At 43.9% G+C, this 70,463-nt stretch overlaps 4 protein-coding genes and 3 non-coding genes across 11 annotated transcripts in view; 2 read left to right on the forward strand and 5 right to left on the reverse strand.

The window, feature by feature from the left end:
- Positions 1 to 4,222: 4,222 nt before the first annotated feature.
- LOC139062740 (piggyBac transposable element-derived protein 4-like) lies at positions 4,223 to 5,420 on the forward strand. Its single transcript, XM_070544404.1, has 3 exons — positions 4,223 to 4,583; positions 4,679 to 4,923; positions 5,010 to 5,420. Exons 1-3 carry the CDS (start codon positions 4,223 to 4,225, stop codon positions 5,418 to 5,420), a joined length of 1,017 nt encoding a protein of 338 aa, XP_070400505.1.
- Positions 5,421 to 7,934: 2,514 nt separating this feature from the next.
- On the reverse strand, positions 7,935 to 38,644 carry LOC139062675 (sperm-associated antigen 17-like). 3 transcript variants are annotated; one of them, XR_011516256.1, is made up of 8 exons: positions 33,512 to 35,662; positions 33,370 to 33,437; positions 32,032 to 32,128; positions 28,675 to 28,857; positions 19,166 to 19,262; positions 18,935 to 19,047; positions 8,281 to 14,524; positions 7,935 to 8,159 (listed from the first exon to the last, which is right to left on the reverse strand). XR_011516256.1 is itself a non-coding variant. In XM_070544256.1 (7 exons), the coding sequence occupies exons 4-7, from the start codon at positions 28,678 to 28,680 to the stop codon at positions 14,336 to 14,338; spliced, it is 405 nt and encodes a 134-aa protein (XP_070400357.1). In that variant the 5' UTR covers positions 28,681 to 28,857; positions 32,032 to 32,128; positions 33,370 to 33,437; positions 33,512 to 35,662; the 3' UTR covers positions 7,935 to 14,335. The 3 variants fall into 3 exon arrangements, 2 of the variants coding, with proteins under 2 accessions (XP_070400357.1, XP_070400356.1); XM_070544256.1 differs by having other exon boundaries at positions 7,935 to 14,524; XM_070544255.1 differs by lacking the exons at positions 7,935 to 8,159; positions 8,281 to 14,524; positions 18,935 to 19,047; ... (3 more) ...; positions 33,370 to 33,437; positions 33,512 to 35,662 and adding exons at positions 36,098 to 37,879; positions 38,621 to 38,644.
- trnag-gcc (transfer RNA glycine (anticodon GCC)) lies at positions 14,234 to 14,304 on the reverse strand. The gene has a single exon. It is a non-coding gene; the product is annotated as a tRNA-Gly (tRNA).
- Positions 28,567 to 28,637, reverse strand: trnag-gcc (transfer RNA glycine (anticodon GCC)). Its single transcript has one exon. It is a non-coding gene; the product is annotated as a tRNA-Gly (tRNA).
- Positions 38,513 to 38,583, reverse strand: trnag-gcc (transfer RNA glycine (anticodon GCC)). The gene has a single exon. It is a non-coding gene; the product is annotated as a tRNA-Gly (tRNA).
- Positions 38,645 to 40,160: 1,516 nt separating the features above from the next.
- LOC129163969 (E3 SUMO-protein ligase ZBED1-like) lies at positions 40,161 to 46,956 on the reverse strand. 3 transcript variants are annotated; one of them, XR_011516255.1, is made up of 5 exons: positions 46,747 to 46,956; positions 46,247 to 46,390; positions 45,926 to 45,985; positions 45,725 to 45,853; positions 40,161 to 40,266 (listed from the first exon to the last, which is right to left on the reverse strand). XR_011516255.1 is itself a non-coding variant. In XM_054743335.2 (4 exons), exons 1-4 carry the CDS (start codon positions 46,852 to 46,854, stop codon positions 45,788 to 45,790), a joined length of 378 nt encoding a protein of 125 aa, XP_054599310.2. In that variant the 5' UTR covers positions 46,855 to 46,956; the 3' UTR covers positions 40,455 to 45,787. The 3 variants fall into 3 exon arrangements, 2 of the variants coding, with proteins under 2 accessions (XP_054599310.2, XP_070400355.1); XM_054743335.2 differs by lacking the exon at positions 40,161 to 40,266 and having other exon boundaries at positions 40,455 to 45,853; XM_070544254.1 differs by lacking the exons at positions 40,161 to 40,266; positions 46,747 to 46,956 and having other exon boundaries at positions 40,455 to 45,985; positions 46,247 to 46,739.
- Positions 46,957 to 58,780: 11,824 nt separating this feature from the next.
- The window catches only part of LOC107380967 (solute carrier family 15 member 1), a 15,551-nt gene continuing 3,868 nt past the window's right edge, over positions 58,781 to 70,463 (forward strand). Inside the window, exons 1-14 of the mRNA XM_015952398.3 lie at positions 58,781 to 58,916; positions 59,071 to 59,096; positions 59,198 to 59,282; positions 59,862 to 60,003; positions 60,776 to 60,895; positions 60,974 to 61,073; positions 64,936 to 65,026; positions 65,115 to 65,198; positions 65,283 to 65,365; positions 65,446 to 65,532; positions 66,841 to 66,930; positions 67,099 to 67,143; positions 67,235 to 67,267; positions 67,347 to 67,435. Coding sequence (XP_015807884.1) covers positions 58,910 to 58,916; positions 59,071 to 59,096; positions 59,198 to 59,282; positions 59,862 to 60,003; positions 60,776 to 60,895; positions 60,974 to 61,073; positions 64,936 to 65,026; positions 65,115 to 65,198; positions 65,283 to 65,365; positions 65,446 to 65,532; positions 66,841 to 66,930; positions 67,099 to 67,143; positions 67,235 to 67,267; positions 67,347 to 67,435 — 1,082 coding nt within the window. The 5' untranslated portion in view covers positions 58,781 to 58,909. The remainder of the gene's footprint in view (positions 58,917 to 59,070; positions 59,097 to 59,197; positions 59,283 to 59,861; positions 60,004 to 60,775; positions 60,896 to 60,973; positions 61,074 to 64,935; positions 65,027 to 65,114; positions 65,199 to 65,282; positions 65,366 to 65,445; positions 65,533 to 66,840; positions 66,931 to 67,098; positions 67,144 to 67,234; positions 67,268 to 67,346; positions 67,436 to 70,463) is intronic.

Consider the following 70,463-nt stretch of genomic DNA (forward strand, 5'->3'; position numbering starts at 1 on the left):
CTCTCTCTCTCTCTCTCTTCTTGACTCTCTCTCTCTCTCTCTCTCTCTCTCTCTCTCTCTCTCTCTCTCTCTCTCTCTCTCTTCTTGTCTCTAATTCAATACAAGGTGTTTGAATAAAATTCCCTGTAGTAAAAACAACCTCTTTTGATTCTAAGGGCCCGGTCCAAAGATTAATGATCCAGCTCAGGTTTGGATCAGTGATATCTCAGGACCTTAATAAAAGTGTAAGAATATACCAATTATATTCCGCTACAGGGGTTACGCCCTTTGAGATGATTACCGGAAGACTGATGACCCTACCACTGCACCTCCTGTATCACCCAGAAGATGTCAGTGTTACCACAGCCTATACCGCTCATCAGTATGTGGCAGACTTGAAAACACACCTCAGAGCTCTGTTTGCGCACGCTCAGAAGTAACTGGAGTCCAACGTAGAAGGCGCTAAAGCCTACTACGACCAAAAGACAACCAGCCGCGAATATGAGGTGGGTGACAAGGCATTCTACTTCCGGTTCGCCCAACCGGCGGGCAGAGCTAAGAAGTTTCTGTCATGCTGGTCGGGACCATTTGAGATCGTGGCAAAACTCTCTCCAGTTGCATACAGGTTACGCATCACCAAAGCAAGACAGGAGCCTGTCTACAAATGGGTGCATGCGAACCAAATCAAACCCTATGTCAAACCATCCCCGCGGGTACAGAGACCAGACTCCCCACAGGAGGTAGACGTAGTCTCCACATAGTTCTATGCATGGAATTGGAAAGGGGGGGGAAGTGCACGTCTAACCCACTAACATGTACTAACCGACAAAGAACAAGCCCAGCCCCCCCCCCCCCCCCCCGGCCATTCTTTTAGCTAACCACGAGTCTCTCCATTACAGGATGGAGTTCCTCTGGATCTTCTGCATCCTCTATGGATCAACGGCAGCAACTCCATCAGCTATCATTCAACTGGGATGGTCCTCCAAGACAAACCCGGATTGTTGATCACACACTGCCGCATACATACACAACGTATCGTTGTCCGTTTGGACCCGTGGGACGTCTATCACAAGCATGTGATACCAGTCCCCCCTCCTCACAAATCCATTATTGGTACTGTTCAACATGCCAAGTGCACCACTACTTACATGTTGGCACAACTTCAAAAATTCATAGTCACCGAGGACGACCTCAGCGGAAATAACCGCCCAAAAAGGTTTCTAGGTGGACTCATCGCTGCAGTGTCCGCGGTGGGATCCCTCTTTTCAGTTGGACTTTTGGCGGCTAACACAATTAGTATTAAGACTGTCCAATGACACATTGCCGAACTCCAGGACGAGATGCCAGAGATCCAGGGGAAACTCCTCCTCCTAGACCGCAAACAGGATGTACTTACTAAAACCTTACAGGGTACGTTTGTAACTGTCAACCTACACTCTGCTCTGATTAATGAATCTCTACATGCAATCAAGACTTTGTCGGAAACCATACATCACAATATTGTGTACACACGAGTGGTGAGAGATTTGATGCAGGACCTGCTCAGGGAAATAAGTTCCACTCTGGACAGCCTGGTTGAAGGTCGCATTCCCACGTACTTGGTACCACTGGATCTGCTCAAAGATATTTTGACAGCTGCTACTCCCTCTACTGTACACACTTCACAAATCCACCCAGTGTACAGCCTAGACAGTGCAATTCCCATTCACGTTGATGCAGAAAATTAGAACTTGGTTTCCTGTTAAATGTTCCCATAGTTGAGACACCTCACATGTATAGGCTTAAGTCTATGCTAAACGTTGGTATTTGAAAGGACGGTAGGCATTTCCACCTTAGAACTAGATACCCAAAACGCTCTATAGACACAGATTATACCACCTTAATCTGCACATTGGTCGCCCTGGGGCTGGGATGGCTCCTCACGGCCGTGATAGCTTATTCCGCCTACAAGCGTGTTAATAAACTCCAGGATAAGATGCACCTGCTCACCTACGGTGTGCCTCGTGACTGCGTTCGAAGAGAGTCCAAGTGTGAGTGTACCACATCGGTCTAAAGGGGGTGAGCAACATTTTTTTGTTATTCTGTAACCCTATGAGTAGTTTCACTTAGTCTACCTCACGTTTTTATCTGACTGTTGCATTATGTCACATTCTTTATAAGCTACACACTGAATGTATTACCTAAGAATGTATTTTATGATACCTCAGGGTTGCTATGAGTTTTCTTGGATGTTATGATATGTTTTTTTTTTTTGGGTTTTCTATATTTTTGTTTCTTACTTGGTCACATTTTAGCTAGTGGTTATGTGAAGGCCCAGCTCAGTCTGTCAGTGAATCTGTCAGCCGCCCAGCACAATGTAGTACCTCTTAGTTTTATGGTCCTTGTTTTAGCCCAAAGACTGTCCTAATCCACCCTTTGGACCAAAGGGGGGGGGGGGGGGGGGGGGGGGGAATCTTGGGACCACATAGGCCAATGCGCGCTTGCGAACCATGGACTCTCGTACATGAACCGCGTGCCCATGAACTGAACTGTATGGCCGGCGGAGATATGCCCTTTTATCCCTCACGGATGCCCCTGTTAACCCTTACCTCACATTAGAGCATTTTTTTGTGCTGACACGTGTATTTTTGTGAATAACTTTGGCTATGTTAATGCAATTTATCTAATTTTTATGGAGGATGTGTATTTTGGAAGGAATTACAAAAAAAAGTTTGAAAAAATATTCAACCTACTTTATTAAAACGTGGAAATCATTTTGTACAGTTAAGCACATTGAAGCATTTTTTTGTGCCATTGACTTTCATGTAAATCATATATTTTTAATTAGCATAAATATTGGCATAATTTTAAAAAATTATGATTGTGCCCGTGTTTACAGTCTCATCACAAATGTAAGAAGCAGTTTTTACTGTTTTTCACTACATGGCATACTTTCTCCATATATAGCAGGGCAATGGCTGACCCAGCATTTCAACTGAATGATTTAGCTGTATTTCTTTACCTCTGACTGCCCATTATAATACATATTTTGCAAAAAAATGGTTTGTGTGTTATTTAGAGATGCCATACAATAGTTTGCATGTGTGTGTTCTGAATTTTTGGTAATTGTGCTTTTTCAGTGTTCTTTCAAAAAATAAGCCTGACTGAATGTACAAAATTAGCTTATTCTGCAAAATAGCATTTTGACATGTGTTCCTTTGTGTGTGATTGTTCAGGCATGCGTGTATGTAGGTATCAAAGCACTTTACAGATCTTCAAAGGACAGATCTGTGATCATTATCTGGAGTGGTTGAGCAGGTGTGGGCCATGGGAGTGTAGGGGGGGGGGGCACAGGTTCTCACACTCTGTTGACTTCATGAATATTCATCAAAGGCATGCTATATATCAAAAATCAAAGGATTTTCTGCTAAATTTCAGATACTCATTCACAATTTTACTTTTGCAAAATGTTATTTCAATAAGTACAAAGCATTTGCATGGATGAAAGCTAAGATGAAGGCTGAAAAACTTCAAAGGCATACATTTGTTTTTCAAAACAAATTCCTGCAGAATCGAATTTTGTTTACATTCAGTAGGGGCAGCTTACACAGGTGCACCAATTGACTAAAAGTACATATATGAGACTCAGATCAGGATTCATTTCTTTGAACCGCAACCATGAGAAGAAGATTCAATGTGAATGAAGCCCTGGAGGTGTTTCAGCAGCTTGAGGAAGAGGGAGAGTCAGCCTCATCCTCATCCACGGATGACAGCTCTTGTTCGGATGAAGAGGCTGAAGATCAGGCCTTTACCCCAGGGCCTGATTCAGGGGAAGAAATGGAAGAAGGTTCAGATGAGGAGGTGGTTGCTGCAGAGGAGAGATGGGACCATCCTTTGTGGCAATCAAAGAGCGGGATCGCCTGGTCCCCGACACCCGACACCAGGATCCCCTTTCGGGCTCCAGACGTCCGCCATTGTGGGATCACCCGCCTCGCTGTCAGCTACATCCAAACTATTGAGGACAGCTTCGATTTTTTTTTTAACTACAACAATCCTAGATGTAATAATAAAATACACCAATATAGAGGGAAGAAGAAAATATGACGATTGGACAGACGTTGACCGCGTGGAACTCCGGGCATTGTTTGGGTTGCTCATCCTCGCTGGTGTGCACCGTTCCCGTGGGGAATCATCTGCCAGCCTCTGGGGGGAGGAAACGGGGAGGCCGATATTCAGAGCCACGATGAGTTTGGGAAGGTTCCACATGCTGACTGCAACATTGCGCTTTGATGACCGCTTGACCAGGGCAGCCCGCCGGTTGGTGCAGCAGGACAAGCTCGCTCCCCTGCGGGAAGTGTGGGACCTCTGGGCGGCCCGGCTCCCTCTCGCCTACAACCCCGGTGAAGATGTTTGCGTTGATGAACAGCTCGTCGGATTCAGAGGTCGCTGCAACTTCAAGCAGTACATGCCCTCAAAACCGGCAAAATATGGCATCAAGCTGTGGGTGGTGTGCGATGTGGCCACTTCTTATGCCTGGGGGATTATTCCCTATCTGGGCAAGACGACTCGAGACGCCCCGGCAGAAAGGGGGCAAGGGAAGCGGGTGGTGCTGGAACTCACGGAGGGTCTGAGCGGCCGCACTGTCACCACGGACAATTTTTTCACCTCGCTGGTTCTTGGAGAGGAGCTGCTAAAAAAAAAATCTGTCTTGTGGGAACAGTTAGGCGCAACAAGCCAGAGTTGCCCCCACAGCTGCTCCAGATGAAAAGCAGAGCGGTTCTGTCCTCCCTGTTCGGCTTCACCTCCACCGCCACCGCGGTGAGCTACATTCCAAAGCGCAGGCGGAACGTTCTGCTCCTCAGCACCAAACACCATCAGGTTCAGATCCAGGAGGGACCGCAGCAGAAGCCGACCGTAATCATCGATTACAACCGCTGCAAAGGGGCAGTTGACAACTTGGACAAGGTAATTTATTTATTTTATTTTGTTTTATTATAATTCACCAACCTAATTGCATATGTAATTTATTTATTCATTTATTTTTATTCCAGCTCGTTGCAACATACAGCTGCCGCCGCAAGACCAGACGTTGGCCCATGTCGCTCTTCTGCAACATGTTAGATGTGAGCGCCTACAATGCCCTGGTCCTGTGGCTGTCTGTGGAACCGGCCTGGAACCAACAGAAGAGGAGCATCCGTCGAAGGCTGTTCTTGCAGGAGCTTGGGACCTCCATGGTGAGACCAGCCCAGGCGAGGCGCACTCGCTTGCCGCGGTCCAGCAGCGCTGCAGCTCTGTTGGAGGTGCAGCAGCAAGTGGAGCCAGGTCCAGCCCAGGAGCAGACAAAGAAAAGATGCCACCTTTGCAGAGGGAAGAGGAGCGTGCATGCACGCTTTTGCCATGCATGTGGACAGGCTGTGTGCAAGGAGCACTCAACAGTTGTGTGCTCAGCCTGCAGCTGTTAGCTCACTCCCCTCTGTGTTTCTCTCACTCTCTCTCTCACACACACACACACACACACACACACACACACACACACACACACACACACACACACACACACACACACACACACTTTTTCTTTGTTCGTGTGCTTTAATAAAGTGTTCAACTGGTCATCTTTGTAAGTGCATTTTTTTGTGCTCTAATGACTTTAACGTGAGTATTTTAGAAAATATGACATTACACAAAAACTACAAAGTGAGCAAAAAATATTTTTATGCCTATTTGTGACACTCCAAGGCTGTGACAACTTACCCACAAAAAAGTTAATCTGGACATAACACACAAAAAATGATTTGATTTTTTCATTTTTTGTACAGTTTTCAAACTTCGGGTTTTGCTAATAAACCTGGCAATGAAGGGGTTAAATCTGAGAAACACACACATATTTTATTATATTTTGTTAGGGCTGAAGCCAAGGATGAAATTCATGTAAAAAAATTGGGACTTATGAAATATTATATAATATTTCTAAAGGAAGCTTTCTAAGTGCATTTTTTTGTGCTCTAATGACTTTAACGTTAGAAAATTTAAACGTTGGGTAAGGGTTAAGCCCATGGACTGTGGACTGCCTGATCCCTGTCCCCTTGTCCCCATGGACTGTGGACTGTCTGATCCCTGCCCCCTTGTCCCCATGGACAGTGGACTGCCTGATCCTTGTCCCTTTTGGTCCCCATGGACTGTGGACTGCCTGACCCTTGCCCCGTTTGTCCCCTCATGGAATCAACCGCCCGCCGGCCTCCCTCCTTCCACACTACTACCTCTCGCATGGACGACAACATCATTGCGTACCACCTGCGTGGGTGGCTCCTCCTCGTTATGCGTGTGGGGACTATCCCATTTCCTATCCTCTTTTGTTTTGTACCTGACCAGGATCCAAGACAAAGACCAAAGACAAAGACCAAAGGCGTCCAAGTCGACCAACGTTCCTGAGGGACGAACCCATCTGTGCTTCCAACGATCAAGTCGACCAACGTTCCGGAGGGAAGAACCCATCTGTGCTTCCGACGATCGAGCTTTGGCGCGATCCCCGAAACCAAAAGGGGGAGAGTTGAGGTTCAACCCTCAGGAGAAAATTGCTACGCAGTAATTTCTCCAAAAACTGTCATCTGCACTCATTGAAAAGCAGATAAAAAGAGAAAAAAAGAAAGCGCCAAAAGAGACTTCAGGTCCCATGATTCTTTGCACCCGGAAGCAGCGTGATGACATCACCAAAGCGAAACTGGACCCTCTGAACTCCCAGGGTCCCGCCCGCATGAGTGTGCTTAAGGGCTGAAGCGCAGAGAGAAACTTTGTCTTTTGTCCAGAGTTCAACTGGCGTGAAGACGCACTCGGTTGCTATCGCTCCGGACAGCATGTGCACGAGGCCTAGCTGCTGAAGTGGACGGAACACCGGACAGCGTGTGGAGGAGAGCCGCTGAAAAGCAACGGACGAACGCCGATTGAACACTGAGGGACGCCTCGCTGTTCGCTCGTTCAAAGTTTTTCTCTCTCTCTTTCTCTTCCCGTTCTCTTATAGTTTAGAATAAGCGTTCAACCGTGTGATCTGCTTCAAAATAGAAAAACGGTCTTTCTATCTTCCGTACCAAATACGTCATCGGAATCATCTCAAAGTAAGATCCTTCCTTTTATTGTAATATCTAAGTTGTTAAGCTGTGGTCACAGCATTAACAAATATTTAGATATTTAATTTGCCTTTGAGTGATCTTTTGCTTGTTTATTGATCTTTGTGAAGTGGTTTTAAGTTTGGTTTAAGTTTTACTGTGATTGAGTTAAGGTGAAAGCTAAGCCCACTGTGTGTCTGTATTTGAGAAGAAAAGTCACACACACACGCATCCCACCCCTCCCACATCGGTTCTCAGTGTGGGAGTGTGTCTGTACTTGAGAGGACAGGCTGAAGCACACACACACACACACACACAAACACACACGCACGCACCCACACACACACACACACACGCACGCATTCCACAAGTGCTTGGATCCCAGGAGTCAGCCATTTTGTTTCAACTACCTCCATTTTGTTACCCCACCTATCAGATTAGTGGCTGTGTCTCAATTCAGGGTCTGCATCCTTCGAAGGACCCAGCCCACCCGGGCTGCGTCCTCCGTCGGCCGGGTAGACCGGATGTTAACGGCTGTGAATTTGGACAGGCCTAGCCTTCATGAACTCCCTCGGCGAACGTTCCGTCGCCTAGCAACCGTGGAACCGCTGAGCAGGGAGAAGGAACTTTAAACGATGGAGCTCGACATTTTATTTAGCTTTTTAATCATTTCCTTGACTGTTGGAGAGCTCATTCAGAGAAAATACTTTCGACAAGCTGAGCCTGAGCAAAGATGTGATAATAGTTTTTAATACTTTCTAAGGGTCTTAACTTGACCAAAACCGATTTATCACCTTTTAAGACTTTTCAAGACCCAGCGGGATACCCTCTAGTAAACAATTCTCATTTGTAAACAAAAATAAAATTCAAGAGTTTAATGCAGAACTGATTTTATTTAGATATTTCTTTTATATGTACATGTTTAATCTTTATTAACCATTTTTTTCTAGCAAAGTAAAAAGCTGTCAAAATTCTCCCTTCTCTCCTGGGCCCTCTGCTGCTCTGCCTCCCTCTGCAGCCTCATGTCCTCCCTGATCAGCTCCAGAAGCTGGTCATCGCTGTCACCTTCTCCTGGATGCCCATTTTCTCCAGAATAGTCTTAACAAACATGTAAGAAAAGAAACAGGAAGAGAAAAGAGGACAACGGGTTATTCCTTTCATGTTTTCGCAGAAAAAAATAAACTCAAACGAGTTTTTAAAATATGAGATGTTATTGTACCTCCATGCCACAGCCGCCGAATACTTTGCTCCGGTGATCATGTGGTCCATCTTCGCCCTAAGCTTAATAAAGTCCCTGGTTTTCTCTTTTGTTCCTAAAATACAAACTTCTATTAAAATCAGGGGGGAAAACGCAGCGGGAGAAGTACGACACCGAGCGCGGCCGAACATACGAGCCGAGACCGCAATATAAGCACTTTTACTGTTACATTTCTAACTAAAATAACGTTCATGTATCACCAAAAGCCCTTAACCTAACAGTTTTCAAGTTTATACTTACATTTATATGCACAATCCTCTCCAACAGCTCCCGCTTCACTGTCCGCCATTGTTTTTAAGTTTTTCTGCTGGCCGGCCCGCAAGGCATCTTGGGAAATGCTACCTATTGAAGGATACACCGGACCCATCCTTCATTCAGGCGAAAAGAAGGCCACATTCGTCGACCGCATTTGAAGGAGTCTTCGAATTGGGACAGGCCTAGTCACGGCGCTGTGACGTAACCGGCCGACGAATCCGGCCGACGTAGGATGCAGACCCTGAATTGAGACACAGCCAGTATTTCACATTATCGTTCCATTGTTTAATTACTTGTTATTCATTTGATAAAATAAGTTGGTTGATGTTGATTGGCTACTTTAGAAGGAGCTTAAGTGAATATATTAGTTAATAAAGGCCATTGCCAATTAAGATTTTGTCTCAGGTGATTTGTTTGTGTTGATATAAATTAACTGCAGCTCATTACGATTTCACAGAAAGTTTAGACAAGATTGATAAGAGGTGTGGATTCATTGTTCCCGTTAAAGGGGTGGTGCCCCGAGGATATCTCCGGATATCCTAATTACGTAATAAAATCGGTAAATATTTCCATATTTACGAATTTTACTGAAGAATCCAAAAAGTAAGTAAAAGCTTACAAATTTTTCGTTGCCCAATATTCACAACACACTATTTGATCAAGCGATCAAATAGTGGGGGGAATGGCCTTACCCAATTTCCAGAACTACTACTGGGCTGCAAACATTAGGAGTATGCTGTACTGCAGGCACTTTCATCTTGAATCTTCATCTCCAATCTGGGTCACCATGGAGACCCAAGCGGTTGGTGCAACAGTATCTTTCTGCACTCCTAGGTGCGCCACTTCCACTTTCCTGCTCTATCGCTTCCGGGAGCCTGGTGGTTCAGCAGTCCCTGAAAATCTGGTCTCAATTCAGAAAAACTCTGGATCTACAGGCTTTTTCACTTTTAAGTCCAATTGCAGCTAACCACTTATTCTCTCCATCAACGGCTGACGTTGCCTTTCTTTTTTGGCATAAAAAAGGTCTAAAACTCTTCACAGACTTATATTCTGATAATCTCTTTTCTAGTTCCGCCCAGCTGACAACAAAATTTGGGATTGCGTCCACTCAATTCTTCAGGTTCTTGCAGGTAAGGCATTACGTGCAGAGTATGACGCCCCAATTTCCAAATAAACCCCTAGAGAACCCATTGGATGAGTTTTTATTGGTAAACCCCACAGTGGGAGGAGTAATGTTTAAGCTTTATAACTATCACTAAACCATGTTGTCCTTCATTAGTGGCTATTAAAACTGCCTAGGAGCAGGACCTCAATTTTACAATCTCGGATGAGGTGTGGGCATCTATGCTGGACCAGGTGCACTCCTCATCTATATGTGCTCGGCATGCACTAGTGCAATTGAAGGTGGTCCACCGTGTGCACCTGTCTAAGGCAAAATTGGCACGTATATACCCAATCATAGACCCAACTTGCGAAAAATGTAGGGGTGCTCCTGGCTCTTTATTACATATGTATTGGTTGTGCCCCTCCCTGGCTAACTTTTGGAGATCAGTTTTCGGTACAATATCTGAAGTTCTGCAGTGTCAGGTGGAGCCAAACCCTGTCTCTGCTATATTTGGTGTAGCCCCAGATCTGACCTTACCACATTCCAAACTAAGAATCCTATCCTTTTTGACTTTACTGGCTAGAACTGTTTTGCTGAAGTGGAGGGACTCATTTCCTCCCTCTCATGCCCACTGGATAAGAGATACTACGTTATGCATGGATCTAGAAAAATCAGATACACCGTCCGTGGTTCTGTAAACAAATTCTATAAAGCTTGGCAACCTTTTTTGACATTTTTCGAGAAATCCACTATTGTTTCTGAGTAGCCCCCCAATCCTTTTTTAATTCTTACTTTTATTGTTTTTTGTTTATTTGTTTTTCGTTTTGTCTTCTTGTCCTTTTCAGGGTTGGCAGTCTGGGGTTTGTTCTTGGGGTAAAACTTGAGAAAATTCACATTGTTTTGAAATGTACTTGTCAGGCCTATTTTTCTAAAATAAAAAAAGACATGAATAAATGTTAAAATGACCTGAAATGAGAACAATAAAACCTTTCTACTGCAAAAAAATAAATAAAAAATAGAACAGCCAGAGAGCCTAGCTGTTAATAACACCGACTAGCCAGTTAACTCCACTAAACCTGTCCGGTGAGATTTTTTTTAACTTACTTTATGATTCTTTTGTGAAAAATCTCCTGTTGTCCATGTCTGTGGAGGGATCAGACATGGAAACAACTAATTGTTGGAGTGACTTCTCCAGCTTCACAAGCCTGCACTGAAGTTTCAGTTTGTTTGTTCTTAAATTGACAACCCAGTCCATGTGCAACAGAGTATGGGCCTTTCTGGATCTAACGGAGGCTTTCCCTGGGAACGTAGACCGACAGATGGTGTCTCATGTGTAATATAAATCTCCTACTAAAGTTTAGAGCGAAACACTCACTCCCACTCAGAACTAAATGCTTCTCCGGATCCGCTGGTTCTGAATAACACACACACCATCATCATCATTCATCATGTCTCACTCCACCATAGTCCATCAGTACACAGTGTTTAAGTTAGTCTTGTTTAAATTGTGTAGAAATAAATTTCTTAACTATTTTAAACCTGACTCTCTTTCCTTGGAGTTAGTACGAAGTGTCGCTTAATCCCTGCAATAAAAAGTTCTGATCTTCTGGTTAAAATATTCAAAGATCCATCAGATTTATATTTCATATTTCTATGGAATCTCACATTTTATGGTTCTTAAGGTGTAAACGACCCATTCTTTACAATGAGTAGTTATAATGCTGTAATAAAAGTGTGACAGCTGTTACTACACCATCATGAGTAATTATATTGTTGTAATAAAGTGTGACAGCTGTTACTACACCATCATGAGTAGTTATACTACTGTAATAAATGTGTGACAGCTGTTATGACACCATCATGAGTAGTTATGTGATAAAAGTGTGACAGCTGTTATGACACCATCATGAGTAGTTATACCATTGTAATAAAAGTGTGACAGCTGTTATGACACCATCATGAGTAGTTATACCATTGTAATAAAGGTGTGACAGCTGCTACCACACCATCATGAGTAGTTATAATGTAGTAAAAGTGTGACAGCTGTTATGACACCATCATGAGTAGTTATACCATTGTAATGAATGTGTGAAAGATGTTACTACACCATCATGAGTAGTTGTAATACTGTAATAAATGTGTGACAGCTGTTATGGCACCATCATGAGTAGTTATACCATTGTAAGAAAAGAGGTACAGCTGCTACCACACCATCATGAGTAGCTATAATGTGATAAGTGTGACAGCTGCTATGACACCATCATAAATAGTTATACCATTGTAATGAATGTGTGAAAGATGTTACTACACCATCATGAGTTGTTATAATACTGTAATAAAAGTGTGACAGCTGTTATGACACCATCATGAGTAGTTATACCATTGTAATGAATGTGTGAAAGATGTTACTACACCATCATGAGTAGTTGTAATACTGTTATAAAAGTGTGACAGCTGTTATGACACCATCATGAGTAGTTATACCATTGTAATAAAAGAGGTACAGCTGCTACCACACCATCATGAGTAGTTATAATGTGATAAGTGTGACAGCTGCTATGACACCATCATAAATAGTTATACCATTGTAATGAATGTGTGAAAGATGTTACTACACCATCATGAGTTGTTATAATACTGTAATAAAAGTGTGACAGCTGTTATGACACCATCATGAGTAGTTATACCATTGTAAAAAAAAGTGTGACAGCTGCTACCACACCATCATGAGTAGTTATGTGATAAATGTGTGACAGCTGCTATGACACCATCATAAATAGATATACCATTGTAATGAATGTGTGAAAGATGTTACTACACCATCATGAGTTGTATAATACTGTAATAAAAGTGTGACAGCTGTTATGACACCATCATGAGTAGTTATGTGATAAAAGTGTGACAGCTGTTATGACACCATCATGAGTAGTTATACCATTGTAATAAAGGTGTGACAGCTGCTACCACACCATCATGAGTAGTTATAATGTAGTAAAAGTGTGACAGCTGTTATGACACCATCATGAGTAGTTATACCATTGTAATGAATGTGTGAGATGTTACTACACCATCATGAGTAGTTGTAATACTGTAATAAAAGTGTGACAGCTGTTATGACACAATCATGAGTAGTTATACCATTGTAATAAAAGAGGTACAGCTGCTACCACACCATCATGAGTAGTTATAATGTGATAAGTGTGACAGCTGCTATGACACCATCATAAATAGTTATACCATTCTAATGAATGTGTGAAAGATGTTACTACACCATCATGAGTTCTTACAATGCTGTAATAAAAGTGTAACAGCTGCTACCACACCATTATGAGTAGTTAAAACACTGTAATAAATGTTTGATAGCTGTTACTACACCAACATGTGTTGTTATAACGTGATAAAAGTGTGACAGCTGTTATTACGCCATCATAAGTAAATAGTAAATGGCCTGTATGGCACTTTTTTAGGGTTCTTCAACCCCTCGAGGAACTTCATAACACAATCAGTCATTCACTCATTCATATACACTTTCATACACTGGTGGGGATGAGCTACGATGTAGCCACAGCTGCCCTGGGGCACACTGACAGAGGCGAGGCCTGATCTGCGTTTTAGGTTTTTATTCAAACCTATTAAAAAGGTTTTCTGACCATCTGTACAGAAGTGCTGCAGCTGCTGTTTGCCTGTCATCCAACAGGTGGTGCTGTTCCTCCACTGAGCTTTGGGCTGAGTTAAGTCCAAAACTGGAGAAAACCTCATCATGGACACTTCCACTTCAGCTGGACTGAAACCATCATCCGCCTACGAGATAAACGCGTGTGAATGACAACCACACACGAAACATACAAACAAGCTGCTCAGACTTCTTCTGATTCTTTCTACCTCCAGATGTCTCCATCAACATCTAAAACAGAGAACAAGAACAGGCCGGACTAAATAATGAACAACCTTGTGTGGACAGAGCGACAGCACAGATGTATAATCCTGATCTGAACACCAAAAATACTCGTGTAGTGTTACAGCAATACATCTAATGACTAGACAGTCTGTATTTGTGTAAATAGAGAATCTGCAGCAGTCAAGTGTGTTTGCTGCTTTTGACCTTGATTTGAGCTCCCTCTGCTGGACACACAGTTGTATTACGCTCTGAGTCAGCTGTATGAGAAACAGCTGCAGCTGCAGCAGCTCCACGGTCTCGAGTCTAAACATTTCAGAGTTAAATAGGTAGTCTCCTTCTGCTGGGAGCCTTTTTGAACTCACTTCACATTCAAATGTAGAAGCAACAGAACAAGCCACGTCCTCTTACACAATGTGTGCTCTTTGGAGTGAGTGTTTCCCCTCCCCCCCAAACACACACACACACACACACACACACACTCATGTCTCACACACACACCAGCAACGGCACGCCAACTGCATTTATGTTGCAGGACAGGCACCGTAGTCATTGTAAACAACAGGAGGAGGTCTTTGATAGAAGGACACAGGGCTTTGAGCTCCTCACTAAAATTCACGTCACGTGTTAAGAGCTTCGGCGGGGAAAAATGAAGTTGCTGCATTGGCCGGGAATCGAACCCGGGCCTCCCGCGTGGCAGGCGAGAATTCTACCACTGAACCACCAATGCTGCTTGTGATGCAGGAGCAACACTTCTGATTTTATACCTTCATGTCTTCTTCCTTCTGTGCTAACGTCAGGACGTCGGTTAAATGCAGGTTCCTCTCGTCTTCGGTGTGTAGAAGAGGCAGGAAGTTCTCCTGCATGCAGCTAGCATGCTGGGGGTCTAACCAGGGACCACCGCTGACCGGTTTGGGTTCCTCTGGTGTTTGGGACAAAGTGAGGACCACCTGGACACAAAAAAAAAAAAAAAAAAAAACACAGGAAATGAAGTTGGAGGTGCTTGTTCATACTGTCATCACCTCTTCCTCCACACACACACACACACACACACATGAACACACACGCATACATATATAGTTTATGAAGCCACTATGACATTTTGGTGGTTTATGAGGACTTGAGGTGTGAATCTTCATTTGTCCCCCGATTCGATTCGATTACGATTGTTGGGTCAACGATTCAATTCGATTCGATATCCCGATGCATCACGATTATTTCATATTGATTTGTTTTCATCGTTAAATAGAAGATGTCAGATAATTGCTTTTCATTTTTTTAATCAAAAACGTAATTGACACAACCTGCCATCCCTCAAAAGCTCTCCATTCACAACAGGTTAGGACAAAACATTTAAACATTTAAGAAGATTTGACAAAGTAAAACATCTGTTTCCTTATTCAACACCACGCCTCAGGCTGAGAAAAACACGCTTTGCAAAAACTCACAAAATCTAAAAAAGTACTGAAAACCTACAGGACACATAATGTAATAATAAAATACATAATGTGTTCATATATGAGTGTTTAATGTCTCTGAGCAGCTCTAGAGTCAAATATTTATGCCACAGTTGAAGGGTGTCAGAAATAACACCAAATGAAATGTTTGACTTAGTTTATTTTATTTGAACCCAGTGGTTCATTTCTGAAATGTTGGAGAATGAATCAAGTTCTGTTTGATGCAGAAAACAATAAAACATAAAACAAATTCTACACTTCCAATATTTAAGATGTGTGTTTTATTCTTCCTGATAATAACCCCAGCAGAAGGCTGTAGGCTGGATTAGGATTAAATTACCCAGCTGATGGATCTCCTTCACTAACCAGCTAACTACAAACCTTTCCACTAACCTGTCCTGTGTGACCCTCACCATGTGACCCTCATGTCCATGCTGGCTCTGGAGGAGCAGATAGGAGACAGACCTCCTGTAACTTAAAATGCACCAAAGCTTCCTCCCAGTTTCTCTTTAAGCTGAATTTAACATCAGTTTATCTTCATGACACAAAATAATAAAGTGGAACAAAAACTTCTATCGTCTATCTCTCTCTCCTTTTAACTTCTCCGTGTTCCTAAATAAAAGAGAGACGATCACGCTGCAGCCGCCGTCATTGACCCCGCCCCCTCCTCAAGACCGGATCTCCCTACATTACAACAAGCAGTCTGACTGAGCGCTTCCAGGAGAAATAATAATTAAATTATGAAAATAATAACGCGTGTTTGGAGCATCGGTATGGAGGAGCGTCCTCCGATCCTCTCTTGTGTGAGCAGACAGTCTCTCTCTCAGCCGCTGATCGAGCGAGCGGAGCGCGCCGCACGACAACCCGCTCAATTAACATAATTCACGGCCCAAATCCAACAGAACCGGTCGGGCTGGTTCGGTTCCGGTTCAGTCTCAGGTTACAACTCCAGCGCTAAGCCCTGCAGTACCACATTAAGGCGGAGGTAAATGTGGAGGACGCTCACTCTGACAGATTTGGATCTGCGCTGGTGCCGCCATTAAAAAAACAAAACTACATTCCACTATAATAGATTATGGCGTACTCTTCTACGATGCAGAATCGTTTATGTCCGCATCCTGATGCATCGATTATTTTCCTCAGCTCTAATGAGGACACACCTTTCCCTGCATCTGGTGAACACGAAAAGTATGTCAAAATTTTTGATTTTACCCATAGAAGAAAAGTCTTACTTCAAAAATAAGAAAAACATATCAGAACAAACATACATTTCTCTTATGAATTTCCACAGGCTCATGAGGACTTGACAACCTGGTGTTTTATGGAGACAATTAGTTTATGAGGTCTGTTTACAAAAATATACAATTCTGACTGTTTCATGGTTTAAGGGGACATTTAAATATTATGAGACCAGCATACACATTTATATATACCATTAAAAATATCAAGGAATCAAAGAGGAATCAAAGAGGAAATAAGAGGTTTTTTGGGGGAGTCAAGGCCTCAGAAGTACCAGTAGTCAATCGAGCACTTGAGCCTGTGACCATTTAACTCACAGAGAGACGGGCATATTCCAGGATAAACTTCAGAAATCTTTATTCAGAAGAGTGCATAGGTAAAGCTAACATTTCTACTAATGTTTCTGTTCAGAAAACCTCAACTTCATGCTACCTAAATCTCAGTTTTTGTTTGTCTTAGATGTCCTATGTCCTGTCGGTGGTACATCACATGTAGGGGTGTCCTTCAACAATAGTATTTCCAGCACTTGCTTCTCTGTTTGCTATTGTCTGTGACATTCACTGAGCATGTCATCTGTAGAGGTCTTATCCTTGATGGTACTTAAAGATCTTGGCTGTTTCATCTTGGATCATAGCTCTCACACTAGCTAGTCCTCTGACTCCTTCCTTACTGCTAGCATACCATTTCAGGGTGCTGGATTTGGGGTAGAATGATCATGCATGTTAGGAGCTTTTGTGTCTTAACATCTGTGGTCTGTATTTTTTCTTTTGGCCAGCTCATTATTCCTGACAGATATCTGATTACTAGCAGGGCGTAGCTGTTTATTTCCAGAATCTTGTTCTTGCCCTTGAGCTGATTTCTTAGGACTTGCCTTATTTGTTTTAAGTATTTGGTTGTGGCTTATTTCCTTGCAACCTCATTGAGGTTGCCATTTGCTTGTTGGACACCAAGGACTTTGTAGCTGTCCTCAAGGTCTGATTTTGTTCCTTCTGGGAGTGAGACCCCTCCTGTATCTATTATCTTCCTTTCCTTTGTCAGGAATCGCTCCTTCATCACGTTACAACATTCAACCACACTTCTCAAGTCCAGATGGCATTCCAACATCAGTGCTGTAGATCCTGGTGGTGTGGATCAATGAGTCAATGTCTCGCTCATTCTTGATATACAGTTTTATGTCATCTATGTAGAGGAGGTGGCTAATTGTGGTTCCATGTTTGAGTGAGTATCTCAGACTTATTTATGGGACAATAACTATATTTAAATGGTATCAGAATTGGATAGGATAGCTTGTTGATAGCTTGTTGTTTATAAAAGGCAGCTAGGGGCTCACAGAGTGTACAAACCTTGTCAAGTTAACACTCAACACAGCTACAAGGATTAAACAAAAAAGTCATACCGACATATTATGACCTTTTTTTTGTAGACATTATTAAAGAGATGAATGCATGCAAGGGGTCGTGTGACAAAATTAAGACTAGAATTACCAACAGTTTGCAAACATTTCTTTTCTGCTATTTTAAAGAAATAGGTCACACCCACTGACGTGGCAACGGGTCAATATTTTAGGCTTAGCCATGCCTACACAGTTATACTTTTGAGAACGTTTTTCACAACTTTAAGAAGAAATAGTCATGTGACTAAAATGGCCGACTTCTTGTCAAATTTGGAAAGTGGCTCCATAGATGTTTTTGTAGGTTCTGAGACACTACATAAGTGTACCAACTTTCATAATCCTCAGTAAAAGCATGGCATGGGGCTTACTGTTTCAATGGTCCTAGGGGGCGCTATTTGAAAAAATGGACCACGCCCACCGGATGTTTGCATACATATCTGTTTGAAGTCAGATTAGTCACACTTATGGAAAATTTCTTGCAGATAAGTTGAGGAATGAGGAATTGAGAGGCAAACGTATTGCTACGTTACGCCTGAATTCGCCATACCGCCACAGCCCCACCCTCTTTCAACACCTGCCAGTACTGGATGCTAAGTGAGCCCAACATGTCAACTGTTATTTGGCAGTGATTCATATTGGTTAGATAAAAAGGGTACAATTGGGAGCTTTCAGAGTAAACATGACTTTTTCTGTTGTGAGGGAGTGGAGCCTTAATTACGTCATCATTTGAATATTGATTGTTGTTTAGGAGTGGATGACAACCACAAAAATGTTCGTGACTCTGTGTCCTTCGGTGAGGAAATTATGGCAATTTATATTTTTTAGGGAGAAGTCAGTATTAGGCAAGAAGTCCTGCTGCTGAGGTGCTAAGTTGTATCGGTTGTATCAGCCCTGCTATGCGGTTTTCTACCAGCAGGGGGCTCTGATATTTTACACAACACACACAATATGGTTTAAGAAACCAATTTGTAATTTGGCTATAAAACACAAAGGGAAGTTTAACTTGCTGAAATAACCAAATAAGATGAAAATGGCTGTTACAAAGTTTTTAATAATATATTAATAGTGTTTACTTTTTATATTTTTCAAAGATTACAACACTTTAAATGTCACGAATTATGATACCATCAAAAATGTACTCATAAACCTATTGGTTTCATAACGCTGGTGTGTAACCTGACAAATAGGTCTCGCAAACCATAAGCGCACGCGTGCACACACACACACACACACACACACACACACACACACACACACACACACACACACACCTGCTCCAGCATACAGTTCATGATAAAGGGTACAGAGCAGGCTTCAGGGGGAACCTGGTCCAGTAGGTTGCTATAGTAACGCCTGTCCACACAGAGAGGAGGCAGCTTGCTCTCTGTCCACACAGGAAAAAGATATTCAGGTTTCTCTGAATCAATTGTTGAGACAAAACTTAAGAGTGGCAGTAAAGAAGAGCAAAAGATGCAGAATGAGATCAGAGAGGTGAGGCTCACCAGGTTCTGGTGGGGCTGGTTCCCTGTTCATCTTCTTGGTGCGTTGGGTCGGCAGAACGGTCGACTCTAAAGAGTCCTGATGAGTGGTTTTAGTGAACTGGAACAAACAGAAGCTCGTGTTACTTTTGGATTCAGTAGCTTATGATGAACCGGAGTTGCATTAGGGGTCTGCAGCAGAGTGGCGCAGCGGAAGCGTGCTGGGCCCATAACCCAGAGGTCGATGGATCGAAACCATCCTCTGCTAAAATTGGTATTTTAAAGGTAAAATGATCTTTATAAATAGACATTTGAGCTGAATAAAAGACACTCAATGAAAAATATACAACAATAAATGGTTCAAATTTGACAACAACTACAAGCTACCCGTTAACAGGCTTACTACCGTCACAGCAACAAATAAAAACACTCTTTTAGGGTTACAGGCAGGGTCCGAAATTAAATCTTTTACTCACCAGCCAAGTTGGCCGGTAGATGATGAAAATCTACCGGCCAAGCATATTTTTTACCGGCCAAAGTTCTAAATGATTTAGATCTACCTAAAGCATGTAATTCTATATTAAGTTGATTCCAAACTGAGTGACAAAATAATTAAAACACCAATTAATAAGGAAAACAACTCTTTTGTCATTTTTACAATTTATTTATTTATTTATAGAGATGTTTTTATGAACTCTTTCATTGAAATTTAGTCAGACTCCTTGTTTTCTCTGTCCATGAAGTCTGGCCTCCTGCTTCTGACACCGTCTTTGTGCCAAAGCATTACAGCCTCATTTGGGTCATAGTCCTTGATCTCTGGAGAACACAGCTGCACCATGAGAATATCTGAAAGTGTGTCAGGGCTAGGGTTGTCACGGTAACCGGTGTAGCAGTAAACCCCGGTAAAAAAAGTTGACAATAAATAATAACAGTCTTGTTTTAAAAAAAATATATATATATTATCTCGGTGGATTACCGTGGCTGCGGTGTAGGCGCGGTGACCCTTGCCAGCCACCGTATCATCTGCTGGAAGTTGCCGGCGGCACATGCGCACTTTGTTGTTTACGACCAAAACTTTCTTTAAGCTAAAGCTGAAATAATGGCCAGAGGAGACGGCAGCACTCGGGACATTTATTATCCCTCAAAGAAGACAAAGTCGGAAGTACGGGCATCTTTTGGATATTTGAAGAATGCCGAGGGACAGTTGTCTGTGAAAGGCATCAACCCTACGTGGCCATCATAATGTAGCCATTGTCTCACGACTCCGCCATCTCCAGTTCGCCACTTTTCACAAAATCTTCTGGTTGCCACTGGTCCTGGCGGTATTTCTTCCAGTTCGACGAGTTTTCTTTTGGAAGGCTGGCTGACTCCAGTTAAAAACTGCCACATTTCACCGCTAGTTTTAACACGAAGCTAACCGCTAACTTGATAAACTGATTGAATGGGATAGGTGGAAATGACGTTGGATGCGGCGTTCACGTTTCGCGTACGTTTGTGTAAGTTGCATGCAGGCGGGAGGAGTATCAGAAATCCGTGGAAGATGACTGATAAACATAACTAATTTGGTGCAAACATTTACTCGCCAGGTGGCGAGTAAATTTACTCGCCAAATGGAGCAATTTACTCGCATTTGGCGAGTGGCGAGTGTTAATTTCGGACCCTGGTTACAGGACATAAGAAAAACTAGCAAATATTTACCAGGTTCTAAAATTAGTCAAATTTAACATCATTTATAGAGAAAACACAGCAGTTTCTCCACGTTGGGTCAACATTCGCTAAACAAAAACCAAAAATAAAAATGGAAAAGCACCCCGTTGTTAAGCTCTGGACTCTGATCGTTCTCCTGGGTTCTGGCCACAGCTGTCAGGTCTATATTTCTTGTTCAGACAACTTAACATAAGGGTATATGTCTGGTAATATATTTCCTTGAGTAACGGGAGTTTTTATTTAATTCACCATTGCAAATTGTATGCCTGTTTTTTTTTTTTGTTTTGTTTTATCCCATGTGTCAGGAGGGAGACCTGACTGGTGCTCAACGTCCATATTCATTGAGTCAATAAAGCAAAACCTGAAAACCGTTACAACATGAACTAGACAAAGACATGGACAAGCCTCCACTTCTGCCTCATGTCTTTACCTCACTACTTCTGTCTCTAAACCATACAAATGAATGGTTTCACAGATTCAGTTTATTTAGCTGACTTTGTCCATAAAAGGAGAAGCGGTGCTTTCAGGTGAGTGCAGAATTTTACTCTTGTATAGGAAAAGCTTTAAACACACAAAGAAATTGTATTTATAATATCTTCATTTTTCTAATATATGCACATATACACAAAATATTCAAATAAACTTACTTGACAGGGGTCATTTAACAAATAAGAGTGACGAGCAGTTTGAAAAACACGTTCTCACTACAAAGGAAATAATTTTCTTTTAATAATCAATTCCATATTCATCCTGTCATTGAGCAAACCCAAATTCTGAGTTTAGTTTTCTTTTTAACTCACGTTATAGTAGATTGTTTGCGTGACGGAAGAATCTCTTCAATTGGCAATCCGGTGACGTTTAGCAATCCCTTTTAAAAGAATTTTCTGATGAGTTTTAGCTTCATTTCTTTTTTTTTCTCACTACGGTCAGTAGGAACTTACATCAGTTGTCAAGTTACAGTGAATATGGTGCGTTCAGATGATGACATCACTGTTGAAAATAGCGAACTTAGAAACTTTTTTTGAGCGTTTCTTCCGTCTTCCGCGTGTAATGCAGCTGGGACACCTGAACCCAGAGGAGAGAGAGAGACGCTATAGGGAGGGGTTGTGCGCATACTGTGGTTCTCTTGGCCATCGACGTTTCACCTGTCCCCTCCGGCCGGGAAACGCAGACTCCAAGTAGGCAGTAGCAGAGGGGTCCTACTTGGAGTAGCCGGCGCCCCCTCGACCCGCACCTTGCTCACAGGCACCCTTCATCTTCCCCAGGGACCTGTCGAGCTGAAGGCACTCCTGGACTCCGGAGCAGCCGACTGTTTCATGGACCAAGATCTCGCCTCTCGACTTCGGGTTCCCCTGTCCTCCCTCCACCAGACCATTCCCGTCACTTCTGTGGATGGAACCCCGATCAAACCCTATCCAATCCGCCAAGAGATGGTTGGTCTCCGCATGGACATTCTTTCCCACTCCGAGACTCTCCGGTTCCTTATTGTGACAGCTCCTTTGTCCCCCCTGATTCTGGGTCACTCCTGGTTCCTGCGCCATAATCCCCAGATCTCCTGGTCGTCTGGCTGAGTGCTTACCTGGGGTGCTGCCTGCCATTCTCATCGACGACCTCAACCAGATTCAGAGCCTGGCTACCCAATTCCTGAGGATGTCGACAAGTCACAGTTCCCCTCCTTTTATCATGACCTGGCTCAGGTTTTTTCAAAGAACCCTACCACTGTCTTGCCTCCTCACCGCCCTTATGACCTGGAAATAAAACTCCTGCCCGGTTCTGTTCCCCCTCGGGGCCGCTTGTACTCCCCGTCTCCAGCAGAGACTCAGGCCATGGATGCCTATATCGCCGACGCCCTTCAACATGGGTTCATCCGCCCTTCCACCTCGCCAGGAGCCACGGGTTTCTTCTTCGTGAAGAAGAAGGAAGGGGGTCTTCGACAATGCATCAACTATAGGGGTTTAAATAAGATCACGGTCCGCGATCATCACCCCTTGCCTTTAATGACTACCGCCCTGGACGTAGTGTCCCAGTCCACCATCTTCACCAAGTTGGACCTGCGCAGTGCTTACAATCTAGTTAGGATAAAGCAAGGCGACGAGTGGAAGACCACCTTTATCACCCCGACAGGCCACTGGGAATACCTAGTGATGCCTTTTGGCTTGTGCAACAGCCCCGCAGTTTTCCAACGCCTTATCACGGACGTCCTGAGGGACATGTTGGGCAGATGGGTTTTCGTTTACCTCGATGACATATTGATTTATTCACGAACCCTAGAGGAACATGTCACACACGTCCGAGCAGTCCTTTCCCGGCTGTTGGAGAACCGGCTCTACTGCAAGTTGGAGAAATGTGCTTTTCATCAGGAAACCATTTCCTTCCTGGGGTTCATCGTCTCATCTCAGGGTTTCTCAGTGGACCCCCAGAAAGTCCAGGCTGTGGCTCAATGGCCGATACCTACTTCCCTGAAGCAGCTGCAGAGCTTCCTGAGCTTTTCGAATTTCTACCGCCGCTTCATACGCGGTTTCAGCTCCATCGCGGCCCCTCTCACTGCCCTAACCAAAACATCAAACCAGACCCGCCCATTCCGTCTTAACTCCTGAGGCCACACAGGCTTTCCACACCCTCGTCCACCACTTCACCACTGCCCCCATCCTCGTACATCCGGACCCAACAAAGCCTTTTGTAGTGGAGGTGGACTCTTCTGAGGTGTGGGCAGGGGTGGTCCTGTCCCAACACGGCCCCGATTCTAAGCTTCATCCTGTGCTTACTTCTCCCGTAAATTCTCTCCAACCCAAAGTAATTACGGGGTAGGTGACAGGGAACTCCTGGCCATTAAATGGGCCTTGGAGGAATGGCGGCGGTGGTTGCTGGATACACCAGACCCATTTACCATCTGGACGGACCACCAGAACCTCATCCACATCCAGAACGCTCGGCAACTCAATCCCCGTCAGGCCCGCTGGGCACTGTTCTTTGAACCATTCCACTTCCACCTGGCCTACCGCCCTGGTTCAAAGAATCTGAAGGCGGACGCCCTCTCCCGCCGTTAGACCCAATCTGCACCCATCCGGGAACCACCACCTATACTCCCAGCCCAGAGGTTCATCGCAGCTCTCCACTGGCCAGTAGAGGACACCATCCGGGCTGCCTTGCCCACCGAACCCACACCTGCCGATGTGCCCTTCGGCCGGCTTTATGTGCCCTCCACCTGCTGCTCCGAATCCCTGGCCTGGGGGCATGCATCCCGCCTGGCTGGACACCAAGGGGAGACCCGAACTCTCCAGTTCCTGCGACGTGCGCTATGGTGGCCCTCTATGGCCATAGACGTCAAGGAATACGTGGCTGCCTGCTCCACTTACGCCCGCTCCAAGACCCCAAACCAACCCCCGAATGGAGCTCTACACCCTCTCCCAATACCACACCGACCATGGCCCCATATCGGCCTAGACTTTTTCACGGGGTTAACTCCTGTCAACCAGCTCAAGACCATCCTAACCATCGTGGACAGATTCTCGAAGGCTGTCCACCTGGTGGCACTTCCTGGCCTGCCCACAGCCAAGCAGACGGCCGAAATCCTACTGGAGCAGGTGGTGCGCCTCCATGGTATCCCCCAGGACATAGTCTCGGATCGGGGACCCCAGTTTATGTCCAGATTCTGGAAAGCTTTCTGTCGGCTGGTTGGTGCCAGTAGTAGCCTCTCCTCTGGTTACCACCCACAAACCAATGGGCAGACTGAGCGTGCAAATCAGCAACTTGGTCGGTACCTCCGCTGCTTTGCCTCATCCCAACCAACCACTAGGCCCAAATACCTCTTGTGGGCAGAGATGTCCCACAACCTCCATGTCTCCTCGGCCACTGGTCTCTCCCCGTTCGAGCTCTGCTACGGATACAAGCCCCCTCTCTTCCGCCACCAGGAACCTGAGACTGAGGTCCCCGCTGCCCAGACCCTGGTTCGGTGTTGCCGCCTCGCCTGGATCCGTGCTTGGGCAGCCATCCAGCGAGCTAACACGGAATACACTCGCCAGCACAAACGCCGCCATCGGACAGGGCCGACTTTCCAACCTGGCGACAGGGTATGGGTGTCTACCTGGAACATGCGCCTGCCCGCTGGCTCCCGGAAGCTCGCTGCACGATTTCTGGGGCCCTACCCAGTAGGGAAGGTCATTAACCCGGTGGTGTATCGCATCTGCCTGCCCAGGCCTCTCAAAGTATATCCCGTCTTCCATGTGTCCCAGCCGAGGCCTGTACGGACTTCTCCCCTCGCTCCTCCTCCGGATCCCGAGCCTCCGCCTCGAGGGGTTGGCGAGGATGGGATTTTCACCGTGCGGCGCCTGCTGGACGCCCGTCACCGTGGCAGAGGTTGGCAGTACCTGGTGGATTGGGCGGATTACGGTTTGATGGAACGCTCCTGGGAGCCGATGAGCGCAATCTTGGACCCCTCGCTCATCTCGGATTTCTGGGCCAGCCACCCTGGGACTTCTGGGGCCGTCCCTAAGGAGGGGGGTCCTGTCATGCTGCCTCCTTCACAACCCACAACATCCTCCCCCGGAGGATCCCACACACACTCAGCCCAACCGAACTCCACTACCCAGCATTCCCAACGCCAGCCTTCTGGCCCACGTCACCCGCCACGTCTACATAAGGAAGTACAGCTCAACACCAAACCACTCAGTCATTGTTTCTAACTGAACTATGCTCCAAGTTCTGACCAAACCCAACCCGATCATTCAGCCCGTTCTGACCAGATCAGCCCGAGACACTCACCGTGCCGACTCACAGTAAGTTAGCTTGTTTCCTTTGGGAGCCGCCGTGCTCACCAGCTTTGTACGGTTTGACTCCTAGAGCAAACGTGTGTCAATCTGCCTGGCGTCAGTCACTCCATGCTTGGGTCAAAACACACTCTACAATCCGAACTCTCGCTCCGGTTCAGCTCAGCTCGAGTCAAGCCTTAAAGAAATGTCAATGTTATTACTTGATATTATAATCCTGTGATCAGTAGAATTTTATAACTTATTATAATCTTGGACAATTGCACAAGACACTAATGACACGTAATGTTAAAAGCCACAAGACACATTTCCTTTTGTCTGACCCAATCAGAACCTTGGTTTCTGGGGCTGGGCATGGTTATCTGTGGTGTTTGTATAAACCCTCTTTTTGCATGTCAAATTCTGATTCTCCAGTAAACCAAAATGTGACAATTATCCACGCCACCTTTTTGTTAGTTCTAAGCGTTCTAGAGAAGTCTCTGACAGGCCAGCCGGACTTCCTCTTCAGCCATAAAGAACCTCAGACAAGCTGGATAAAATCTGTTGCAAGTTACACCTGACCACAACGGTTCCTTCAGAATAAAAGCTGAACCTCACGACCCCTTCAGGGTCTCGGAGACGCCAGTGATAACCTGTCGTGACCTGGAAGCATTCCAAGACTAGTTTGGTCGGCACCGCTGTTTTTCTGCCTGCTTCAGTACCAAGGAGGGTCCAAGAGGACCTTGGCATTCTGGATCTAACGGAGGCTTTCCCTGGGTACATAGACCGACAGATGGCATCTCATGTGTGTTATAAATCTCCTACTAAAGTTTAGAGCGAAACACTCACTCCCACTCAGAACTAAATGCTTCTCCGGATCCGCTGGTTCTGAATAACACACACACCATCATCATCATTCATCACGTCTCACTCCACCTTAGTCCATCAGTACACAGAGTGTTTAAGTTAGCCTTGTTTAAACTGTGTAGACAAAAATTTCTTAACTATTTTAAACCTGACTCTCTTTCCTCTGAGTTAATACCAAGTGTTGCTTAATCCCTGCAATAAAAAGTTCTGATCTTCTGGTTAAAACATTCAAAGATCCATCAGATTGGTATTTCATATTTCTATGGAATCTCACATTTTATGGTTCTTAAGGTGTAAACGACCCATTCTTTACAATGAGTAGTTATAATACTGTAATACAAGTGTGACAGCTGTTACTACAACATCATGAGTAGTTATACCATTGTAATGAATGTGTGAAAGATGTTACTACACCATCATGAGTAGTTATAATGTGATAAAAGTGTGACAGCTGCTATGACACCATCATGAGTAGTTATACCATTGTAATGAATGTGTGAAAGATGTTACACCATCATGAGTTGTTATAATACTGTAATAAATGTGTGACAGCTGTTACCACACCATCATGAGTAGTTATACCATTGTAATGAATGTGTGAAAGATGTTACACCATCATGAGTTGTTATAATACTGTGATAAAAGTGTGACAGCTGCTATGACACCATCATGAGTAGTTATACCATTGTAATGAATGTGTGAAAGATGTTACACCATCATGAGTTGTTATAATACTGTGATAAAAGTGTGACAGCTGCTATGACACCATCATGAGTAGTTATACCATTCTAATGAATGTGTGAAAGATGTTACTACACCATCATGAGTTCTTACAATGCTGTAATAAAAGTGTAACAGCTGCTACCACACCATTATGAGTAGTTAAAACACTGTAATAAGTTTGATAGCTGTTACTACACCAACTTGTGTTGTTATAACGTGATAAAAGTGTGACAGCTGTTATTACGCCATCATAAGTAAATAGTAAATGGCCTGTATGGCACTTTTTTAGGGTTCTACAACCCCTCGAGGCACTTCACAACACAATCAGTCATTCACTCATTCATATACACTTTCATACACTGGTGGGGATGAGCTACGATGTAGCCACAGCTGCCCTGGGGCACACTGACAGAGGAGAGGCCTGATCTGTGTTTTAGGTTTTTTATTCAAGCCTATTAAAAAGGTTTTCTGACCATCTGTACAGAAGTGCTGCAGCTGCCGTTTGCCTGTCATCCAACAGGTGGTGCTGTTCCTCCCCTGAGCTTTGGGCTGAGTTAAGTCCAAAACTGGAGAAAACCTCATCATGGACACTTCCACTTCAGCTGGACTGAAACCATCATCCGCCTACGAGATAAACGCATGTGAATGACAACCACACACGAAACATACAAACAAGCTGCTCAGACTTCTTCTGACTCTTTCTATCTCCAGATGTCTCCATCAACATCTAAAACAGAGAACAAGAACAGGCCGGACTAAATAACGAACAACCTTGTGTGGAGAGAGCGACAGCACAGATGTATAATCCTGATCTGAACACCAAAAATACTCGTGTAGTGTTACAGCAATACATCTAATGACTAGTCAGTCTGTATTTGTGTAAATAAGAGAATCTGCAGCAGTCAAGTGTGTTTGCTGCTTTTGACCTTGATTTGAGCTCCCTCTGCTGGACACACGGTTGCATTACGCTCTGATTCAGCTGTGTGAGAAACGACTGCAGCTGCAGCAGCTCCACGGTCTCGAGTCTAAACATTTCAGAGTTAAATAGGTAGTCTCCTTCTGCTGGGAGCCTTTTTTAAACTCACTTCACATTCAAATGTAGAAGCAACAGAACAAGCCACGTCCTCTTACACAACGTGTGCTCTTTGGAGCGAGTGTTTCCCCTCCCCCCCAAACACACACACACACACACACACACACACACACTCATGTCTCACACACACACCAGCAACGGCACGCCTACTGCATTTATGTTGCAGGACAGGCACCGTAGTCATTGTAAACAACAGGAGGAGGTCTTTGATAGAAGGACACAGGGCTTTGAGCTCCTCGCTAAAATTCACGTCATGTGTTAAGAGCTTCGGCGGGGAAAAATGAAGTTGCTGCATTGGCCGGGAATCGAACCCGGGCCTCCCGCGTGGCAGGCGAGAATTCTACCACTGAACCACCAATGCTGCTTGTGCTGAAGGAGCAACACTTCTGATTTTATACCTTCATGTCTTCTTCCTTCTGTGCTAACGTCAGGACGTCGGTTAAATGCTGGTTCCTCTCGTCTTCGGTGTGTAGAAGAGGCAGGAAGTTCTCCTACGTGCAGCTAGAATGCTGGGGGTCTAACCAGGGGCCACCGCTGAACGGTTTGTGTTCCTCTGGTGTTTGGGACAAAGTGAGGACCACCTGGACACAAAAAAAAAAACCACACAGGAAATGAAGTTGGAGGTGCTTGTTCATACTGTCATCACCTCTTCCTCCACACACACACACACACACACACACACACACACACACACACACACACACACACACACACGTGCATATATGGTTTATGAAGCCACTATGACATTTTGGTGGTTTATGAGGACACACCTTTCCCTGCATCTGGTGAACATGAAACATATGTCAAAAATTTAGATTTTACCCATAGAAGAAAAGTCTTACTTCAAAAATCAGAAAAACATATCAGAACAAACATACATTTCTCTTATGAATTTCCACAGGCTCATGAGGACTTGACAACCTGGTGTTTTATGGAGACAATTAGAGTTTATGAGGTTTGTTTACAAAAATATACAATTCTGACAGTTTCATGGCTTAAGGGGACATTTAAACATTATGAGACCAGCATACACATTTATATATAACATTCAAAATATCAAGGAATCAAAGAGGAAATAAGAGTTTTTTGGGGGGAGTCAAGGCCTCAGAAGTACCAGTGGTCAATGGAGCACTTGAGCCTGTGACCATTTAACTCGGAGAGAGACGGGCATATTCCAGGATAAACTTCAGAAATCTTTATTCAGAAGAATGCATAGGTAAAGCTAACATTTCTACTAATGTTTCTGTTCAGAAAACCTCAACCTCATGCTACCTAAATCTCAGTTTTTGTTTGTCTTAGATGTCCCAATTCCTGTCGGTGGTACATCACATGTAGGGGTGTCCTTCCACAATAGTTTTTCCAGCACCTGCTCCTCTGTTTGACATTGTCTGTGACATTCATTGAGAATGTCATCTGTAGAGGTCTTATCCTTGATGGTACTTAAAGATCTTGGCTGTTTCATCTTGGATCATAGCTCTCACACTAGCTAGTCCTCTGACTCCTTCCTTACTGCTAGCATACCATTTCAGGGTGCTGGATTTGGGGTGGAATGATCATGCATGTTAGGAACTTTTGTGTCTTAACATCTGTGGTCTGTATTTTTTCTTTTGGCCAGCTCATTATTCCTGACAGATATCTGATTACTAGCAGGGCATAGCTGTTTATTTCCCGAATCTTGTTCTTGCCCTTGAGCTGATTTCTTAGGACTTGCCTTATTTGTTTTAAGTATTTGGTTGTGGCTTATTTCCTTGCAACCTCATCGAGGTTGCCATTTGCTTGTTGGACACCAAGGACTTTGTAGCTGTCCTCAAGGTCTGATTTTGTTCCTTCTGTGAGTGAGACCCCTCCTGTATCTATTATCTTCCCTTCCTTTGTCAGGAATCGCTCCTTCATCACGTTACAACATTCGACCACACTTCTCAAGTCCAGATGGCATTCCAACATCAGTGCTGTAGATCCTGGTGGTGTGGATCAATGAGTCAATGTCTCGCTCATTCTTGATATACAGTTTTATGTCATCTATATAGAGGAGGTGGCTAATTGTGGTTCCATTTTTGAGTGAGTATCTCAGACTTATTTATGGGACAATAACTATATTTAAATGGTATCAGAATTGGATAGGATAGCTTGTTGATAGCTTGTTGTTTATAAAAGGCAGCTAGGGGCTCACAGAGTGTACAAACCTTGTCAAGTTAACACTCAACACAGCTACAAGGATTAAACAAAAAAGTCATACCAACATATTATGACCTTTTTTTTGTAGACATTATTAAAGAGATGAATGCATGCAAGGGGTCGTGTGACAAAATTAAGACTAGAATTACCAACAGTTTGCAAACATTTCTTTTCTGCTATTTTGAAGAAATAGGTCACACCCACTGACGTGGCAACGGGTCAATATTTTAGGCTTAGCCATGCCTACACAGTTATACTTTTGAGAACGTTTTTCACAACTTTAAGAAGAAATAGTCATGTGACTAAAATGGCCGACTTCTTGTCAAATTTGGAAAGTGGCTCCATAGATGTTTTTGTAGGTTCTGAGAGACTACATAAGTGTACCAACTTTCATAATCCTCAGTAAAAGCATGGCATGGGGCTTACTGTTTCAATGGTCCTAGGGGGCGCTATTTGAAAAAATGGACCACGCCCACCGGATGTTTGCATACATATCTGTTTGAGGTCAGATTAGTCACACTTATGGAAAATTTCTTGCAGATAAGTTGAGGAATGAGGAATTGAGAGGCAAACGTATTGCTACGTTACGCCTGAATTCGCCATACCGCCACAGCCCCACCCTCTTTCAACACCTGCCAGTACTGGATGCTAAGTGAGCCCAACATGTCAACTGTTATTTGGCAGTGATTCATATTGGTTAGATAAAAAGGGTACAATTGGGAGCTTTCAGAGTAAACATGACCTTTTCTGTTGTGAGGGAGTGGAGCCTTAATTACGTCATCATTTGACTATTGATTGTTGTTTAGAAGTGGATGACAACCACAAAAATGTTCGTGACTCTGTGTCCTTCGATGAGGAAATTATGGCAATTTATATTTATTAGGGAGAAGTCAGTATTAGGCAAGAAGTCCTGCTGCTGAGGTGCTAAGTTGTATCGGTTGTATCAGCCCTGCTATGCGGTTTTCTACCAGCAGGGGGCTCTGATATTTTACACAACACACACAATATGGTTTAAGAAACCAATTTGTAATTTGGCTATAAAACACAAAGGGAAGTTTAAGTTGCTGAAATAACCAAATAAGATGAAAATGGCTGTTACAAAGTTTTTAAAAATATATTAACAGTGTTTACTTTTTATATTTTTCAAAGATTACAACACTTTAAATGTCACGAATTATGATACCATCAAAAATGTACTCATAAACCTATTGGTTTCATAACGCTGGTGTGTAACCTGACAAATAGGTCTCGCAAACCATAAGCGCACGCGTGCACACACACACACACACACACACACACACACACACACACACACACACACACACACACACACACACACACACACACACCTGCTCCAGCATACAGTTCATGATAAAGGGTACAGAGCAGGCTTCAGGGGGAACCTGGTCCAGTAGGTTGCTATAGTAACGCCTGTCCACACAGAGAGGAGGCAGCTTGCTCTCTGTCCACACAGGAAAAAGATATTCAGGTTTCTCTGAATCAATTGTTGAGACAAAACTTAAGAGTGGCAGTAAAGAAGAGCAAAAGATGCAGAATGAGATCAGAGAGGTGAAGCTCACCAGGTTCTGGTGGGGCTGGTTCCCTGTTCATCTTCTTGGTGCGTTGGGTCGGCAGAACGGTCGACTCTAAAGAGTCCTGATGAGTGCTTTTAATGAACTGGAACAAACAGAAGCTCGTGTTACTTTTGGATTCAGTATTTGTTACAGATCAGCCTCAGGTCATCAGGATGATTCTATATGAGCTGTGTGTGTGTGTGGGGGGGGGGGGGGGGGCTTTTAAGCAGCTTATGATGAAGCTGAGTTGCATCAGGGGTCTGCAGCAGAGTGGCGCAGCGGAAGCGTGCTGGGCCCATAACCCAGAGGTCGATGGATCGAAACCATCCTCTGCTAAAGTTGGTATTTTAAAGGTAAAATGATCTTTTTAAATAGACATTTGAGCTGAATAAAAGACACTCAGTGAAAAATATACAATAATAAATGGTTCAAATTTTACAACAACTACAAGCTACCCATTTACAGGCTTACTACCGTCACAGTAACAAATAAAAACACTCTTTTAGGGTTACAGGACACAAGAAAAACTAGCAAATATTTACCAGGTTCTAAAATTAGTCAAATTTAACATCATTTATAGAGAAAACACAGCAGTTTCTCCGCGTTGGGTCAACATTTGCTAAACAAAAACCAAAAATAAAAATGGAAAAGCACCCCGTTGTTAAGCTCTGGACTCTGATCGTTCTCCTGGGTTCTGGCCACAGCTGTCAGGTCTATATTTCTTGGTCAGACAACTTAACATAAGGGTATATGTCTGGTAATATATTTCCTTGTGTAACGGGAGTTTTTATTTAATTCACCATTGCAACTTGTATGCCTGTTTTTTTTTTGTTTTATCCCATGTGTCAGGAGGGAGACCTGACTGGCGCCCAACGTCCATATTCATTGAGTCAATAAAGCAAAACCTGAAAGCCGTTACAACATGAACTAGACAAAGACATGGACAAGCCTCCACTTCTGCCTCATGTCTTTACCTCACTACTTCTGTCTCTAAACCATACAAATGAATGGTTTCACAGATTCAGTTTATTTAGCTGACTTTGACCATAAAAGGAGAAGCGGCGCTTTCAGGTGAGTGCAGAATTTTACTCTTGTATAGGAAAAGCTATAAACACACAAAGAAATTGTATTCATAATATCTTCGTTTTTCTAATATATGCACATATACACAAAATATTCAAATAAACTTACTTGACAGGGGTCATTTAACAAATAAGAGTGACGAGCAGTTTGAAAAACAAGTTCTCACTACAAAGGAAATAATTTTCTTTTAATAATCAATTCTATATTCATCCTGTCATTGAGCAAACCCAAATTCTGAGTTTAGTTTTCTTTTTAACTCACGTTATAGTAGATCGTTTGCGTGACGGAAGAATCTCTTCAACTGGCAATCCGGTGACGTTTAGCAATCCCTTTTAAAAGAATTTTCTGATGAGTTTTGGCTTCATTTCTTTTTTTTTTCTCACTACGGTCAGTAGGAACTTACATCAGTTGTCAAGTTGCAGTGAATATGGTGCGTTCAGATGATGACATCACTGTTGAAAATAGCGAACTTAGAAACTTTTGTTGAGCGTTTCTTCCGTCTTCCGTGTGTAATGCAGCTGGGACACCTGAACCCAGAGGAGAGAGAGAGAGACGCTATAGGGAGGGGTTGTGCGCATACTGTGGTTCTCCTGGCCATCGACGTTTCACCTGTCCCCTCCGGCCGGGAAACGCAGACTCCAAGTAGGCAGTAGCAGAGGGGTCCTACTTGGAGTAGCCGGCGCCCCCTCGACCCGCACCTTGCTCACAGGCACCCTTCATCTTCCCCAGGGACCCGTCGAGCTGAAGGCGCTCCTGGACTCCGGAGCAGCTGACTGTTTCATGGACCAAGATCTCGCCTCTCGACTTCGGGTTCCCCTGTCCTCCCTCTACCAGATCATTCCCGTCACTTCCGTGGATGGAACCCCGATCAAACCCTATCCAATCTGCCAAGAGACGGTTGGTCTCCGCATGGACATTCTTTCCCACTCCGAGACTCTCCGGTTCCTTATTGTGACAGCTCCTTTGTCCCCCCTGATTCTGGGTCACTCCTGGCTCCTGCGCCATAATCCCCAGATCTCCTGGTCGTCTGGCTGAGTGCTTACCTGGGGTGCTGCCTGCCATTCTCATCGACCTCCTCAACCCGATTCAGAGCCTGGCCACCCAGTTCCTGAGGATGTCGACAAGTCACAGTTCCCCTCCTTTTATCATGACCTGGCTCAGGTTTTTTCAAAGAACCCTACCACTGTCTTGCCTCCTCACCGCCCTTATGACCTGGAAATAAAACTCCTGCCCGGTTCTTTTCCCCCTCGGGGCCGCTTGTACTCCCTGTCTCCAGCAGAGACTCAGGCCATGGTTGCCTATATCGCCGACGCCCTTCAACATGGGTTCATCCGCCCTTCCACCTCGCCAGGAGCCACGGGTTTCTTCTTCGTGAAGAAGAAGGAAGGGGGTCTTCGACAATGCATCAACTATCGGGGTTTAAATAAGATCACGGTCCGCGATCATCACCCCTTGCCTTTAATGACTACCGCCCTGGACGTAGTGTCCCAGTCCACCATCTTCACCAAGTTGGACCTGCGCAGTGCTTACAATCTAGTCAGGATAAAGCAAGGCGACGAGTGGAAGACCACCTTTATCACCCCGACAGGCCACTGGGAATACCTAGTGATGCCTTTTGGCTTGTGCAACAGCCCCGCAGTTTTCCAATGCCTTATCACAGACGTCCTGAGGGACATGTTGGGCAGATGGGTTTTCGTTTACCTCGATGACATATTGATTTATTCACGAACCCTAGAGGAACATGTCACACACGTCCGAGCAGTCCTTTCCCGGCTGTTGGAGAACCAGCTCTACTGCAAGTTGGAGAAATGTGCTTTTCATCAGGAAACCATTTCCTTCCTGGGGCTCATTGTCTCATCTCGGGGTTTCTCAATGGACCCCCAGAAAGTCCAGGCTGTGGCCTAATGGCCGATACCTACTTCCCTGAAGCAGCTGCAGAGCTTCCTGGGCTTTTCGAATTTCTACCGCCGCTTCATACGCAGTTTCAGCTCCATCGCGGCCCCTCTCACTGCCCTAACCAAAACATCAAACCAGACCCGCCCATTCCGTCTAACTCCTGAGGCCACACAGGTTTTCCACACCCTCGTCCACCACTTCACCACTGCCCCCATCCTCGTACATCCGGACCCAACGAAGCCTTTTGTAGTGGAGGTGGACTCTTCTGAGGTGGGAGCAGGGGTGGTCCTGTCCCAACACGGTCCCGATTCTAAGCTTCATCCCTGTGCTTACTTCTCCCGTAAATTCTCTCCAACCCAAAGTAATTACGGGGTAGGTGACAGGGAACTCCTGGCCATTAAATGGGCCTTGGAGGAATGGCGGCAGTGGCTGCTGGGTACACCGGACCCATTTACCATCTGGACGGACCACCAGAACCTCATCCACATCCAGAACGCTTGGCAACTCAATACCCGTCAGGCCCGCTGGGCACTGTTCTTTGAACCATTCCACTTCCACCTGGCCTACCGCCCTGGTTCAAAGAATCTGAAGGCTGACGCCCTCTCCCGCCGTTAGACCCAATCTGCACCCGTCCGGGAACCGCCACCTATACTCCCAGCCCAGAGGTTCATCGCAGCTCTCCACTGGCCAGTAGAGGACGCCATCCGGGATGCCTTGCCCACCGAACCCACACCTGCCCATGTGCCCTCCGGCCGGCTTTATGTGCCCTCCACCTGCTGCTCTGAATCCCTGGCCTGGGGGCATGCATCCCGCCTGGCTGGATACCAAGGGGAGACCCGAACCCTCCAGTTCCTGCGACGTGTGCTATGGTGGCCCTCTATGGCCATAGACGTCAAGGAATACGTGGCCGCCCGCTCCACTTACGCCCGCTCCAAGACCCCAAACCAACCCCCAACTGGAACTCTACACCCTCTCCCAATACCACACCGACCATGGCCCCACATCGGCCTAGACTTTTTCACGGGGTTAACTCCTGTCAACCAGCTCGAGACCATCCTAACCATCGTGGACAGATTCTCGAAGGCTGACCACCTGGTGGCACTTCCTGCCCTGCCCACAGCCAAGCAGACGGCCGAAATCCTCCTGGAGCAGGTGGTGCGCCTCCATGGTATCCCCCAGGACATAGTCTCGGATCGGGGACCCCAGTTTATGTCCAGATTCTGGAAAGCTTTCTGTCGGCTGGTTGGTGCCAGTAGTAGCCTCTCCTCTGGTTACCACCCACAAACCAATGGGCAGACTGAGCGTGCCAATCAGCAACTTGGTCGGTACCTCCGCTGCTTTGCCTCATCCCAACCAACCACTTGGCCCAAATACCTCTTGTGGGCAGAGATGTCCCACAACCTCCACGTCTCCGCGGCCACTGGTCTCTCCCCGTTCGAGCTCTGCTACGGATACCAGCCCCCTCTCTTCCACCACCAGGAACCTGAGACTGAGGTCCCCGCTGCCCAGACCCTGGTTCGGTGTTGCCGCCTCGCCTGGATCCGTGCTCGGGCAGCCATCCAGCGAGCTAACACGGAATACACTCGCCAGCACAAACGCCGCCATCGGACAGGGCCGACTTTCCAACCTGGCGACAGGGTATGGGTGTCTACCTGGAACATGCGCCTGCCCACTGGCTCCCGGAAGCTCGCTGCACGATTTCTGGGGCCCTACCCAGTAGGGAAGGTCATTAACCCGGTGGCGTATCGCATCCGCCTGCCCAGGCCTCTCAAAGTACATCCCGTCGTCCATGTGTCCCAGCTGAGGCCTGTACGGACTTCTCCCCTCGCTCCTCCTCCGGATCCCGAGCCTCCGCCTCGAGGGGTTGGCGAGGATGGGATTTTCACCGTGCGGCGCCTGCTGGACGCCCGTCACCGTGGCAGAGGTTGGCAGTACCTGGTGGATTGGGCGGATTACGGTCCGGAGGAATGCTCCTGGGAGCCGACGAGCGCAATCTTGGACCCCTCGCTCATCTCGGATTTCTGGGCCCGCCGCCCTGGGACTTCTGGGGCCGTCCCTCAGGTGGGGGGTCCTGTCATGCTGCCTCCTTCACAACCCACAACATCCTCCCCCGGAGGATCCCACACACACTAAGCCCAACCGGACTCCACTACCCAGCATTCCCAGCGCCAGCCTTCCGGCCCACGTCACCCACCACGTCTACATAAGGAAGTACAGCTCAACACCAAACCACTCAGTCGTTGTTTCTAACCGAACTATGCTCCGAGTTCTGACCAAACCCAACCGAGTTCATTCAGCCCGTTCTGACCATCTGTACAGAAGTGCTGCAGCTGCTGTTTGTCTGTCATCCAACAGGTGGTGATGTTCCTCCCCTGAGTTTTGGGCTGAGACCCCCAGAGACCCATGGTTGTAATATTACAACATCAGATTTAAGTCTACAAAAATAAACCTTCCCCATTTTTTTTTCTTTTTAAAACCACATTTACATTGCTAATAGGTCCTATTGTTCAGTTCTGCAAGAGTATTGGCTGTTAAAATGTGTAAATAGGCCCGTTTATCTGGCCTCCTAGAACAACATGTGAAAGGTTAAAAAAAGATTTTGCAGTTGTTTTCTAAATTTGGGTTTCCGGGGGTTAAGTCCAAAACTGGAGAAAACCTCATCATGGACACTTCCACTTCAGCTGGACTGAAACCATCATCCGCCTTAGAGATAAACGCATGTGAATGACAACCACACAGGAAACGTACAAACAAGTAAATAAATGCTCACAGTTACGCCCCTTAAGCGTAGTGCTCTCTCATCGTGGTGTGCGATAACCTGAAGCTGCTCAGACTTCTTCTGACTCTTTCTATCTCCAGATGTCTCCATCAACATCTAAAATAGAGAACAAGAACAGGCCGGACTAAATAATGAACAACCTTGTGTGGAGAGAGCGACAGCACAGATGTATAATCCTGATCTGAACACCAAAAATACTCGTGTAGTGTTACAGCAATACATCTAATGACTAGTCAGTCTGTATTTGTGTAAATAGAGAATCTGCAGCAGTCAAGTGTGTTTGCTGCTTTTGACCTTGATTTGAGCTCCCTCTGCTGGACACACGGTTGTATTACGCTCTGATTCAGCTTTGTGAGAAACGACTGCAGCTGCAGCAGCTCCACGGTCTCGAGTCTAAACATTTCAGAGTTAAATAGGTAGTCTCCTTCTGCTGGGAGCCTTTTTGAACTCACTTCACATTCAAATGTAGAAGCAACAGAACAAGCCACGTCCTCTTACACAACGTGTGCTCTTCGGAGCGAGTGTTTCCCCTCCCCCCCAAACACACACACACACTCATGTCTCACAAACACCAGCAACGGCACGCCTACTGCATTTATGTTGCAGGACAGGCACCGTAGTCATTGTAAACAACAGGAGGAGGTCTTTGATAGAAGGACACAGGGCTTTGAGCTCCTCGCTAAAATTCACGTCATGTGTTTGAGCTTCGGCGGGGAAAAATGAAGTTGCTGCATTGGCCGGGAATCGAACCCGGGCCTCCCGCGTGGCAGGCGAGAATTCTACCACTGAACCACCAATGCTGCTTGTGCTGTAGAAGCAACACTTCTGATTTTATACCTTCATGTCTTCTTCCTTCTGTGCTGAAGTCAGGATGTCGGTTAAATGCAGGTTCCTCTTGTCTTCGGTGTGTAGAAGAGGCAGGAAGTTCTCCTGCATGCAGCTAGCATGCTGGGGGTCTAACCAGGGGCCACCGCTGACCGGTTTGGGTTCCTCTGGTGTTTGGGACAAAGTGAGGACCACCTGGACACAAAAAAAACCACACAGGAAATGAAGTTGGAGGTGCTTGTTCATACTGTCATCACCTCTTCCTCAGCACACACACACGTACACACACACACACACACACACACACACACACACACACACACACACACACACACACACACACACACACACACACCTGCTCCAGCATACAGTTCACGGAGGAGGCAGCTTGCTCTCTGTCCACACAGGAAAAAGATATTCAGGTTTCTCTGAATCAATTGTTGAGACAAAACTTAAGAGTGGCAGTAAAGAAGAGCAACAGATGCAGAATGAGATCAGAGAGGTGAGGCTCACCAGGTTCTGGTGGGGCTGGTTCCCTGTTCATCTTCTTGGTGCGTTGGGTCGGCAGAACGGTCGACTCTAAAGAGTCCTGATGAGTGGTTTTAATGAACTGGAACAAACAGAAGCTCGTGTTACTTTTGGATTCAGTATTTGTTACAGATCAGCCTCAGGATGATTCTATATGAGCTTTGTGTGTGTGTGTGGGTGGGGGGTGGGGGGTGGGCTCTTAAGCAGCTTATGATGAAGCTGAGTTGCGTCAGGGGTCCGCAGCAGAGTGGCGCAGCGGAAGCGTGCTGGGCCCATAACCCAGAGGTCGATGGATCGAAACCATCCTCTGCTAAAGTTGGTATTTTAAAGGTAAAATGATTTTTTTAAATAGACATTTGAGCTGAATAAAAGACACCAAATCTAAATGAAAAATATACAATAATAAATGGTTCAAATATGACAACAACTACAAGCTACCCCTGTTTACAGGTTTACTACCGTCACGGTAACAAATAAAAACACTCTTTTAGGGTTACAGGACATAAGAAAAACTAGCAAGTATTTACCAGGTTCTAAAATTAGTCAAATCTAACGTCATTTATAGAGAAAACACAGCAGTTTCTCCACGTTGGGTCAACATTCGCTAAACAAAAACCAAAAATAAAAATGGAAAAGCACCCCGTTGTTAAGCTCTGGACTCTGATCGTTCTCCTGGGTTCTGGCCACAGCTGTCAGGTCTATAGGAGAGTACACGGTCAACCCAAACCACCAGCCCTCAGCCGCCATGCTGACAGCTGGTGCTGGAGCTGAGCATTATGGGTAAACATCTCTACTTAAGGGAAACAACCTTTAATCCTCCTCAGAGGGAAGAACAGCATCAGTTAGATCAAAGGAAACTGCTGTTGTTGACGAGCTCACAGCTGGCTTACCTCTGACATCCACTAGGGGGCACACTTTAGGTTAGATCTGGATAATTAAGAACTGAGTGAACCCTCGTAGGGTTAGGGACTTTCTAACATGTTCACCTGTTCAGGCTGGGAGTCCCGTCCAACACAGGGGACACTCAGAAGCTTGACATCGTCCCTGTAATGCTGATACTGTCTACGCCAGTCCAGACAGTCGTAGATGAGATTAGCCACGCCTCCAAAGACTCTGCTTCCCAGGCTCAACTGAAAACATGAAACCCACAAACGAGATGAAGAAAAATGACTTTTTAATGCAAAGTTCTAGAAATCCATCCTAAGAAGAGATCTATGAACTCATATGTGAGACTCTTCTCACCACTGCATCAGAGTCGTGTGTTTGAAGAGAGGATGTGAGATCTGGGACAGTACAGCTGAACCACATCATGGAGCCTGGAGTCTGGTGGCCCGCTGTCTAAAGCTACTCTTAGACCTGACCAGAACCGCTTCACCTTTAGAGTGACCTCTAAACACCAGAGTGAATGAGAACATCAGATCTGTACAGGTGTATGAAGCCAAAAGTAGTGAAGAGTCTTAACCTGCATCCAGAACTTGAGGAGCTCTTGACCATGTTAGCTTAAACTCGTGTGCTAGCATTACAATACAGTACTGATTACTATCGTGTACCAGACAATTAAAATAGTGTCGGTCAGTTAATATAATATTAATACTAATGAGTAGGGACGTCCTGATCAGGTTTTTTTGCCCTCGAGTCTGAGTCCGAGTCATTTGATTTAGAGAATCTGCCGATACCGAGTCCCGATCAGTCTGAAACCACGTGATCGGGGCTGATTTCCGATCATGTGATCGGATCGGGACATCCCTACTAATGAGCGTCCTTCAGCGGTCTCATACTCGCCAATATCCGTTCACCTAACCTAGTTTACCTTAGAGAGAGAGGCGCCTGTGATCCGGCTCTGTAGCTCATGCGGGCTTCTGTGAGCGGGATTTGACCCAAACACGAGCGAGACAGTCGAGCAGGTATTTTTAAAAGCCGTGCATCCTCTCCTGGTAGTCCAGGTGGCGGTTCTGATCCGGTTCCGACCCAGAAACCAGCTGGCCCGCTGAGCCGCGTGTCTCTTCTGGTGGTTGGTTCTGACGGTGATCGGAGCTCCAGAAATCCACATTTAATTTTTTAAACCCCGCCTCGGGTCTCCGGAGCCGAGCGCGGACCTCCCTGACCCGGTGCCAACCGATGCGGCCTACAGAAGTCCGTCTTCCAGCTGCAGAAACGCCCTCAGGTACGGAGATAGAGGCGTTGTTCCTCTGGTCTGGAAACCCGTGGACTCGATGTCCAGACAGGCTGGAGTTGGTACCGCCTTCACACACTCTAGTTTATCAACTTGAACACAACCCAACACTAGTAAACACACACTGACTGGATCACATGACCTCTCTACCCTAAAACTAGCCACACTTCACACTGAGCTGAGGCAGCCGAGCTTCTGACTCCCTTTGGTTACGTCAGAGGTTCACATTTAGAAACGAGCTTAGCTGAGAAAGGTCTGGTTCTGCTAGAAATCTCTGCTGTTATGTATTTTAAAACCAAATATCCACAATAAGCTTTTTAAATAGTATTTTTTGGACAGAGTTTTATATGAATTAGTAAATAATTTAACCTGCAATTTGCTCTTCATCCCTTTTCCACAAAGTATTCACAGCTGGAGATGGGCGCCAGCTCCCCTGTGGATGGATGGAAATCTACTTTACCGTTGTTGTGACAACCACTGAGGGGCAGTCGAGGCAGGGCCAGATTAACACTTTGTTGTACCCTGGGCAACAATATTAAAGGGCCCCATCATCACGCCCCAAGGATCACCATAATATGGTCACATACAGAATATTTTACTGTAATATGCAGTAAATATACTCAATACATGAATGACTGAAATCACGTAACCGCTCAGGGTAACCTTTGACCCACCTCGTGTGGACTGACCAATGAGGAGAGGGTCTTAACTTGAGGCCCTCTCTTCATTGGTCAGTCTGCATGAGACTGACTCAACTGACGTTCAGTCATAGGCAGCGAAGCGTCTCTGTGCAACGCAAAAGCCCGGGTGGACAGTTTGTTTAATTAAGGGTGACTATATTTCTATTTCCAAAAAAGAGGACAGGGGATCTGATTTATATCAAATACAGGCCATCTGTGCCTATGATGTCACACTATTAGAAACGAGCTTAGCTGAGAAAGGTCTGGTTCTGCTAGAAATCTCTGCTGCTATGTACACTATGGACACTACACTATGGCAACGCCTCACAAACCACGTTGGGACCCATTTTTTGTAAGAAATAAATTAATATCAGATTCTACCAATAAAAGGGCTCTAAAACAATTCATATGTAAATATTTAGCATATTTATTGAAAAATCTAATTTTTCTGCTTTAGTGCTGCAACAAGGTTTTATTAATAATAAATTATTATACCTTTTGTTTTACTACAGCATCGGTACGCTTCCTGTGCACAGATTATCAAGGATGCTTGTTTCAATTGTGAGATTAGACGATAGGATCAATGAAAAAATAAGTTGTCCCACACTCCATGGAAACTTTCAGAGAATCCACAAATAGTGGCTTTCAAATGGTTTTGTTACTTTTTGCAAGTTTAGAAAAGCAGCAGATGAGACAGCATGTCTGATAATTTAGTTTTTCATCTGATAATATTAGAACATGTCTGTAATGTCTGAGGGGCTTTTATAAACACTGTATAACTAACACTACTGGAGAGGGTATGAATAACACAGAGGCTTCTGGGGAGCCCAGTTATGGGGGGGTCATTTTGCCTTGGCACCCAAAATGTCTTGAAACAGCCCTGGCTGTGTGACTTGAATTTTGAAGGTGATCTGAATTGTATCAGATGTATAAACATTACATGTGTATAACTTATTGTTTTATACAGGTAAAAACGTGTAGTGGAGATAAATCTACCTGCATTTTACTTTTAGTTTTGTTTTCTTGTTTTTATTTAACTATTTTCCTGTCCTGTCTGTCTCTCATCTTCCTGCATCTCCTCTAAACTCTCCAGAAAACCTGCTGCCTGGATTCTTACTTTTTCACCTCATCAGTTACTTTTGAGCAGATCAAAGGGATCTCCTGACCGCAAAGTGGAGAGCGCGTTTCAATGCTGCGTCAGTGAGGTGAAATCACCGCAGCACAGGTGACGAGCTCCGCAGTAGCAGAGCGCTTCAGGCGCAAATGAGACAGAAAATAGAGAACATGTGCGGACATGAACGATCGTGTGTTAATTATAGTTTTTTGGTTGTGCCACTTTGAGAATGGACCGTGCGCTGGAAGCAGCAGCCTGGAGCGCTGCGCAACAACGCGCTGTGCTCTCTGCTCAGAAGAGTCCATAAATGATGTAAAATAGGTAGAAAACGTTTTTCCGGCTCCCCTGGATGTGTAGGATATACAGCTCCCCCATAATTCGATCCCTGCTCCTGGATGAAAAGCCCGACATTTTCATCAATACAAGAACCCCCCAGTCCGGACGCCCCGGACAGAGTGAAAAGTGGACATGTACGGGGAAAACAGGACGTACGGTCACACTAGTTTAATATAAAGCGGGAGATTACAGATACAGTATTTTGCTCGTGCCCTTGCTGCCCTGGGCCCTTTAGAGTTCGTGGGCTCTGGGCAATTGCCCAGTTGCCCAAATGGTTAATCCGGCCTTGAGTAGAGGACAAGAGAAGGAGTAAGGGAGTTCAGATAGATGCCTGATACTGGAACATGTGACGCAGGTTTGAATAAAGCGTGGAAAAGTAATTCTTGTCTATTCGTGCTACTTTGTGAAACGGCCGACCATAACAACCATAAACAGCACTACATTATTACCTACACTCAACAAAAATATAAACGCAATACCTTTGTTTCTGCTACGATTTTTCATGAGATGGACTTAAAGATCTAAAATGCATTCCAGATACACAATATCACCATTTCTCTCAAACATTGTTCCACAAATCAGTCTAAGTGTGTGATAGTGAGCACCTGTGCTTTGCTGAGATAATCCATCCCACCTCACAAGTGTGCCACATCAAGATGCTGATCTGACATCATTAGTGCATAGGTGTACCTTATACTGCCCACAATAAAAGGTCACCCTGCATGCAACACATGCAGTGCACAACAGTTCAATATCAAGGCAGCTTAAATGTTTTTTTTTATTATTTGTTATAAATCTATAATGCAGTAAGAAATAAAAATGGTTCCCAAATTATATTTTGCTATCAATAATACAGTCATTTTGATCCGTATAAAAAATGGATAAGAGTAACTGACAATGATGTTTCTCCTACCTGAGGAGAGAGCAAGGTGGCAGCAATTGCAGGCTGTTGCTCAAGGAAACGTTCGGTCATTTTGTATGCACTATTCCATCTAGTGCATACGTCGGTCTTCAGTTTGTGCTGTTTGAGACCAAGCAGCTTTTGGTTCTCCTCTAGCAGGTGGAGTCTGGTAGTACTACGGTGAAAAAACGTAGAGATCTGTCTGATCCTTGCTAGAAGCTTTGCCACAGCTGCCAGCTTAAGAGCTTTCTGTGAGGCCAAGTTGGCAGTGTGAGCATAGCATTTCAGGTGCACGTACTTCGTCTTCTGATCTGCCACGACCATGTTGCTGGCATTGTCTGTCACCAAAACCAAGTCTTTATCTGAGATCTGCCATTCTGCCGTAGCTTTCTCCAGCAGCTCACCAACATTTGCCCCGGTGTGACTCTCACTCATCTCTCGAGTTTGAAGAACGTGACTCACCAACTTCCACCCGTTCTTGTCAGACGCGAGAACAAAATGCGCCGTTACAGTAACGAAGGATTTGGTGGCAACCGATGTCCATGCATCGCATGTGAGCACTATCCTGGTTGGCTTCTTCATGGACTCCAGAACACTTGCTTTGGTTTCCTCGTAGAGGCGGGGGACTTCTTTTTCTGCAAAGTATTTTCGGTGAGGAAGTTTATAGCGCAGCTCCATGGTGCGCACCACTAACCGAAACCCCCCGTTGTTTACTACTGAATATGTGCGTAGATCCGTCGCGATAAAAGTAGCTATTGCTTTTGTAATGCTCCTCACCTTCTGAGTTTTTTGGTAGCTTGGAGACAGTCTGTCATGTTCTGCGGGTGGAGGTGGCAGACCATGTGTGGTGGTGGGTTCCAGGAGGCAGAAGAGCAGGCAGACGGATGTAAAAAATCCGGGATGGTCCTCTGTTTGGCGGGCATGGCCGGAGGTGCATTCTCGGTTTCCGGGTGAAAGCGTACAAGGTGCTGCCTCATGTTTGTGGTGTTGCTGAGATATTTTTTTTTTTGGCTTTGCAGATTTAGCAAATTGCATAAGATTTGTCGATTGTCTTATTAGCTTTCTCATAAAATCTAAAGGACTTCCACACACTTGCAGTTAACCCTGGTACGGAGAGAATCGGCCGCTCTCCGGAGGTTGCTGAAGCTGCCGCCATTTTGCGGAGAGTTCAGAGGTAGTGCCACTCACTTAACAGTCCAGGCGGCGCGCACGTTAAGGCTCCGGTGACGTGTTTTTATTTTTTTTAGTACCGGCTTCGCAACAAAACTTTGATGTTATGTTTTTTTTAAGCATCGACGTTCATTAATCGATGCCGAAACAACATGTTAAGCTTTTAGATGCATCGCCACATCGATTAATTGCACCCACCTCTAGCACCACTCACCTGCTCTCCCTCTCTCCTGTGCTTGTCGCTGGCTTTGATCTGCAGCAGCATGAACTTCAGTACTTAAGTCATCAGGTTACAAGGAATCTCCTCTCCTGCATCCAGCAACGCTTTAGCAGCCTCAGTGATCTACTCAAGACACCGACATCAGCAAATCACACACTGTAGGTAGAAGTCCTCACAGATCCCACACATCCCTACCTCGTAGAACATGGGAAGATGATCGGATTTCTTTGCTCTAGGATTTCCCGGTTCACGAATCTGTAAATAAATGGTTTATTTACAGATAATAAAGAAAAACCCCATTTTACAAATATGTTTATACTAAATTATTATTAAATTAAACAGTGATTTGCGTGTGTGTTAATTTATTTTAGAAAACAACTTTGTACTTACAAAACAAAAATGACTATTTTATGGTAATGAAATGCCAATAAATTAGCTAAAACAGACAAAGCAGATCTATGAGTTTCATTATCTTGTTTTAAATTATTTTTTTCACACTAACAGATAAAATTATACCTTCAGGAGAACGTTGTCCCGGGACAAAATGGTGAAAAGTTTCCGTTGTGGCTTGAGCACGGCTCTAGCCAGGGGGCTGACGAGCTCCTTCTCTTCCTCTGGACTCCTCCCGACTAGCAGAGACACGCAGGCCTGCCACGAGCCCTGGTCACGAGCAGCTCAATTAAACAATGACTAACGCTACTTAGCATCTGCTTCCATCAAAGTTAATATAAGAAGGTCTGGCCGGAGTTCGTGTAATAAATCGACCTAAACTGGTTAAAATGTACTTACATCGATTATTTCCCATTTAAAAATGGCGATTAGAAACTGCGCAATCAATGATACACTTCCGGTTTGCGCGTTTGAACGTTCTAAATGAAATACTACCAATTCCTCTGTGTAGCTTTAATTATTTTCTTTTATTTGTTGTTTTTTTTTAGCTAACAGAAGCCATTTGAAGGGAACAGGAATATCGGTTTAAAAAAATATCAAACGGATAAGTTTGGAACTTCACAAACCTCGTGGAACTGAGCTTTGATGAGCTCCGCCTCAAAGGTCTTGTTTCCAGCCGGAGTCCCAGGGGTGGTCCTCGGCTTTTTAGCCGAACCCTTTTTACCAGCCTGCATTTTTACTGCTGGTAAAACATAACTGAGCAACTATGATACGAAACGATTTAAGTTAGATTAGCGCCTTTGTTTACGTCGGATCGATCTGGCAACTACATTGATCAGGAAACACACCAGCCCACTTTCACAATAAAAGCATAAAGATTCATGTTTTACGCATTTAAATGTTAAACCAAGGTGCATTTCTGTTATTGGTGTGAAATTATGGAATGAGCTCAATGATGACGTGAAGAAATTTAATTCTACATCAAAATTTAAAGCATAATGTGAAAAGTATGTGTAAAACATGAATGATTTGATTTATGTATTTGAAAGAAATATATTTAAATTGTATATAATAAATTAATAATATAGCACATGCATACCTAGGGCTGGCCAAAGTAAGCACTGTTTCTGCCTATTCCTTTTTTGGTTGATGATGGGGTTAGGGTTTATCCTGATCTATCTCTGGAGTCATACTGCTATAGGCTTAGACTGCTGGAGGACATACTGACCACTTTCCACACTCTATTACTTCAACTGTAAACTAGATTTCCTTTTTAAGTGTTTTTCTCCTCAGAAGAAACTACACTGGTGTTCTGCTGAGCTGTGGTGGCCGCATGGAGGCTCATTCAGTTGGAATGTTTTACTTTGTGAAGACTTGAGTCTTTCACGTGATCTGGCACTATATAAACAAACTGAACTGATCTGAAGTGAATAATGACTTGACAGGCAACTTTCTGTTATGGAGGAATATCCCACGATTGCCCATCGGGGATGATTAAAGTTTTTTTTTAAATTGAATTGAATTGAAATGTCAACAGAATTATTTGATTTTAGATGCTGTCATAGAAATGAGGTGTCATGGTTTGACACATGCTGGTTCTCTCGGTTTATTCATTCTGAACATGGAGGAGGAGGAGGCGGGCCATGATGGAGGACGCAGGATGTTCAGTGAGAGCAGTCTTAATCGGCCCCTGCCGGTGTTTTCTGTTGACCAAGCTTTTATGTTGTGTTGACGTCTCTCAGTAGAGTGACAGGCTGCATGCAACAGGCTTTTATTTCTATAAAGAGAATGAATGGCTTTGTGTAGTTTAGTAGATAATCGAGAACCTTTTAGACTTTGGTCGTCTGATAAGTGTGGGACTGCTGGACAACATGTGGACTTTTATGGGTTGGTCAACATAATTGTAGCCAACGAGAATCACTTTCTCTTTATGGGCTCCATCATGCCTCAATAAAAAAGAAGAACATGATGACCTCCTACGTCGCTGAACTCTGAGCTGAAACAAGAGTGTGAAGGGTGGTGTTTGTTTTCAGTGTGTGTTCACCTGGAGGGGTGTGCTGATGGTCTGTGGAAGGCTGAGCGTTATGAGGTCATTGGTGACGTCTAGGCTCATTAGTCAAGAAGTGCTTTGAGGTAATGAGTGCATCTAATTTAGTATTGACACCAGAGTCAGTGTGAAATAAGACAAAAGGTTTTAGTGTTTTTACACAATTAAAGTCATTTATATACAAATGGTTTAATATCAAAGCAGTTGAATTGCTCCAATTTTGTTTTCCCTGTAATCCTGAGAGATTATGGGTAGCAATTGACCCATATATCGGGCTGGTCTTTACCACGTTTTTGTATAGACCCTTTTACTACCTACGTCATCAAAAGTTGCGCGCGCAGCCTGGCAACGAGAGTGAAGGCTTCCTCATTCACACTCGATACTAAAACAGCGTTTTGAACCCTTTGTTTTGAAGTTCTGAGCACATAAAAATGTCGGGTTGTTGCGTGTATGGATGCCAGAATTGCTTCTCTTCAAGCAGTGGACTGAAACTTTACAGAATTCCGAAGGGAGCACATCCATTTCAACAAAATCGGAGGCGTCTGTGGCTGCAGGCCATCAAAAGGGTTGATGAAAACTGGACTGAAAACACGATCCGAAATGCTCGAGTTTGTAGCGCCCATTTTATATCAGGTAAGGTAATTATGTACTAAGATTACATATAAATTTATACGCTTTATTTCATGCTTCAAATTAACGTTTCATTCTAATTCATCTGTATTTTCCCACTGCATATTAGTATAAACTGTATTTCTCTAAAATTAACACAATTGTACTCTGAGCACGCTAAAAAAAAGAAACCTATGCTATACTCACCCTGCCATGCAGGTACGTAGTTCTCTGGTTTGTTTACTATGACCCAAGCCTCGTACGTAGCAGTCTTGTGTCCTTGTCTTTGGCTAGGAAGAACTTCTGCCTTCAAGACGCAAAACTCAGAGTCTATGTCGTGATATTTTACTTTCTGTACGTGGCCACAGACAACATAGTTGTATGCATCTAACGATTTGTATGCCCGTAGATTCTCACGTGTGTACTTACTGGGCCTCTCCACTAAAAACGTGTATACATCGGGCCACTGGATATCTGGCCACGCACCTACTGTACATCTTCCACCCATTCCGTAATGCCACAGGGATCCGGGAGTCTGTTGCCATTCGTTAAAGTGAGTTTAATAATATAACATTCAAGATTTGCCGGTGATAACCCCGCAGCGTAGCTTGATAAAGCCTGACGCAACGCCATTCTCTGTTGCCAAGATGCGCGCGCATTCTCGCTGACGTCATATTGCTTACAAACAGTAAAAGGGTCTATTAGCATCAACCAATATAGCTCTTTAGTAGAGTAAAGTCAGACGCATCCCAGTTCTGCTGCCAAATTCTTTTTTAATGTATATTTGCATTCCTACCGCTGGAGATAGGCACCAGCACCCCCCCCCCCCCCCCCCACACACACACACACACACACACCCTCATTCCTCTGACACTCAGCCACCAGATCAGCATCCTTGGTGTTTTTTCATTCCTGTGTTTCCTCCATCCGATCCTCCCAGGAGACAGTTGGCTCCAGTAAAATCACCTGCTTGCTGCTCCCAGACATTAAGTCCACGTCTGGCCGAAGTGTGTTTCTGCAGTGATGTCCAGGAATCACAACTGTCTACCAAGGACAAACACTAGTTGCCAGTCCTGTGCTGTAGCTAGCAAGCCCCCTAGTTCTTGGTGGTGGTGGTGGGTGACTGCGGCTTCTTGCCCACTTATTGATGTAGATGCCTGTGGACAGTGTCTGGCACTGCCCATAACACCTGGTCATGGCACCAATAATACCGACCATCTCCCATGGCCTTTGGGCAGAAGCTGAGGATGTGTTCTACTGTTCCCTTTCCCTGGCAGAGTAGGAAAGTGAGAGAGTCCATCAAACTCCAGGTGAACTTCATTACACTGACTGGACTAAAAACTTGATGCAGTATGGCTCTGCCTTCTATAGGACATGGGGTTAATGCTGCCTGAGAGGGTCACTTAGAAGTGTGTCAAAGAGGACTTTCTTACTGAGGTACAGCAGGATCTCAGTTGATTCATCCTGTATTCTCTCATGTTTCACCAGTAATGTTAAGTTTGAGAAGGCTGAAGTCTTTCCTTTTGGCTTTCAGATTCAAACAGTTTCCTTGTAAAGGGGGAGGAGAAGGATGTTCTCTGGGGTGCCTCCTAGTTACCCATGTATGATTATTCTGCCAGTTATCCTGCTGATTCCTTGTAAATTTGTGGATGTCTGATCGATTAGAGGCTGATTAGTTCTTTTTCTTTCTACAATATGTAATGATTTAAATTACATGTTATTTAATAAGCCATAAGATGTAGGATTCCATAGTAAATATGAAATCAACCTTATGGATCTGTTGGGTTATTTAAACCAAAAGATTGGAACTTTTTATTGCAGGGATTAGATAACAGCTTCGTATTCACTCAGAGACAACAGAAGAGAGAGAGTCAAGTTTAACAGTTTAAAATTTTATTACTAACAAATTAAACTAGACTGACTTTAAACACTAAATGTATGGTGTAACTAAGGTGGATGAGACGGTGAATGGGGTGAGGTGTAATGTTGCTCAGAACCAGCAAATCCGAAGCTGCGATTAGTTCTGATGGGAAATGAAGGTGATGTCTTCGCGTTAAGCTTTGGTTAGGAGATTCATAAACACATTCAACGCCATTTGTCGGCCTACATACCCTTAGCGGAAGTCCCCGTTAGATCAGGAATGTCGAGGTCCAGCTTGACCTTTTCTGAACGGAAGCCGGTAGGAAAAGCAGCGGTTGCCAACCAGACCAGTCTGTGAGATACTCCCGGGTCACGACGGTTTTGTTGGCATCGTGCGAGACCCAAACCTGGGTCATGATGGTTCAGCTTTTATTCTGAAAGGAACCATTGCAGCAGTTGGAACAGCAGCAGATTTTATCCAGCTTGTCGTTGGTTCTTTCGGCTGAAGAGGAAAGTTACGGATTGGCCACTCCGACAACTTCTCTAGAACGCTTTGAACTGGCGTTAAAGATGACGTGGGCTTAGTTTTATACTTTGTATGTTTTGGTTTATGGTCGAATGAAAAGGTGACAGATTTACCAAACACCATCAAAACCACGCCTCCGTCAGATCTGGCAGAATCTGATTGGATCAGTGAAAGTAATGTGTCATGTCTTTTAACGCTACGTGAGATCAGTCCTGTTGGAACATTTAAAGTCATATTACTTATTATATTCTATAGGATTATAATAAAGTAATTAATATTATGATTTCACAGATCGGTCACATTTTATTTATTGACTAACACTTTTTTTGATTAGCTTTATTAAAATAGAGTTCTTTGATTACTTAAAAGGAGAGAGTCCATTCTTCATTCTTCTGTTGAGCTGAAAAAAAGCAGTTTAGAAGCAAATGCATGAGACCTTGAGGCCATATCTCATGCAGACTAGTTCTGTGTCAGAGGAGAGGGGTAAAGTGACTTTTTGTGGAAAACAGTCATTTCATTCTGTTACATATCCCCCCTTTTCAATGGTACAGTGGTCTGTGCAGAGACCACCTGGCGTTGAACAAACCAGAGTCCTAAAGGGACTCCAATGACAGGGGAAAGTGTAGTTCCCCCGGAAGAGGCCAACAGTGGTGAGGTACGAACCCCACTCCGAAGAACAGTCTATGGTTTCAACAATCTCGCATAATCCCTTCGGAAGCACACAAGTCAGCAGGTTATTAAGGTATCCACGTGGAGGTAATATTTGAAGCAGGAGCAAAACTTTATGTATTCACTAGTAGGGAATACTTCCAAAACAGTATATTGATCTTTGTAATTGCACTTATCGTGATCCAGTGTGGGAAAGAGCAGCAGGCAGGTCAGGTCCCAGTGAGCGAAGTATCCCAGCAGCCATGCCGGAACAAACGGTCGTCCAGGTCCTACGAGCCGGAACACCCATCAGGAGGAGCGGAATCTGACGATGAGTCGTGGGTCCAGCCCCAGGGAAGCGAGGATCATCAGCGAAACTCAGGAGAGGAGAGAGAGAGCAGAGCACAGGGCACCTCAATGTAGACACAACATAATGGCATCTAATGCAAATTATGAATCTACTAATCACAGCTTGTTATGGCTCAGAGCCATTTGGGTTTTTCCCTGTGTGTGTGTGTGTGTCTGTGTGTGTGTGTGTGTGTGTGTGTGTGTGTGTGTGTGTGTGTGTGTGTGTGTGTGTGTGTGTGTGTGTGTGTGTGTGTGTGTGTGTGTGTGTGTGTGTGTGTGTGTGTGTGTGTGTGTGTGTGTGGAGATGCAGCACCTGGCTCCAATCTCACTAGATTGCCTCCCGGTTAGATTCTCTCAGCTGATCCTGATGACCAGCAGCCAGCCCTCAGTTCAGGGAGCAGCAGGCCGGGGAGGTTCTCTCTGGTGTTCTGTCTCCTCAGCAGTTTTTGGTTTTGGTTTTGGTTTTGTTAAGTTAAAGTATAATGTGACAACTTTGGTGGGAGCTTAGGAAACTCTGTGTTTAACCGTTAGCCTTCGCTTGTTTTAAATAAGACATCACTCGGAAATTAGGAAAACTAATGTGATGGTCTTTTGTGGTTTTTGTATTAATTTGGTTAATATGAGAGTTTAGTTGTTAGTCGTTTTGCGTTGCTGCTGATGTGTCTTGTTAATCTGTGTTTTGAGTTTATATTTATGTAAATAAATGTTGTTTTATTACTTATAACACGAGAACATGCATCCTCAATTGTTACCCCAGGCCCCCTAGACAGCCTGGATCGTAACACAGCTTAACATGAAGACATCACCTTCAGTTCCCATCAGAACTAATCGCAGCTTCAGATTTGCTGGTTCTGAGCAACATTACACCTCACCCCATTCACCGTCTCATCCACCTTAGTTACACCATACATTTAGTGTTTAAAGTCAGTCTAGTTTAATTTGTTAGTAATACATTTTTAAACTTTTAAACTTGACACTCTCTCTTCTGTTGTCTCTGAGTGAATACGAAGCTGTTATCTAATCCCTGCACTAAAAAGTTCCAATCTTCTGGTTTAAAATAACCTCACAGATCCATAAGGTTGATTTCTTATTTACTATGAAATCCTACGCCTTATGGCTTCTTAAATAACATGTAATTTAAATCAGTACTAATAAAATTCAGTCCATTTGTTTATGTACACTGGTCAGAGTAATACCTCCAAGTTTTCCAAGCCTTTACGGTGCTGTTGTGTGAGAATGAATAAATCAGTCTGCTTCACCTCAAGGCTAACCCCTTCTTTCCACCGGAGCCGTCAGCAGCACGTTACTGCAGCAGCACGTCATAGCTGCTGATAGGAACCGCTGTGGTCAACAGAACCTTTTCCACCGGAGCCGTCAGCAGCGCGAGTCGGCCGCGTCTCAGGAGCAGCATGTCGCGGCCCTTACATGCCGGTTCTATTTTCTACGCGCTACGCCTCTGAAATGGGTCGAGTTCGACATTTTTGGGGAAGGAAAGACAGGAAATCGGACGCGGAAATGGAGCGAAGTTTCCCGAGATTTTCAGAATAAAGAAACGTACTGCCTTCCGGTTGCTTTACTTAAAAAAAAAGTTACTAACTGTGCGGCCCCGTGAGAAGTTATCACCTAGCTAGCGGCCTCCTTTGTTTTTCAGGTCCGTATTGGCGATTATAAAACGGACAGAACATAAAACACAAACATTTTGGAGCCATGTTGTAGTTTTCTCCTGCTTGTTGTTGTGTTTACTGACAAAGTCACTCGTGTGACTTCGTGCTCTGTCGGTGACAGCTGCTCCCCTGCTGCTTCGCTTCTCGTGGGAAGGGCCAAGCAGCAGCTTACGCGAGCAAGGCGTGCTGCTGCAGTAACGTGCTGCTGACGGCTCCGGTGGAAAGAAGGGGTAACACTGATTATCACTATCAGAAATAAAGATGGGAATCTCTTCCTCTGTGTTTTCTGTTATTGATGATTATAAATGTGCAAGGTTCTCAATGTTGTTCCAACCCTGTTAATCAGTTAGGAATACATGGAGTTAATTACTCTCCTTTCCACTTGAGCCCAATGTTCTCTTGTTGTTCAATTCAATTCAATTCAGTTCAATTCAGTTCATTTCAATTCAATTCAATTCAAAAGTACTTTATTAATCCCAGAGGGAAATTAGAGTTTCAGTACACACAATTCTGAGATCAGACATACATACATAGACACATGACAAGAATTGGTGACGGTGGTCATTCGCAACCAGAGTCGTGCTACCGTTATAGATCAAGAGGGTCTATATGAGGATAGAGTCAGGGGGAGGGAAAAAAGGCACTTCAGAGTTACCCTCTACAAAAAGGATAGCATTGCTATGCAAAAAAACACCTCAGACAGAAATGCAGACAGACTTCAGACGATACACACGTAAGTGTCCACTAGGTGAGGAGGTAGGGTTGGGACTCTCCTCACTTCAGTGCGTGCAGCCGCCTGGGGCAGCACTCATCACCTCCTTTTTGGACAGGGGAGGGAGATAATGGGTTAGAGGGCACAGCGACTCCTATATACGGTCCCACGTCCTTCACCGGTCACAGTCCCGCCCAGGCTGGGATAGGGAGAAAGAGTTTCCATGGCGACAGCAGCATTCCACATTTCTTCTGAGGGGGGAGTTTACATTTCAGCCTCGCAGGCTTCAAGGGCACCAGATTCAGATAAGAATTACTTTGGTTACAGGCAGAGATAATTTCCTCTCTGCTTTAGAGTTCTGTTGATCTTCAACCCCTCCAGGTCCAATAATGGCGTAATCAATCTATCCCAAACCGTGCTGATCCGTCAACTCGCTCCTTGATGGAATCCACCTTCTGTGCCAGAGCCTGAATCTCAGCCAAAGTTCCAAGCTTACGACTCATCTCGACAATTATATGAGTTTGTGCATTCACAACACGATGCATTCCATCCCTGAGCTCTGGGATTGAGCCAATTTTCCACGAAAGCTCGTTAATTTTCCGGTAAGCCAGGTAACCAAACAGCAGGAATCCTGACACCAAAACGACGAATTTCCAAACATCTTCAGAATCCTCTACTGACAGTTGAGAGAGGCATATCAGGTTCCACTGTTTCCAGGAGTTCATGATATACCCAGCTGGCACTGTTCCAGAGGGGCATCCGGGAGCCCCTTCTCCCGTTCTCATCGGTGAAAACACTTTGTCAGTCGCGTTGAGAGACCAACTGACCAGATCCGTTTTAATAATTTCCAGTTTCCAGAAAAGATGCAGAAAGCGCCGTGCACACAAAGACAGGACAAAGAGCCTTGGGATAAGGAGGGGGGGAGAGGAGAAAAAAGCGTCTGTACTCTCCAAGAGCCGGAAGAAGAATCGGTCGCTAATAGTCACGGTGACTCGATCATCACCTCTCACCAAAAACATGTCGTATACCATCCCTCATCCATAACTGATTTCTCATGAGTTTATAAAACTATTGTTGACTTATCGCTTCCTTTGAGAGATACTTCAGAACAGGTATTTTAAGGGAAGTGAAGACAGTAAAGATAACAATGAAACTATTTAAAGCGGTCCATTTCTTCCCTTAGAAAACGTACAACTTTGGGAATTCACAGTGTTAGTATTGTTCGGTCTTTCTGGAGTTTTTGACACTGTTGATCACAGCACCTTAACTCGTGACTCGGTGGGGATCTCTGGAACTGTTCTAGACTGGTTTAGATTGTACCTTTCTGACAGAAGTTACAGTGTCTGTATGAACCAAATCATGTCAGATTCTATCAATCTGTTTTGTGGGGTACCCCAAGGCTCTGTTTTGGGTCCACTCTTGTTTCTACTGTACATACACCCTCTTGGACAGATAATTGATTTTTTAATGTCTTTTACCACCTATATATAGTATATATGGTTTGTGTGCATGTGTCTGCTCTGTCTTCTCAATCTCTAGCAAGCCGTGGTGGATGACTGCTTAAACTGATCCACGATCCTCTGGAGATTTCTTCCTGTTGAAAAGGACTTTTCCTCTTCACTGTCGCTGCATGCTTGCTTAGTATGAGGATTGCTGTAAAGACACTGACACTAGTCAGTGACTTGATGCAATTTGCTGGGTTCCTTATATAGGAAACTTTTTACTGACTGGCTTAATGAACTAACCTGTATTGGAATGTTTACTGTGTCATGCAAAGGCGGGAGACTACTTAACAGTAACTTTACACATTCAACAGCAGTTGTTAGATTATCCTATAGTGTTTGGCCTGACTTGTTGTGATTTGGCACTATATACATAAACTGAATTGAATTGAATTGACAGTGTAACACAGCAGTGTTAGCAGGCAACATTTCTTGCTTATAGCTGGCCCTTTGGAAAGGTTTAGAAGGGAATGAGCATATTTTGCCTGTGAACTTTCCTTGTTCTCATAGGTTGAAGCTGTTTAGTCAAGATGTTTACAGATATTTATCTAAATAATTCATTTAGAAATGGTAAAACTGCAGGTTTACCACACGATAACTTTAGGAAACAAAGTTTGATACATTTACCAAATTCAAAATCCATAAAAAAATGCATTTAAAAACAGAAATCTGTTCATTAGATAAATGAAATAGCTTCTGAATTGCTTCTATGTATGAAATGTGCTCTATAAATGAAGCTCCCTTGGCTTCTACCATCTTCTATCAACCGTAATATGCACCACTGTCATTATTATATTTTTTACCAATGAAAATGTTGTTATAATTAAAAATGTTATGTTTTGTGTGCACCACTGACACCATGGTTGAGATGCTCACGATGCATAATGGTATCATAGTATGCTGATCTTTGTGTCACGTTACTGTTGAGTTAAGTTACTCTATCCATCCGCTATCACAAGGAGCACCCCCCCACCCCCCACTGCACCCTAAACAAACTAATAAACAAGTAAACAAGCAGCTCCAAACAATTGAATGTGTAAAGTTACTGTTAAGTAGTCTCCCGCCTTTGCATGAGAAGAAAAACAGGAAATACAGAAATGGTCATTTAAGGATATTGGGGCCACATTAGCTTTATCTTCAGATTAAGTGACAATAAAACAGTGATTGTAAAACAGCAGAGGTTATAAAGTAATAAAGGTCTAATCAGAATCCGGGAGGAGTTCAAGTAGGCAGTAATTTTGTGTTTATCTTCTAAGATTGTTTTTTTTTTTACCTTTGATGACACATAGGTTGACATTTGTGTAGCTAGCCTGATCTGTGTTTGTCATCGTGTGAGTCACTACTGTCGTAAACGTGTGACATTGAGGAGAATTGAGACAGAGCCGAGTGGATTTGGGTTTTGTCACGTTTGTCACATTCTGATCCTTCAGTAGTTATCGCCCTCACAATTTTCACATTTGCTGCTGCCTTTTCTGTGTGGTGTTAGCATGTTCTCCACATGCATGCGTGGGTTTTTTCCTGTTACTCTGGCTTCCTCCCACAGACCCAAACATGCATTTCTCTGTGGTTGTTCCTTGGTGCGAGTGAGTGTGACTGGTTGTGTGTCCCTGTGACGGACTGGAAACCTGTCCAGTGTCCCCCACCTTTGGCCTGATGACTGCTGGAGTTAGACACCAGCTCTCCTGATCAGGAGGAGCGTTTCAGATGGATCTGTGAGTGATTAGACTAAAATGCAGATGCAGTGATTGGAAATCTAAGTCCGCTTACGACCACCTGCTGTTTATTGAGGCTTCCTATATGAACATCAGAGCTCCATTCGCAGTGCTGAGGGCTCTGATCGAACTCCATCATGGTTAAGAAGAAGATGACCTAAAAGGTCTGATTTACTGGTCTGTCCACAGTCTGACCCTCAATAATGGTCATGAGGTTTGGTGGGCTCACCAGAGGTGGTTCATTAATCTCACCTGGATGTCTCCAGGTCATCTTCCTCTAGAGGTTTTCCAGGCATGCTCCATGGGAGGAGAATTAAAAATAGACCCAGATATCTCTGGAGGGATTATATATCCTCTCTGGTCTGGAAATACCCTGGGATCCATCATGGAGATGGTAGATAGTGTTGCTAGGGAGATGGAGGTCTGGCCTGAACTCATGGATGGATCATTGTCCTGTTTAATGAATCACTTTTGTTCAAACTTTAGCTTTAAGACAGATAACGTCACATTAGTCTCCAGAAACAGAGCAGTTCATTGTGGACTTTATGCAGCCCAAACCATCAGCCCTCCACCACTGTGCTGCCAGCTGCTATCAGCTGTTCATGCTGACTTGCTGCTGTGCACGTTTCCCAAGGACACTTCTTCAGAATGACCTATAGGTGTGTTTAATGTAGGATGGATTAGAAGTACAGCTGCTCCAACCCCCTTCCTCCAGGCTAATACTACACTTATTATTTCAGAATTTTGTTGACGTATAAGAACATGAAGTACTTCCTTTTCAGACCATTTTCATGTCCAAACACATAAAAGACATTAAATAAACACAGTCACGTGTAAACCTATCTGCGTTTTAAAATAACTGGTGTTATCAGGGTTGAGAGTTGCTATCACCTGTCCTGACTGAAGCTCCTTATCCTTATCCTTCATTTACCTGGGCTGTAAAATTCTGCCCTCACACAGGTGGATACGATAAGGATGGATAGACCATTACTGGAACGTTGTTGCTTGGTTCCACAGTCCAGAACCAGTGGGCGTGGCAGGAGGTTAGAAAAGGACCTGGTAAAACTGGGTTTTGGATGTCTTGGACCTGGTTGCTCATCTCGATCACTTGTTTTGCTGATAGATTGACGAACTGGAGATCCAGACTGAACAGAAGCAACCATGCCAGGTGAGTACCACATTGGAAACCGGGAACTGGAGCTTATAGAAATTAACGTTCCCAAACCGTGGAGAATAATTATGTAGCTTTGTAATCTAGTCTACTCTGCTTTTTTCATGAGAACAAAAGACAGCTTAATTTACGCTAGTTTCTTTTTCTGCAGGCAAAGATGAGTTCAAGAGAAAAAGCGTAAGTTCTAATGCCGAGAATATTAAACAAATATACATGTTTCTATAATCCGAGCCTCTTTGGTGTTTCACATCTTCAGAATTCCATTTCCTCCCATACAGGCTACAGTCTGTGGCTTCCCCATAAGCATCTTCTTTATTGTGGTCAACGAGTTCTGCGAGCGATTTTCCTACTATGGCATGAAAGGTGGGTCCGTTTATCAGCTAGCTAATGGTGCTGCTTTTCTATGAAAGATCAAGTTGGTCCAAAAATATGCCCGATTTCTAAAAGCTTTGATGTAACAACAAAGCAACAAACCCAGTTCACTGAAACACTATCAAGGACTATCAGCTACATTTGACCAAAACATCAGAGTGAAGCTAGCTTTAGCTGAGTACGCAAGCTAGCTGAACGAAGGTTTGAGCAGGTTTTAGTACTTGGCTAAATCTTTACTCTCTGAGTGTAAAAACTAGCTAGCCTTGTGCTTTAGATGGTTTTTGTTAATGTTAACCACGTTCAGCCTCAGGGAACTTGAAAAAATTTTTTCAAACTTTTTATAGAAATAATTGGAGGGAAATGGATCTTGGTTATTGTTTATTGGAAAGCTTTAACTATGTGTCACCACCTTCTAGCATTTAGACAATCTACACTATAAAGTACCACATAAATTGTGTAACGTGCAGGCGTGCTTGGCAAATTTTTATAAAATATTTCAGTTACCCAACCTGTGAACAAATTCTTCTTTTATCTTCCCAATCTGTCGTCCTTGTATGTTGTTTCTTGTAGCGGTGCTGGTGTTGTACTTCAAGTACTTCCTGAATTGGGAAGATGACTTCGCCATCACCATCTATCACACCTTCGTGGCCCTCTGCTACCTGACTCCCATCCTCGGGGCCATAATTGCTGACTCATGGCTGGGAAAGTTCAAGTTAGTACCCCCCCCCCCCAAAAAAAAAAATCAATGATGAGAAAATTTCTGCTGAGTGACTCAAACTCTAAACAAAATAAGTTACGGTAAATCTAAATATCAACCTAAATATATAAGATTACATTAAAATTGTGACATTTACATATGAATGTAAATATTTAGTGCATATGTAAATTAAACTAGCCTACCAAAATAAACCCAGAGTGAAGAAGGCCCCTATCGAAGGTCTCAGAGCCCTTTGATGGTGAGTTTGTTTGATCATAAATCATTTGCCAACCTTCCTGTCTGGGTTCTCCCAGCACATTGATAAATTATGAGATGTTAGACAGGGGATGTGTCCTCTCACAGCCTTTATTTTGATAAGATACATCAATTTTGCAGCAGTCTGAATTGCCATTTATATATGAATTTCAATATTTTTATTTCACTTTAGGTGTTTAGGTTTGATTTTAAATTTTGAAACCTCTTTTGTTATTTGAAATGTTTGAATATTTATGAATAATTGCAGTAGGAAAAGTGAGTAAAAGCTAGAAGTAAAAGCTAGGATCTATATAACTATTATTTCTTTTTACAATCATATTGTGGACATCAAGGGCCAGATGGAGATCTCAGTGTGGCCACCTCTGGCCTATGGGCTATCTGGTGGTTTTTCATGGTTGGAAGGGTTAAAATGTATTTCTAGGAGTCAGCTTTGAAAGTTCCTCCTTGGGTTTTTGACTCATGTTTACCTCATCTCTAACTTGTGCCAATGTTCACCGCTCCGTCCTCACAGGACCATCATTTACCTGTCCATCGTTTATGCCGTGGGACAGGTGGTCATGGCTGTGAGTGCTATTCATGACATCACAGACACAAACAAAGATGGCGTCCCTGACAGCATGACCTTCCACGTGTAAGCTGAACATACCAGAAGCTGTCTGATGCAACAGAAACCGACATGTGAGTTAACATCGCTGTGTTCTGGCAACAGAGCTCTGTCCATGGTGGGCTTGATCCTCATCGCTCTGGGAACAGGAGGCATCAAACCCTGTGTGGCTGCCTTTGGTGGAGACCAGTTTGACGAAGACCAGGTTAGATGATGCACTAAAATTCCCTAGATGTTTTAAGCAATTCACTAATTTTACAATTTTATGGAGTAAACATTTTGTAGCTAAAGCAATTCATCACTAGGGATGTATATAGTTTAAAGTAGCAAGTTATAAAGGAAGATACCAATCCTGTTAAAGAGATAGAGCTCTTAGAAATCATTGTATCAAGTATAGTACATTCATATATTCTAGAACAAAGTTATTGTCCTCTAGAACAAACAATTTAGTGTGATTTAAAAAAATATCCCTGAAGATTTTCTCAATTCATTAAAAAGCCTCCAACACAACCAGTTTCATGACTAAATATTGATACTTGTGTAAAACTAGAAAATACAGGGACCTGGTATAGGACCAATCTGCTGGAATGTTATGACAACAAGCATTAAGGAATGGATACCATTTGATTTCTGAAAGTCTTGGCCAAGCTGTCAGTCGTAAAGCTTTTACCCAACCCTTGTCCTTAAGCGCCCCTGTAGAGCATCTCCTGGTTGTTTCTCTGCTCCAACATACCTGATTAAATATGAGAATCACCTGTTCAGCTGGTCATGAAGCTCTGCACAAGCCTGTTAATCATTTGCCAATTAAATCAGGTGTGTTGGAGCAGAAAACCTGTAAAACATTCCATAGGGGCCCTCGAGGACCAAGTTTGGACAGAATGGATTTAAGACAAGAAGTTTACAGACCTGTTTGACCAGCACATCCCAATAATAATCAAATGGACCAAAATTAGAATAACTCGAAAAATCTTCCACAAAGAGGACACTGTCATCAGCGTATATGATGTTCAAGAAAGGACATACACAGTTAGTAAAATTTCAAGGTGTTCACACGTTTTGAATACTGTTATGGATTGTATCAATATGTTTATCAATAACCCATTTCCTATAGTGAAGAGAGAAAGGAGACAATGAGCAAACAAGTCAAACTGTTATAACTGTGGCAAAATGCCGAAGCAAATGCATCGAATATCTGTTCACAGAGTTTATTTAAGAGAGAGAGATAAGAGAGGAGGAGCGAGGTCATTGAGTGAGAGAGGGAGAGTCAGTGTGTGCATGGATACAAGGATGTGTGTGTGTATGAGAAACATAAAGCAATACATTTACAGTCAGTTGAGTGAGTCCATGATCAGGAATCAATAAACATAGATTTTTCCATGACAAATACGTTGAAAAATAACTTTTGCAATTTAAGTAAAACTAAATCAAACCAACTTTTTTGACCGTATAAGTTTACAATGAATTACACAGTGATCCCCAACTCCCTCCCTCGAGGGCCAGTATCCAGCACGCTTTAGTTGTTTCCCTGCTCCAACAAACTTGCTTCACCTGTTCAGTAGCTCATCAGGCTCTGCAGAAGCCTGTTAATCACCTGCTGATTAACATCAGGTGTGTTGAAACAGGAAAACAGTAAAACATGCTGGATACCAGCCCTCGTGAAAAGTAGGTAGGGATCGCTTATGTAGTGAATAGTTCACCAGCTTTCCTTTGTAAATTCAACAATCAAAGATGACTCACTATTCCAAGTGTCATTCAAATTCGTCCTCCAAACATTTCTGTTATAACCACTTAGAGACTTGTTTGATTCATTTCGCCACTGTAACATGTTTCCCATTTAGACTTTCAGTGGTCATAAAGTTAACTAGTGTGTTTTAAACAATTACCTATAATGTATTCAATTATGTGCAGAATCGGCCAAAGTGCCCATCATTTGGAATCAGTAGTGGTGTTTAGAAATCCTCCAATGAGAATAGGTTATTATTCTGAAAGTTTTAGTAATTCTATTAGAGGTACTTCTGGATATTGGAGCTGACATGATCAAACCTTTAGAATCAAAATATGTCACATTTGTGGCATTAGGTGTTACGTTTTTGACTAGAAGATGTTTATTGGTATAAAATGATAACAAATCTGAGCGTTTTTAAAAAGTCTACTGCTTTTAGATGGAACTCAGCCGGAAATAACAATGGCCACACAGTCAAAGACCTTCCCCTTCATTTCACAAACCCTAATCAGTTCATGTGGTCAGCACTTTTCTATCTCTGTCCTATCCCTGCTGGTTTTTATTAACTATTAACCACAATCACAACTTACTTTGTGACTTTATGATGATGTTCAAGGAGAAGAACGAAGGCCAGACCAAAATATTAATGACGCAGGTGAAACTGGATGTACTTTTAGAACATTTTATTAACTTATAATACACGGAAGCCTCTAGGTAAAAATCACATTTATACAGTTTTGGAAGTTATGATTCGTAGATTGTATTTCGGCTTGTAAAGTATCATTTTATTAAACCAAGCGAAACATGGCAGTGTTTCACATAAGTTACAGATTGTTTAATTCAGGACAGTTTCCTATACGATCCGTGCTTTAAGCGGGCCGGCACGCATCGGCACGCAGTACCGGCATTTCTCATTTTTACCTCTCAGAGTACTGGGACTTTTTTTTCTACAGCACAAAGTCAATCATCCCCCCCCCCCAAAAAAAAAGTGCAGTATCTTTTCTGGAAAAGGATGATTATGATAAAAAAAAACAGGGCTCATTTTGAAAGTTTACATTTTGGTGATTAGAGGGTATCTGCTGGTCCTTAAAAATTTGCTTTTCCAAATTTAAGGCCTTAAAAATTCTTAAAAATGACAAATAATCATTAGATACAGTTTCCAAAGGTCTTAAATTACCAAAGGCCCACTAAACAAGAATCTTTTATTTCTATAAAATTTTTGTGAATTTCTAGTTAGTGTTCAGCATTTTTTGTGTGTGACGTTGGCATAAGTGGAACCGTACACATTCAGTTGGTTGTGAAAGGGGGATATTTTTAGGTGAGCACATTAGCTGGTTAAGCTAGTGGGAGCTTCTGCCATGGGGAAGGGCAAGTTTAATGGTAACTGGATAGCTAATCCCACGTTCGCGACGTGGTTAGCACCGGTTCCAGGCAATAGCTGGAAATTATAGCTTAAATTTAATTTAAAAAAATAGCGTAAATTTGGTCAAAGTGGCCTTAAAAAAAGGCCTTAAAAAGTCTAATATTTGGCTCCCTTAAATCTGCAGATACTCTGGACTAAAAAAGCCACAGTGACAAAATGTGCTTAACAGGTCAAGGTGAACCAGATAAGATTAAGTGTTTCCTGTGTGTGTGTGTGTGTGTGTTCTTGTACATACTGAAGACTATTTTGACCATTTTCCCTACAGTGTGAGGACATTTTTCAAAATGAGGAAATTTTTTGGTCCTCACTCTTTTTTAGAGGTATAGTGTGAATTAAGTTTTAATTAAGGTTAGGGCTAGGAATCGATCAGCAGTGGTTATGGTCAGGGTTAGGGTATGGGTTAGTGGAGTCACAAAAATGAATGGAAGTCAATGGAGGGTCCTCACTATGATAGAAAGAGACGTGTGTGTGTGTGTGTGTGTGTGTGTGTGGCTTTGTAGTGCAACTGTTTGTTGCAGCTGTTTGTAAAGGTGTCTCAGCTGAAACTGCATGTTGGATCTTTAGATAAGAAGTAAGGTAAATCTTTATTTATAAAGCAGCCTTCAAGATCTAAAATCACACGTTTTTATCCGAAGCAAAGAATAAAAGCCAAGAGAGAAATCGATAGAAAGCAGATTGACAAAAAATAAGTTTTTAACTGGGTTTTAAGAGAGAGTAAGACTCAAAACAAGCGGCTCTGGAAAGAGTTCCAGAGTTGCTGGATGTGTCCAAATTGAAGGGCGACATCCTTGAAAGTGCACTGGTAAATTATAAATGACAGTGATAAAAGATGCCCGAACAGGAATGAATACATTTTAAAAAAGCAGCTACCTTTTAGCTGAACATGGGAAAAATGTATGAATGTGAATGCTATTCCAACAGGAGAAACAACGGGGCACCTTCTTCTCCATCTTCTACCTGTCCATCAACGCAGGCAGCCTGCTGTCCACCATCATCACCCCCATCCTCAGAGGTAGAGCTACAAACTAAATCTGAACCATACTCAAATCTCATCACTTTGTTTTGTTAAGATGTGTGTGTGTGTGTTGTGTATTTTTCAGCTCAGAAATGTGGGATTCACAGTAAGCAGCAGTGCTACCCACTTGCCTTTGGTGTTCCTGCCGCTCTCATGGTGGTCGCTCTGAGTAAGGACCTGTGATAGCCTGGTAAAGTAAACGGTCTATTCAGGGAACCAGATTGTAAGCATTGCTCGTGTGGTTTGCTTGTAGTTGTATTCATCGTTGGAAGTGGCATGTACACTAAGGTTCCCCCAGCGGGAAACATCCTGGTGAAAGTCTGCAAATGCGTGGGTGTAAGTAACTCCTGACAGATGAGTTCTGAGTGGATTTGAGTGCAACAGTCACACCACAATGGTCTTTGTGTTGTCTTTAGTTTGCTGTCTCCAACCGCTTCAAGCATCGATCTTCCACGTTCCCAAAGAGAGCTCACTGGATGGACTGGGCCGAGGAGAAATATGATGTGAGATAAGATGTAGTTGAAGACACAAAGTTGTGCAAACATATGCGCATGATCTTATCTATGACCAGGTAACAATGGGCGTGTGATGCAATTTCAAGCAACGGTGACTGTAGTGCAAATTATTTGGTGTCACAAAACATTTTCCTCACCTCTAAATTCATTCGTAATTGGTAATAAACATTATTTAGCAACTCTTGCACCTTTTGACTCTCAAAAACTAAAAGGTCAGCAATGACTCTTCAAATTTCATTCATTTTTCAAATGTGTGTTTTGAAAATGAATGTACCGTACTTTCACGACCATAAGGCGCACCTAAAAGTCTTAAATTTTCTCCAAAATGTACGCCGCGGCCTATGGTGCGGTGCGCCTATTGTGTTGTTGTGAGACGCGAACGTAGTAGAAGACAAGGGGCGTTGTGAGAACGGCAAGGGGCGTGGCGTGAACGTGCGGACGTGAGCGAAGACAGACCCCGAATAGTTCAAAAGGGCAGGTATGCGCGGTATGCTGAACATTGTTCTGACAACCCTGAGAATGGCACCTGCTAAGAGACACGCCTACGAAGCACAGTTTAAACTGCAAGCGATCAGCTACGTGGAGAAACATGGGAATAGAGCAGTGGCGAGAGAATTCAGCATGAGTCCATGGTTCGCAAGTGGAGGAAGTTGGAAAACAAACTCCGACAAGTAAAGAAGACACAGCTGTGTTTCTGCGGGCACAAAGCCAGGTGGCCTGAGCTGGAGGACCGCCTCGAGCAATGGGTTAACGAGCAGAGGACAGCTGGGAGAAGCGTCTCTACCGTCACCATTCGTCTGAGAGCAGTAACGCTCACACAAGAAATGAACATTGAACATTTTCAAGGAGATCCGTCTTGGTGCTTTCGTTTTATGAAACGCCGCCATCTTTCCATCAGGGCAAGGACTACGGTGGCGCAGCAACTTCCAGTGGATTACAAAGAAAAGCTGTCCGTCTTCCGCTCCTACGGCAGTAAGAAGAATGCCGACAAACACATCCAGCCCTGGTTTGCACTGACATGTTCCGAGTCCAGAGCCCGCACAGATGTTTTACCGGTACGTTTTACTGTGCCTGCACCCGCGCCCTATAACCCGGTGCGCATTTTTGTACGTGTTAAATACCCAAAAGACATCCGTAACTGAAGCTGCACCCTATAACACGGTGCGCCCTATGGTCGTGAAAATACGGTATTTGCATCTTGCCACCAACAGTCACCACCCCTAAGATACCTGCGTCATGGAATCTTTAAAGCATTATGATGTAAGAATCCATGAAATCTTCTCTTCAATGGTCTAGAAACTCCTGATTGCCCAAGTGAAGATGGTTCTGAAGGTGCTGTTCCTCTACCTTCCATTGCCAATGTTCTGGACCCTCTTCGACCAGCAGGTACATCTCTTTTTAGGATGAACCTTGTCTAAATTCAAGGAGGACCTTTTTATTGTCTTGGATCCTAGATACTGGTTGATAATTTAAAACTCAGAAAAACTCCCTGGTTCCAGGAAAAACATTCCTGCAACGAGAACATCCTAAATAAGAGCTGTTTCTGATCCACAGGGCTCTAGGTGGACCCTCCAGGCCACCACCATGAACGGTGACTTTGTACGTTTTCTGCTTCCATTGCTGCAAATTGTGAATCCGACCCACAAACAAGAATCTTTGTAAAAGGATGCCTTTTTTTGTTTTCCAACAGGGTTTGATGGTAATTCAGCCGGACCAAATGCAGGTAAGACCGTTCTAGTGAGTACCGACGGCACCAGCTGATGTAAGGCCCACATCTCAGTCACTCACTGTCTTCCCATCAGACTGTCAACCCGATCTTGATCCTGGTTTTGGTCCCAATCATGGACAGCATTGTCTACCCACTGATATCCAAGTGCAAATTAAACTTCACGTAAGTTTCCTGTTTGGTTTTGTATGTGAATATAAATTTACCCAGAACTGAATTCTAAAGAAAATTTACATCATTTAAGCAACTTATATATATTAGAAATAAATATCGGAATCCTGCGCAATCTAGTGCAAATCTAGTGACAATGGATATAGTTGTGAGGCTGCTGCAGACAGGAGTGGGCACCCAAAAACACATGCAAGACCCAAGATTTTTGCTAGGGTGTAGAGTAAACTGAAGTTAGTTACAGTGCTCTATAATGGGGCTTGGGTCTTGCAAGGCCCTAGGGAACCAACGTTAATCTTGCAGATGCCTGTGGTTGTAAAACTGCTATGGATGGGCAGCCTAGTGAACTAGACCCAATTCTTGCTTTGCAAAGTTTTGGTCTAGGAACACTCCATTGGAACCTCCTGCTGGCAGGCCAATCACAGCTCTCTAGAGGGGTTTGAAACCAATAGAGTGCTGTGATTGGTCCACAATGGTGAGCAAATTACAGCGCTCTATCCACGTTATGGGCCAATCAGGGCCTTCTATTCGTCTGTTGGGTGGGATGATGCGATGGAGTGGAAAAAGATGGCGACAGCTCGTTTGAAACGGCTTTTGCATCAATTTCATACTATTAGGACATGGGCTTTATTAGAATCAGGAGCAGATAGATGTTTTTAAGTTCTTTATTTTTTAAAAAGGATGTATTTTTGCCTTCTTCAACAGTGGACTGCCTCGTTTACAGACATCTGTTGCAGTGCGTACGTCACATTGTTCATTGTCCAGTAGCATGCGGAGATCGTTTAAAAGACAACGGTAGAACCCGCCCCATGACTGAGAGCCGTCAATGGAGCGTTGCCAGACTAAATAATACATTTATTTAGTCTGGCTTGCCAGGCTAGTGGGTGGGAGCAGGTGGCTCAGAATAACTTGAGTCGCGTGATTTTCACTAGGATGGAAAAAAACACTGATAGTAAGTCTGAAAGAGGGAGAGACTCAACAGAACCTTTAGCCAATTGGCTTGAAGAGAACTAGCGGAAATCGAATGCTGCTAAAGCGACGGACATGGTCCTTGGCTTCAGAAAACAGCTTACTCGACAGCATCAACGATGATCCATGCATCTGCAGTGGTAATTGTGGATAGTTTTAGGCCCTAAGAAAATATCATGAACCAGAGCACAGCAGAAATGTGTGGGAAAAGCCTTCAGAGACATTTCCGAAGGCTTGTAAGAAGGTTGAATTATGGCGTTGACAAACCTTGATGTTTTTATTTTACAGATCTTTTCTCAAGTCAGTCATAAAATTTGGTTTTATTGCAGGGTATGGAAGCCTGACAGAGAAAAATAAGACCCGAACGCCTTCGATTTAACATCTGGCATAGACAGCTGGTACGAAAGGCCATCTAAAGCTCACTCTATACTTCTCTGTCAGCTCAGTCCTGCACACGTATTGACGGAGACGTTTTCCCTTCAGACTTCAGGCATTGTGTGTCTCCAAGCCCACGCAGACAGAGACGTATAAATTTGGCTTTAACCAGAGGGAATCATCCGCCCATGGAGGCGTTAGTCTTCCTCAAGTTAGATAGGAGGAACAGGGTGGCTTCACTGAGATTCCTGCAAATAGTAAACGTCACATGGACGTGCAGGATCATGTCTATATTGAGTCTGTCTGTCCAGACCATGTCTGTAGGTCATCCAAACTAGATCTTTGCACAGTGGGATGTAACCGCTACCAACTTTCATTTGTACCAAAGTTCTCAATCGTCCTGATGGTTGATTTTTTTCAAACATTTCTTTGAGTACTCTTATTTTACTAGTGGGTGAGGTTGTATGGAATGTCTCACTGTATTGTATCATGTATTGCTCTCTCTCTATTCCCCCTGAAACTGGAGCTCCAGGCATTTTTTTTCCCACAGAAAATGACTGACAAGGCATTCATTAATTCGTTTGTTTGTTCGTTCGATCGCTCGTTTGTTTGTTTGTTTGTTCATTCATTGGTTCGTTCGCTCTAGGGCCTACAGCACAGTTTAAAAAAAAAAGAGTGAAAGATCTTCAAAAATCTAGGCTCTAATAATTAGGGATGGGTACCTTTGACATTTGAATAGATTTGGTAGTAATTCCCGGTACCTAGGAATCGATACCGGTACGTAACGGTACCAATTTTAGATACTTTTGAGTGTTTAATATTTTGATTCTCCTTTATAATAAAATATATATTTTTCTCAATATATAACCATATTTGATAAATATCACGATAAATAACATACAGCTGTTTGTATTTTAACATCGTCCTTGTAATTTTATAAGCTGATAATTAAACTGAAGCAAACATCTTTACTGTGAACTAAATTTACTGTGTATCTTCATTCCTTTTACCGTCCTTTTTCATTTGATTTTTCCTACTGGGAAGTTAGAATTTCCGAGGAGAACGTGAATGCACCGTTAGCTGGTAACAATGGTGGCAATGGAAGCTAACATATCAAGCTAATGTTATCTTAAACAGTTTATTTAGCTGCTGGAGCAGATTAAAACGATGATGCCGCACACTTAGATCATTGTCGCTGGTTTCATCTTCACCCAATCACCCGTCGCATTTAGTAAAGTGAAGCCAAACTTTAGAGCGCGTTCATGTTTTTCTAGTCGGAAATTCGGAGTTCCGAGGAGAAAGCGAACGCACCATTAGCGGAACGGAAGCTAACATATCAAGCTAACGTTATCTTAAACATTTTATTTACCTACCAGAGCAGATTAACATGAGGATGTCTCACTTTGATCGTTGTCGCTGGTTTCATCGTCACCCATCACATTTAGTGAAGTGGACCCAAGCTTTAGCGTGCGTTCTTTCTACCATGCTGCTCTGTTTACAACTGGCTCGCAGCGACTGATGACATAACGCTCTTGCGCATGCGCAGCTGTCTAGGCAAGTTCTCGTTATGAAGGATGGGTACCGAAACGAGGCACTGTTTCAAATGACGTGAATCGGTGCTCGGTCGGTACTGTGGAATTCCGTCGGTACCTTAAAAAGTACCGAATTCGGTACACATCGC

Source organism: Nothobranchius furzeri, chromosome 14, assembly GCF_043380555.1.
Source record: "Nothobranchius furzeri strain GRZ-AD chromosome 14, NfurGRZ-RIMD1, whole genome shotgun sequence".
NCBI classification, from domain to species: Eukaryota; Metazoa; Chordata; class Actinopteri; order Cyprinodontiformes; family Nothobranchiidae; genus Nothobranchius; species Nothobranchius furzeri.

What these genes read in the sequence shown, in the direction of transcription:
- LOC139062740 (XM_070544404.1), top strand. Translation starts at nt 4,223, where the DNA reads ATGCTGACTGCAACATTGCGCTTTGATGACCGCTTGACCAGGGCAGCC. An exon ending in GGTGCTGGAACTCACGGAGG is followed by an intron (nt 4,584 to 4,678) that starts GTCTGAGCGGCC and finishes TTGTGGGAACAG; the next exon opens with TTAGGCGCAACAAGCCAGAG. An exon ending in CAGTTGACAACTTGGACAAG is followed by an intron (nt 4,924 to 5,009) that starts GTAATTTATTTA and finishes TTTTTATTCCAG; the next exon opens with CTCGTTGCAACATACAGCTG.
- LOC139062675 (XM_070544255.1), bottom strand. Translation starts at nt 36,795, where the DNA reads ATGGACGACGGGATGTACTTTGAGAGGCCTGGGCAGGCGGATGCGATA.
- LOC129163969 (XM_070544254.1), bottom strand. Translation starts at nt 45,408, where the DNA reads ATGAGAAAGCTAATAAGACAATCGACAAATCTTATGCAATTTGCTAAA.